The sequence below is a fragment of the Bidens hawaiensis genome, unplaced genomic scaffold, assembly GCF_021521415.1.
Source record: "Bidens hawaiensis isolate Kalapana, Puna unplaced genomic scaffold, B.hawaiensis_p1.1 tig00018977_1, whole genome shotgun sequence".
Taxonomy (NCBI): domain Eukaryota; kingdom Viridiplantae; phylum Streptophyta; class Magnoliopsida; order Asterales; family Asteraceae; genus Bidens; species Bidens hawaiensis.
Window position 1 is genome coordinate 40,636 of NW_027492885.1, and position 68,984 is coordinate 109,619.

At 33.5% G+C, this 68,984-nt stretch overlaps 7 protein-coding genes and 1 pseudogene across 11 annotated transcripts; 5 read left to right on the forward strand and 3 right to left on the reverse strand.

Annotated features, from left to right (window-relative positions):
- The first annotated feature begins 6,898 nt into the window (after positions 1 to 6,898).
- LOC143557481 (calcium-dependent protein kinase 1-like) lies at positions 6,899 to 12,662 on the forward strand. Of its 4 annotated transcripts, none has more exons than XM_077046536.1 (8): positions 6,899 to 7,001; positions 8,142 to 8,983; positions 9,384 to 9,527; positions 9,919 to 10,071; positions 10,193 to 10,308; positions 10,691 to 10,858; positions 11,489 to 11,710; positions 12,362 to 12,662. In XM_077046536.1, exons 2-8 carry the CDS (start codon positions 8,182 to 8,184, stop codon positions 12,479 to 12,481), a joined length of 1,725 nt encoding a protein of 574 aa, XP_076902651.1. In that variant the 5' UTR covers positions 6,899 to 7,001; positions 8,142 to 8,181; the 3' UTR covers positions 12,482 to 12,662. The 4 variants fall into 4 exon arrangements, with proteins under 4 accessions (XP_076902651.1, XP_076902652.1, XP_076902653.1 ...); XM_077046537.1 differs by having other exon boundaries at positions 6,899 to 6,997; positions 8,178 to 8,983; XM_077046538.1 differs by having other exon boundaries at positions 6,905 to 7,001; positions 8,137 to 8,983.
- Positions 12,663 to 13,661: 999 nt separating this feature from the next.
- On the forward strand, positions 13,662 to 16,776 carry LOC143557458 (histidine biosynthesis bifunctional protein hisIE, chloroplastic-like). Its single transcript, XM_077046521.1, has 6 exons — positions 13,662 to 13,792; positions 14,442 to 14,612; positions 14,697 to 14,942; positions 15,592 to 15,687; positions 15,792 to 15,943; positions 16,514 to 16,776. The coding sequence occupies exons 2-6, from the start codon at positions 14,463 to 14,465 to the stop codon at positions 16,722 to 16,724; spliced, it is 855 nt and encodes a 284-aa protein (XP_076902636.1). The 5' UTR covers positions 13,662 to 13,792; positions 14,442 to 14,462; the 3' UTR covers positions 16,725 to 16,776.
- Positions 16,777 to 18,028: 1,252 nt separating this feature from the next.
- On the forward strand, positions 18,029 to 20,484 carry LOC143557468 (bidirectional sugar transporter SWEET1-like; annotated as a pseudogene). Its single transcript, XR_013139582.1, has 4 exons — positions 18,029 to 18,108; positions 18,739 to 19,058; positions 19,959 to 20,078; positions 20,151 to 20,484. The product of XR_013139582.1 is annotated as a bidirectional sugar transporter SWEET1-like (transcript).
- Positions 20,485 to 20,659: 175 nt separating this feature from the next.
- LOC143557483 (vacuolar protein sorting-associated protein 60.2-like) lies at positions 20,660 to 23,596 on the reverse strand. The gene is made up of 7 exons (XM_077046541.1): positions 23,375 to 23,596; positions 22,115 to 22,266; positions 21,931 to 22,024; positions 21,367 to 21,438; positions 21,164 to 21,272; positions 20,887 to 21,041; positions 20,660 to 20,786 (listed from the first exon to the last, which is right to left on the reverse strand). Exons 1-7 carry the CDS (start codon positions 23,441 to 23,443, stop codon positions 20,733 to 20,735), a joined length of 705 nt encoding a protein of 234 aa, XP_076902656.1. The 5' UTR covers positions 23,444 to 23,596; the 3' UTR covers positions 20,660 to 20,732.
- Positions 23,597 to 25,112: 1,516 nt separating this feature from the next.
- Positions 25,113 to 29,994, reverse strand: LOC143557482 (uncharacterized). Its single transcript, XM_077046540.1, has 4 exons — positions 29,853 to 29,994; positions 28,385 to 28,644; positions 26,202 to 26,647; positions 25,113 to 25,641 (listed from the first exon to the last, which is right to left on the reverse strand). The coding sequence occupies exons 1-4, from the start codon at positions 29,969 to 29,971 to the stop codon at positions 25,381 to 25,383; spliced, it is 1,086 nt and encodes a 361-aa protein (XP_076902655.1). The 5' UTR covers positions 29,972 to 29,994; the 3' UTR covers positions 25,113 to 25,380.
- Positions 29,995 to 34,232: 4,238 nt separating this feature from the next.
- On the reverse strand, positions 34,233 to 37,081 carry LOC143557484 (nudix hydrolase 26, chloroplastic-like). Its single transcript, XM_077046542.1, has 6 exons — positions 36,852 to 37,081; positions 36,722 to 36,772; positions 35,532 to 35,624; positions 35,354 to 35,448; positions 35,182 to 35,296; positions 34,233 to 34,627 (listed from the first exon to the last, which is right to left on the reverse strand). The coding sequence occupies exons 1-6, from the start codon at positions 37,059 to 37,061 to the stop codon at positions 34,562 to 34,564; spliced, it is 630 nt and encodes a 209-aa protein (XP_076902657.1). The 5' UTR covers positions 37,062 to 37,081; the 3' UTR covers positions 34,233 to 34,561.
- A 2,223-nt stretch (positions 37,082 to 39,304) lies between these two features.
- LOC143557485 (exocyst complex component EXO70A1-like) lies at positions 39,305 to 45,621 on the forward strand. The gene is made up of 12 exons (XM_077046543.1): positions 39,305 to 39,710; positions 40,519 to 40,614; positions 40,928 to 41,133; positions 42,036 to 42,266; positions 42,535 to 42,673; positions 43,181 to 43,393; positions 43,484 to 43,689; positions 44,419 to 44,618; positions 44,704 to 44,804; positions 44,869 to 44,960; positions 45,244 to 45,390; positions 45,475 to 45,621. The coding sequence occupies exons 1-12, from the start codon at positions 39,543 to 39,545 to the stop codon at positions 45,572 to 45,574; spliced, it is 1,899 nt and encodes a 632-aa protein (XP_076902658.1). The 5' UTR covers positions 39,305 to 39,542; the 3' UTR covers positions 45,575 to 45,621.
- Positions 45,622 to 47,045: 1,424 nt separating this feature from the next.
- LOC143557459 (uncharacterized) lies at positions 47,046 to 50,017 on the forward strand. Its single transcript, XM_077046522.1, has 5 exons — positions 47,046 to 47,304; positions 48,431 to 48,514; positions 48,614 to 48,722; positions 49,552 to 49,661; positions 49,774 to 50,017. The coding sequence occupies exons 1-5, from the start codon at positions 47,222 to 47,224 to the stop codon at positions 49,907 to 49,909; spliced, it is 522 nt and encodes a 173-aa protein (XP_076902637.1). The 5' UTR covers positions 47,046 to 47,221; the 3' UTR covers positions 49,910 to 50,017.
- The last annotated feature ends 18,967 nt before the right edge of the window (positions 50,018 to 68,984 follow it).

Here is a 68,984-nt window from a genome sequence, read left to right on the forward strand (position 1 = left end):
TATGAAATATTTAACCTAATGGTATCAAGGTGTGCTATAGGTGTCAAGTCACTGGAAGATGAGTGAAACACACTAATTTCTTTTTGTGCTGTAAATAATCATACATTCATACTTTTTATGGGTTTGGGGTTGATGACCATTAAGCCCATCGGCATGACCTACCATTGGGCCTGGCCTTCTCAACAAAAGGTAACGCATGTCCAACAAAGAAGTGTGCCGTAAATTAAATAGCTCTTTTTTTTTTTCACGGCCAACTAAGGAACGCCGGGTACTCCGAACGCGACCCTCATTGGCTAAAGATAGCCCGATCCAGCCACGAGTCCGGACGAAGGAGTCCCTAGCGGTCCACCTATTGAGGGATTTCCCCAGATAAAACCCGACCCCCACGCCCACCGAACAGCACGACAACGAGAAGCCGGTAAAACCGGGTGAGATCAGGAGAGTTTTTTACCAAACTAGGGTGTGGGGAAAATTTATTTACCAAAATAGGGTTTTTTAAAAGTATTTACCAAAGTAGGGACTCATTTAATATTAATTAATTAAAATAAAACAGTCTTCTCTTACGTCATCGTTATCCAGTTCATCATCATGCACATCTCACAAGCTATTTTAATTTGTTTGAATATTTATGAAGAAAGTAATAATAATTGTATGTCCTTGGTCTCACTCCGGCTGAATTATTTGAAGCAAGATGCAAAATTTGGGTTGATTTTAAAACTCCATCGGTGCCGCGGTAGTGGGGTTAAACGGAAAGTCAGCAAGTGTGTGCTTAGCGGCGATGATGATTCAGACCACCGAAAAATCGATGATGGCGAGACGGTGAAGGTAGTTTTAATTCGGATCACATTGGAAAAGTCGATGGCGGAGATGAGGTTTAAGATCGATGGGTTTCATAGTTCCGTTTCAGAGGCTGACCTGAACTGCCAGAGATCGGTGAGTGGCCGGCGACCGGCGAGAATAGACAACAACCATGGCTTATAAAAACAATGAGAAGGATGAGGATTGATAAAACGACGAACATGGCCGCCGACCGATGAAATAGACAGAGTCTAACCGGAAATGGTGAGCTTTTGAGGAAGATGATTAGTGTGATTGTGGGACCCACAAAAGTTAATTGATAAAATAATAAAAACAATTAAAAAATAAAAAACCTAATTTGGTAAATACTTTTCATTTCACCTAGTTTGGTAAATAGTTTTTCCATACTCCCCATTTTTGTAAAAAACTCGAGATCAGGACTCGAACTCTGGCAAGCCAGGATCATCACTCATATCTCCCATATAAATTGATGATAGTGAGATTTGAACCCCATATCTCTCACAAGTAAAGTAAATGCTGCTATTAATTCACATCCAATTTATTTAAATTAAATAGAAGTGACAAGCAACAAACAAATAACATTCTGATAAATCCTACAATATAGGAACGAGTTTTTAATATTATTATTCTTACAAGACAAGTTTTTTTTAATCTACGAATGTAATAAAAGAAGGTTTTTTTAGACACATGTCATTAACACAGCAATCCCTCCTTTTCTTTTCACTTTCATGATATTATGACATCTGGCATCCTCTCTCCTTCAAGCAGTTGATGGTTACTTTCTTTGAAGAGAAGCTTTACAGTTATCGGATGTTCTCTTTTATTTATTAATTCTCCAGCATCGTGGTAACCTCTATACCTACGTTGCTTTAGTTTGAAAAACATTAATCATTCCTTTTGTTTATGTAAAAAAAATTGGAAGAGGAATGAATCAAGGTAACTAGATTGTATTAGGATTGGAGTCCATCAAATTCTTCAATCCCAAATCCACAGTCAGCACCTAGCAATTGCAGTCACGAAATTTATCAGCAGATTTTAAGAGTTTCAACATGGTAGCACTCATTGCTGTGGTGTTTTATCCCTTTGCGAGAGAGTATTAAATCTTGTGGTTCTAAACCATTTATACAAGTCTAAATGAAGTTTTGTTTTAGTCTCAAGCTTGTAAATGTTTCTCATATTTTTATTTTATTTTAGAATGGCTCTTTCTTTATCATTTAATGTTGAAGCTTAGTAATAGCATGGAATTATCCTTTTCTAAACCATTTTGTTAACATATTCTCATGGCCTAAATTCATGGCAGCATTGGAGTGTCTCAAAGGGATATCAAGCCTCAAAATTTATTGGTCAGAGCTTTGTGTGTGGTAAAGCTTCCACACCATCTAATATTTTAGCTTTTGACTAATATATGCTATAGTTAGGCATAAACAGACCATTTTGTGTTGTTTTTTATATATAGGGCTTGATATTTGTTACACTTTTAGAGTATACTGTGAATAATGGTTATGTAGTTAGTGTTTGATATTTTTTACACTTTTAGAGCATATGGAGAATAAGAGAAGAAAACAAAGTGCTAGAAATGTGTGCTCAATTCTACGGGAATTACAGAAAAACAATGGTTGGTCTTCGGGTACGATGTTAATCCTAAACTTGGTTTGAATCAAAAAGTTTCATATCTTATACTAAACCTGCTAATATTTCTATTTGTAGACTCTTGGCTATGATTTTGATCATGATGACTACCACACGTATCAAATCTTCTAATTCCCTTTTTGTACATAGCAAAATCTCAAATTCTAATATTATGAAGTTGGTGCTTTAGACTTTAGAGAGCATACACAACATCAAAGAAGCGCTGCCCGTGTGGGAATTGGTCAACAAGTCGCTGATGTCTAAAAGCTTGGGTACTTAAGGTTTTTTAATTTATCACGATAGTTAAATAATCAAATTTTATACACATTTTATATTGTACTATGATGTTATGCAGGTCATTGATCTATAAAGGAAAGTAGGGGTGCTCAAAATGCTCACGGCTCACTCGAAACTTGCTTGGAAAAGCTTGGCTCAAAATCGGGTCGTGAGTTCGTAACTCAGTTAAAATATATTTTTGTCTATATATTAGTTTCTTTTATATAGACCTTTTCGTGCATGATCAATTTCAAGCCTTGAGTGCAATATTTTCAAAGCCTATTGCAAGCTATAGCAAGTTTAAAGGAGCTAACTATCCACATGTTTTTAATACATATACCATATATGCTATATTGATCTCACCGGACTTGCATACTCAATTCCATATGCAAGTTTAATATCTTTGTAGAGGAAATTAACAAGGGTGAATCGGACTATGATAATTATTTGGTGCATGTTATCAAATGGTTTTCATTTATATATCCTATCTTTTAGTAACATATCATGATGTAAAACTCAGTTTTTGTACCCAACCCCGTGTAATACACGAGTTTATAACCTAGTGTATAATATAAGGTTTGTGATGGTTGATAAGAAATAAGAGTTTTGCAAGTATTCAAAGTTTTAAACCATTTTTGGTTAACCACATGACTAAAATCGCCAAATTCATTATAAAAAAAATAACGTTTCAAATACTTAAAATTAAGACCCCAAAACACTTTTAATCGTGTCATTACTCAATTTCAATCCTTACCAATCACAATCAACTATAACTTTTTTTATAAAGTTTCTCCAACAAACATCACCATCCTTTTTTTTGCTAGATTCTCAAACTAATCACGCCTATCAATTTTAAAATTCATAAAATTATTTCTAAGCTTTGAAAGTGTCGACTTATGCAACATAAAAAAACACTAGTTGGGTCACAAACCCATGTGTTTCATCGACACAACACAAATGATGTCTGGGGTGTGCCTACTCCCGTGTAAATCTTATTTTAGTGGTATATATGTATTAAAATCTTGATCGGCTAATGTGAAACTTTGAGTCCTTTGACACTTATTCATGTGGAATTTCGACGATGACAAAACGACCATTTGAAAACTCGAGAACGACCCCTATGCAATTTCGAAACCAGCCATAATAAAAAATAAATTTATATATTTACAATTATTATTATATAAATGTCAACTAAATTTCAGTTTAATAAAAATAAATTTAATGCAAATTTAAGCTCAAATGTCCAATCAGCTTATTCCCAGTTTTTAAGCCTAAGCCCAAAACTCTCAACCAAATCTAATTTTAACATGTTCAAAAAAAGTTATGATAACGCAAATAATATGTCGGTGAGTTCAACAAATTAAGAGATTTAATCTTAAAAGAAAATGTTTCGACTTTATATATACATTGTCTTGATCACCAACTTCATTTGCATTGGTTTATCGTTTATTGAGGTTAGCTCTCATACTATCCGTCACAAACACACACATTGAAAACACTTATCAACACTGAAATGCGTGAAGTTTGATGAAGTACTTGAAATTCACCCCTTAATCCACTACAATTCGGAGAGTACTTTGAGTTACAGGTTTCGATCATATACTTAAAAGTATGTCTGATCAACATATCAAGTATGCAAATTGTTTTAGTGATTTACACACTAGCAAACATATTAAGTATGGACATTAAGCAATCAACAAAATGCGAAGTTAAAACTATACTTTAGAAGATTTTGTAATTGAACAGCCGGTACAATCCCAAGTTTTATAAAAAGTAGTCTTGGATTAAGTAGATTTTTATGGAGGCATATACAAGACTTCCATAATTCCAGTAACTATAAATTTTTGTCTCATAGAATATTATTAGATGAAATTTAGGTTGGATATAAACGTTCTCACGATCTTTAGTTAGATTATGGAAACCCCGACCAATGGGTTACGTATTTTACCAAATTTAAGAGGTGTATTTGATGCGAGAGCATTTTGACATGAATATTTTATTTGTTACTTTATCTTTTATTGTTTTATATTTATTTTATTTCTAAGTTTATCTCATTCCGTTTTAGTATGAGTAGGGTTATCATTGTTTAATTTGTTAGTTTTTGGGTTTTGAATAAACATTAATTGCAAACCTAGAAGGTTTAAAACCTTTTGGTTCCAAGCTTTTTGGCTAATAATCATGAGTTTCTTAATTGTCATTTGAAATACACTTCTAACTATATCTTCTGGTATCAGAACTAATAGTATCATCTAGTATCATATTTATTCAATAACTAGGTTTTCATTTTAAAAGTATGCCATGATGATACGACATTTTTACTTATGGTATACAATATATTAATTACACCCGTACAAGGTAATTGGTTTGTGACATTTGAGTTTTTTAACAACTTTATCGCACATCTAATAAATTATGTTATATGCACATTGTATGATTTAAACCCTCGACTTTTTAGAAAAAGAGGAGACACCTTACCATTAGAATGTTTCTTTTTAAACTACAATTGAGTCATAAAGAAAATCTCTTACTCAAACATAACAATTTTAAAAATAAATATGAATGTATAAATATTGTGAGGAACCCATCCCACATGTGTTACCAATAGGGGTGAGCAACTTAACCACCATAACCGTTAAACCGAACCATAACCGACACAACCGAACCGATTTTAACCGATGACCGACATAACCGGTGGGTCGGTCTAATGAGTTTTTAAAAACCACCAAATACGGGTCGATTTTGATTAAATGTAATTCCAAAACCGCTATAACCGAACCGACCCATTAATCTAACCAACAATATGTTTAATATGTTCGGGATTAACTTCAACCAAACATGTTGTTGGATTATAACATTTTGAGGTTTTTTGGTTTAACGTTTGTTATCAAATTAACTTGAATTTCATTGTTGGATTATATAATGTCATTCTTTTTTCAATATTTGATATTAATATTATGGATTATATAACTTGTTATATCATGTCATGCCGTTTTTTGTAACAATTGATACCAAACTTTTAGGCCCAATTACATTGTTTTTGGTTATGGTTAACTGACCCATAACTGACTCAGTCTAACCTACAAAACCAATTAACCGAAACCACCATAACGGGTCGGTTATGGTTATGGTTTTCCATTAACCGACATATCGGTTATGGTTATGGGTTTGGCTCAAAACCGCCCCATGCACACCCCTAGTTACCAATAATGATAATAATAATATAAGGGGGTTGTTTGATATTCTTGTACTGAATCATCAACAGATCTGACTAATGAAGAGGTAGTTTCCGCATCATTTTGCAGGTCTCTAAAACTTAACCATTAAAATGCTCATTGAACCATTAAAAGACGTATTTTTAGTGAACCAAACACACTATACCTCAGACAAAACTCCCTCTAACTCTTTTAAGTTTTGATACCAACTTAAAACACCCTAACTTTTTATATATAAATAATTATTTTCATAAAATATATCAGAGTCTAATCCCAGTTTATATCCAAAATTTGTCACTCTTAGTGACATTTTATTTTATTAAAATATTTATTGTGCAAGAAAACATATCTGTTGACAACAAACTTTCTCATACAAATTATTAAAAACGGAAGTATCATTTCCTTGCCAGTCTAGTTACTCCCATGAAGTTTCAACCATCTAGGTGTGTTTTTCCAGATTAAAAACACATTTCTATAAAAGGCAAAATGGAAATAAATAATCCTATATTTTTTTGTATTGGCCGATAATAATCTAACCCTTAAAAATCTCTGTAAACAGTCCAACATTTCGACTATTTTTCTCTCAATGGACCTCCATTAAAAAACACATCACGTCGTTATGTGTTTTCCCGAATTTCAAACCAATGTTTTAGGGCTTTTAGTTTAAAGAAAAATACGAGTCGAATGATGTAAAACTTATCTCGAAAAGGTAACTAAAACGAAATAAGTTTTAAATTAGTCTACTTGTATGCTTCTTCCGATCAAATATCTTAAAACATTAACTTAAATGTTTTTAACAAATGTCTATCGAGAGAAATGTGATATTATTTATTTCCAATTCTATTGAGCGGAGTTGACAAAAATAGAAACAACAAAAAGGGAAATATATTAAATAAAGTAGATGTAATTTTTATAAAACTATAGAACTAGAACGTGTATAATCAATCCAATCCAATCCAATCCAATCCAATCCATGACCATCATCCATAGGGTTGAAAATCAAATCAATCCTTAAACTAATTTCATCAACCTTTAGCCCACTTCTTCCGGCTATCTATCTGGTTAGTATTCATTTGTCTTCTTCTTATTCTTATTATCACATACCATTTTACATGCTCTGACCATTTCCCATGTTTTTAGCATTACTTTCTTTGACTTTTGATTTCCCTAATTTATGTGGATAAAATGCTTCTAGTTTCTTTACTTCTTGATCTGATTATCTGCTAATTCATGTGTTCTTGCCAATTACTTGAATCTTGATCTTGATTCTTGCTAATTTGAGTTGAGATTTTGATCTGATTTTGGCTAGATTGTTGTCAATTGAAGTGGGGTTGACTTTATGCATGTTGGTTGTTGATAAAGTTAAGATCTTTGTTTCATTTGAGCAAGAAAATTAGTGAAAGATTGGATCTTTTTGTTTAAACAAGAAAAGGGTTTCTTGAAAACTAATTTTTTGATCTAATTTTGACTATTTTGTTGTCAATTGAAGTGGGTTTGACTTTATTTTTGTTTGTTGTTGGTAAAGTTTAGATCTTTGTTTCATTTGAGCATAAAAATTAGTGAAAGATTGGATCTTTTTGTTTAAACAAGAAACAGGGTTTCTTGAAAACTAATTTTTTGATCTAATTTTGACTATTTTGTTGTCAATTGAAGTGGGTTTGACTTTATTTTTGTTGGTTGTTGGTAAAGTTTAGATCTTTGTTTCATTTGAGCATAAAAATTAGTGAAAGATTGGATCTTTTTGTTTAAACAAGAAAAGGGTTTCTTGATAATTTTTTGATCTTGGTTTGCCAATCTTGGAGTCAATTGATGTGAATTTGACTTTATTTCTGTTGGTTGTTGGTAAAGTTTAGATCTTTGTTTCATTGAGCTAAAAAATTAGTGAAAGATCGGATCTTTTTGTTAAAACACGAAAACGGTTATTTTTTTGTTTTGTTTTTGAAAAGTAATCTTTTGATCTTGTTTTGCCAATCTTGGAGTCAGTTGAAGTGGGATTGACTTTATTTGTGTTGGTTGTTGGTAAAGTTTAGATCTTTATTTCATTTGAGCTAAAGAATTAGTGAAAGATTGGATCTTTTTAGTTAAAACAAGAAAATGGTTTCTTGAAAAGTAATATCTTGATCTTGTTTTGCCAATCTTGGAATCAATTGAAGTCGGGTTGACCGTTTGACTTTCTTTTTATGGGTTTTGTTTTATAAAGTTCAGATCTTTGTTTCATTGACAAGTGATTGAAATTTGAAGCTCAATGGGGAATACTTGTGTTGGACCAAATATTTCCAAAAATGGATTTATTCAATCGGTTTCCGCTGCAATGTGGCGGACACCAACCGAGCCACCTACTCCTAACGGAGAACAATCTTCAACTCATAGCAAACCGCCTGAATCACCGTTACCCGTTCAGAACAAACCACCTGAGCATATATCAATTCCTAAACCCGAAAAGAAACAAGAACAAGAACAAGAACAAGAACAAGAAAAGCAACCCGTGAAGCCCAAAAAAGGCCCGCATATGAAACGAGTATCAAGTGCCGGGCTTCGAGAGTCGGTTTTACGACGAAATACCGGTAATTTGAAAGAATTTTTCACTTTGGGTAAGAAACTAGGCCAAGGGCAATTTGGTACAACTCATCTTTGTATAGAAAAGTCAACGGGTCAACATTACGCGTGCAAATCGATTGCGAAACGAAAGTTGTTGACCGAAGAGGATGTGGAAGACGTGAGACGGGAAATTCAAATAATGCATCATTTGGCGGGCCACCCGAACGTTATAGCAATAAAGGGTGCGTATGAAGATGCGGTTGCGGTTCATGTTGTTATGGAATTATGCACGGGTGGTGAGCTTTTTGATAGGATTATTCAAGTTGGACATTATACTGAAAAAAAGGCGTCCGAGCTTACGAGAACGATTGTTGGTGTGGTGGAAACGTGTCATTCGTTAGGAGTTATTCATAGGGATTTAAAGCCCGAGAATTTCTTGCTTGTTGATAAGAAAGAAGATGCGCTTTTGAAAACTATTGATTTTGGATTATCGGTTTTCTTTAAGCCAGGTATATAGTATATATGTTGAAAAATAATTATTTTGCTTAGGGGTGGCAATTATGACCCATTGGGTTGAATGAGTTGTATCAAAATGTATTTGATGGGTCAGAATGGGTCAAACTAAAAAAAGAAAATGATTGAAACGGGTCAAAACGGGTTGACATTTCTCGGGGTTTTTTTTTTTAAATGGAACGAGAAAAACGGAGGAAACTTTTTAGTATTTTTACTTTTTTAGTTTTTGCTTTATATTTCGAGTTATAATTTTTTAATTATTTTTTTTGAATTTTTTTAATCCAAAAGTTTTTGCGTTTATGCCAATAATTATTTATCCAAATATGCCAATAGTTATTAGGTAATCTATTAATTTTTTGCATAGTTATTTCAGCTTTTAATTGACGGTTTGTGTAGGTGAAACGTTTACTGACGTGGTGGGAAGCCCGTATTACGTTGCACCAGAAGTCTTGAAAAAACGTTACGGTCCCGAAGCAGATGTTTGGAGTGCAGGGGTTATTGTTTACATCCTATTAAGTGGAGTACCTCCGTTTTGGGCCGGTTAGTTAATTAGTTTTGTGAAATTACATATATACCCTCTCGTTTTGTCTCATAAATAATCGCAACATTCCCGTTAAAATTTGAACTTTGGATTCTAGTTAGACTCTAGAGTTAAACTTACGAGTTTGTCTATTGATTAAATGTCTAAAATACCCTTCAAGAACGGCCGTAAAGGAGAACATTGTTGATAAATTTTAATCATGACAATGTACAAATAGGTAATTTTAACTTTGAAAATTTTGCAAAAAGCGAAACTTTTTTACGTATTCTGTCTCATCATTATTGTCCGTATTACTATATTAGTTTTCACCAAAAAGAGATCCACTTTTGAAAACGGATAGGCGTATTTACCAAGTGTTTTATAATAAAATATTTTGTTACGCGTATATAGAAACGGAGCAAGGAATATTTGAGCAAGTCTTGCAAGGTGATCTCGATTTCGAATCTGATCCATGGCCAAGTATTTCCGAGGGAGCAAAAGATCTTGTGAGGAGAATGCTCGTGCGGGACCCGAAAAAAAGATTAACCGCTTATGAAGTTTTATGTGAGTTTCATTTTTGTATATTTTTAAAATTTTTTATCTTAACTATCTTATTAGTTATTACTTACATATGTAATAAATTTTTACTATTAAAAAATATTAACACACTTGCAACTTTTTAAAGGTCATCCATGGGTTCAAGTTGATGGTGTGGCCCCTGACAAGCCTCTTGATTCTGCGGTTCTGAGTCGAATGAAGCAATTTTCAGCTATGAACAAGTTAAAGAAAATGGCTCTTAGGGTAAGTTTGACTTTTGAGGTCAAACCTAGTCCCGTAAACGAACCTAACGGACACAAACCGAGCATGTTTGTGTTATTCGTTTAACTTTAACCGAAAATAATCGAAATCGAACATTTAAAAAAACAGTTTTTCTTGTTCGTGTTCGTATATTAAACAAATGAAATATAAATAACATAATATGCATTATTTAGTTGTTTTTATTATAAGGTAAGGATCCTTATAGAACCATTTGAAATTTGAGAACTTTGAGAACCATTTTGGACCACAAAAAAACCTCTAAAAAATATTTAAAAACATTATAAAACAAAAATTTTTAAAAAGTAAAAAACCAAAATTCTTATATTTCATTCCGGTTTCATTAAAAAAAACAAACTTTTTGCAGGTTATTGCGGAGAGTTTATCTGAAGAAGAAATTGCAGGGCTAAAGCAAATGTTTCAAATGATCGATACCGACAACAGTGGTCAAATTACTTTCGAGGAACTTAAAAGTGGATTAAAAAGAGTCGGCGCTAATCTTAAAGAATCAGAAATTTATGATCTCATGCAAGCAGTAAGCCCTTGAACAAACACTTGTTTTCAGTTTTCAGGTTTCATTAATCTTACAGGTTTCATTGACTAGTTTATAGTCAACCTTGGTATTTTCAAGACTCCATTTTTATCAAAAGTGTGAACCTTTTCCACTTAAAACTGTTACGTCTGTGGTGCTTTTTATATTCATTATGATGTTTATGAATCTTGTGTAGAAATGCTAAGTGAATAGTGTTAGTGTGAAGTTGAAACGTAGTCTCGTTAGACTCTGAACGTCAAACATGTAATCTATCATGCATTCTAATCCAGTGCATAACAAGATAAAAATAGTTACAAAAATAAAATAAAATAAAAATAAAGGACTTCGTTGATAGAAAGCATAGCAGTGCAACAGATACTAGGAGTTGACTAGTTTTTAGTCAAACCTTGTATTTTCAAGACTCGGTTTTTTAACAAAAGTTTGAACCTTTTTCCACTTAAAAACTGTGATTTCTGTGACACTTCTTATATTTGTTATCATGGTTATGCATCTTGTGTAAAAATCTTAAGTAAATCATACTGATTTGAAGTTGAAAAGTAGTCTGGTTTGACTTTAAAGTCAAACAAGTAATTTATCATGTCTTCTGATTCAATTTTTAATATCTGAATTCAGGCAGATGTTGATAATAGTGGAACAATTGATTACGGTGAATTTGTGGCTGCAACATTGCATCTGAATAAAATAGAGAAACAAGATCATTTATTTGCTGCATTTTCATACTTTGATAAAGACGGAAGCGGTTATATAACCGCTGATGAACTACAACAAGCGTGTGATGAATTTGGCATAGAGGCTCGGTTTGAAGAATTAATTCAAGACGTTGACCAAGATAATGTAAGTTCTTGATATTCTACATTAATTCCATTTTTTCATTTATGTATTAATTATTAAGATTGACAAATAAAATGTTTATGGGTCAACATACCTGTTTGACCCAACTAGCGTAAACGATCTGAGCCGTGCCGAGCTTGCCTAAGCTTGAGCTCAGATCGTTTAACTTAATAAAGCTTGAGCTTGACTCGTGAGAAAATTTTCAAGCTCGAGCTTGGCTTTGACTGGTCGTTTATTATTTATTAGTTGATTTATATACCTAATTATTCTTGTATATAATTGTAATTATAATTTATTTGAAATTATGAACAAACAAGTGTACCCAATATAATCCCACTCATGGTAGAGGCATTGAAATGTAAATAACATAATATAAATTATTTAGTTTTTATTATGTATATAATATTTTTTTATTATATTAAATAAATTTTATTTTATTTTTATAAATAATAAGTCTTGTGAGCCTAGTCAAGCTCAATATACGTAGCTTGTGCTCGTTTATTAAACAAGCAAAATTAGGTTCGAGTTCGGGCTCGGGCTTGTTTAAGCTCGGCTTGACTCAAGCTTTTAGCCAACCGATCTCGAGTACTCGTCTTCTTGACTATACCATATTTATGTTCTTTTTTAAATTTTTATTAATATTTTTTCTTACAGGACGGACGCATAGATTACAACGAGTTTGTGGCCATGATGCAAGGAACCACCGGTTCAGCAGCAAAGAAAAGCCTAGACAATAGTTTCAGTATCAAGTTCAGAGAAGCATTTAAACTATGAATATATCTTTTTTTTTCTTTTTAAAATTTTCATGCTGTAGAACTATACTTTTTTTTTTTATTGAATTTGTGTTTCAAGTTTTGAGTTTGAACTTATTATGCAAATTGTATTACACACTAATATGTATTATGCTATATACCTTGTAATGTTGAAGAGAGTAATATGGTTTTTAGGGTCTTTGGGACCCTTTGTTTAAGGAGAAATACTTTATTCTTTATTCTTACGTAAATACGAAATAAATAATAAATTTTAATTTTGTAAGAACGGTCGACCAGAGCACGAAGCTTAAGTTTGCCATCACAATGGTATACCTACATTGTACAATACATAGTGATTATCGGTAAACCTTTTTACCTTCACCTCGGGCCACCAATATACTTTGTCACTGCACTCGCACTCGCACTCGCACTCATGAGCTTTCATTAAGTTAAATGACAAGCCCATTAGTAGTGTTTTACTTCTCTATTGATTTCCTAACATTCAGTGACGTAGTCAGGATTTTTCTCTACGTGTTTGAAATTTTTTGAGGTGCGAACGCCCGACTGTCTATCATTGAAGCTCGGATTTTTCTGTATAGTCTGGTTAAGTGGTTCCAGTCGAGTCATACAATAAAATTAGAAAAAAAATAAAATTATTTTTAATTGAAATGTGAGTTAATTTTGCTGTCAAGGTTTCTACTGGCTCGATGTCATAATATCTACGGGTGAAATTGTGAAGTCAAAATTGACGACTATATAACACTAAAAAACCTTTTTCTTCGGGTTCGGCTAAACCCGTTCCTCAAAAGTTGCCTACGCCCCTGCTAACATTAATGTTAACAATATACCAATGTTGTTGACTGGACCGACCGAGATTCGGTCCACTGACCGGTCCGGTTCTATGCAGCTCGCTCGGTTTCTAGAAAACCGGCTGGTCCGACCGGAAAACTAGACCGGCTGAACCTGTTTTTCTATTAAAAAATATTTTTTTTTGAAAAATCTTTTTTCCAGAATTTTTAAGCCAAATCCGTTCAAAAGAAAACATTTAGATTTGAAATTAACAACAATAATAATAATTTTCTTACGTTAAAAAGTAAAATTCAAAACTTAATAATCATATAATAAAAAGTTGATTATTTTTGTAATACAAATTTTTTTTATCCTATTTAAAATGTGTATAAAAACAAACAGGAATCCTGTATAAAAAATAATAATAATAACAAATCGCAAGAAGTTATTGTCGCCGGAAACGGCAAACAACATTGTAAATTAGCTCCAGCACGGCGGAGACGGCGGCTGTAAACCGTCGATTCATTATCCTTTATCTTTCAAGGTATTAATCATCGCTTTATTTATTATAAAACATTTATTAATTACGTCAATTTCTTTTGCTTTTATTTATTATTATTATTATTAAATTGGGGATTTAGGGTTTCATTTTAATTAGGATGTATTTAATTGATCAAATTCAAACATTTTGCATCATTAAGTTATTGTTATTATTATTATTATCATTTGTCATTTCAATTTTTTGCATTTGATAGGAACTCAAAAGTCAAAATGTTGACTTTTTTCAGGATGATATCATTTCTTTGTTATCAAGATTTTAATTTGGGGCGTAAACGAGCCGACCCCGAGCTTGATTAGTTTTAATTTAAGACGGCTCGAGCTCGAACTCAGCTCGTTTAGAGTTGTATTTATAAAGCTCGGGATTTGGCTTGTGAGTAGTTTGTTAAGCTCGAGCTCGATATGTGTACCAGTATTCTAATCGATATTTCACATGGAGACCATAACCGATATATTATTGATATTGACTGCTTAGCTCATGCTCGGGCTCGATCTATTTTAAGCTCGGCTCGATTCGAATATTTAACAAGCCGATCTCGAGTATCTCACGAGCAGCTCGGCTAGTTTACACCCCTAGTCTAGTTTCAACCTGATTTGCTTTATGTTACTTATGATATCTTCAAACCAATTTACAGGCGTAGTTTTTTTTATTCCATATGGCGTTTGCAAGTTTTAATGGACTTCAATCTCTGAAATTTTCTTCACGGGAATGCATGTTCAATCCCGTCAATGGATCCAACAAGCGACGTTATTCCGTCAAAGCTTGTGTTAAGAAACCGGATCATGATACTCATCTTGATTCTAAGGTAACTTATTCTAAACCTCATACTTCATGTTTTCATTAGTTTCTTTAAAAAATCTAATAAAAATATAATTAAAATTTTTTTCAGATAAATTTGGTATTGGAGAGTGTGAAATGGGATGAGAAGGGTTTGGCTGTGGCGATAGCTCAGAATGTGGACTCGGGTGCGATATTAATGCAAGGATTTGCTAATAGAGATGCACTTGCAACCACAATTACTTCAAAGAAAGCTACTTTTTATAGTAGATCGAGATCAACATTGTGGACCAAAGGCGAAACGTCTCTTAATTTCATTAATGTTCATGATATTTTCCTCGATTGCGATCGCGATTCTGTAAGTTTCACTTCTTTCGTGCTTAAATTGCTCTCTTCAACCCATGAAAAGTGCAACATTTGTTCTTTTTTTAATAACTGACTGGTATTAGTTAGGCGTGTAAACACACCGAACATTTAGTGAGCCGTTCGTGAAGCCTTCGGTTACTTAATAAACGAACGAACATGATAACATGTCTCGTTCGTCCGTTTATGTTCGTGAACATTCATTTACGTTTGTTATTTTATGTTATTTTAAGTTTGTTTCTTTATTATTTATTTAAATTGTTAGGCCCGTTACAGTTTACTCTACTTTTGTTAAATTAAAGTATCACCTGTTACAGTTTAGTCTAGTTTTGCTAATTTTTAGGCGAAACAGATTGATATTCACGTTTACTTATAATTTGTATTTGATCAGTTATGTGTGTTTATATTCGTTCATCTATGTTCAGTTACATATGCTTGTTTACGTTTGTGAACTGTTCTTTTATACTATTAACAAACGAAGATGAACACATTCGTTTTCTTAATGAACAAACACAAACAAGAAAATCCCTTTTGTACGTTAAAGTTAAACGTACGAACATAGAAATGCCCTGTTCTAGGCCTTGTATTAGTTTTTATGCATTTGAATCCATCTTGTCACACTGAAATGTATAACATTTATCCAGATTATATATCTTGGAAAACCCGATGGTCCTACGTGTCACACTGGATCCGAGACTTGCTACTACACGTCCATCTTTGATTCTCTAAACAAGGCCGAGGTGCACATTACTTATCCTTGATCCAATTTATTAATATTTTTCACTTTCTTTAAATCATATATGTGTAGAATATGGATCCATTAAAATTTTCCTTTCATTTTAAGGTTGAAGAAAATAACCTTGCATTGACCACATTGTACTCGCTCGAATCCACACTTGCCAAAAGAAAACAAGAATTGTTAAATAATGAACAAGGCAAACCGTCATGGACAAAGCGTTTACTGCTTGATGACAAGTTACTGTGCTCAAAGATCCGGTATGCTGATGTCATGCGTTTTTTTTAATGATAATTAGGGGTGCAAACGAGCCGAGCCCGAGCTTGGCTCGTTTAACTTACACAGAGCTCGAGCTCGAGCTCATGTCGTTTCGAGCTCTATTTTCAAAGCTCGAGCTCGGATCGGGCTCGGGCTCGGCTCGTTTACTATTTATCAATTATTTTTATATATAATTATTATTATTTTATATATTTTTCTATTATAATTTTATGTATAAAAGAATATATATTATTTAGTTATTTTTGTTTATTTTTTCATAACATTATATTTATTAATTAATAATTATTAAATATATATTTTAAAAAAATTATATAAAAGGCATGCTCGTTTAGGCTCGCGAGCCGGCTCGAGCTCGATAAGTAAAGCCCGGGCTCGGGCTCGTTTATTAAACGAGCTTATTTTTAGGCTTGAGCTCGGGCTCGATAAAGCTCGGCTCGAAAGAGCTTTTTTAACGAGCCGATCTCGAGTAGCTCGCTAGTAGTTCGGCTCATTTGCACCCGTAATGATAATTTTGACACGTTCACTTATTAATAAATTATGGCATTTTTCAGTGAAGAAGCGGATGAGTTTTGTAGAACACTTGAAGAGGGTGAAGACGAGTCAAGAACGTTATCAGAAATGGCGGATGTATTGTATCATGAAATGGTTTTGTTAATCCGCAGAGGATTAAAATTTGAAGATGTTCTTGAGGTTCTTAGGCACAGATTTACTCAGTCAGGTGTTGAAGAAAAGAACAGTCGCAAATCGAAAAGTGTCAAGTGAATGTTGTTTTCGTCGTGTGTTTGGAAGTTAAGCGAACGAACTTGTGTTCTGTTGAAACAGTCTTTTGTTTTTGTTTTGTATCAATGAATTTTCAGTTATGTGACAGTTACTTTGGGGAAAAAAACATGAATTTTGATAATTTTTCTATCATTTTACTCTGTTACATTTAGTGATAAGATAAAATATTTCGAAAGTTCTCAAAATATCCTTTTTTAAAAGAGAGATTTGCTTTTTGTCGCCTGTCTTTTAGGCGGGACGATGAGTTTTTGTCCAATTAGAAGACAACATATATTAGTATGTCACCAAAGAAGCCCAACTAGTATCGATGTTTGGTGACATGTATCGTCTTCTTGGACGAAAGACTCACCGCATCCCGGCAACAAGATCGTAAGGGGCAATTTTGGAATTCGTTGTTTGCGGGGAAAAATCTCGAATCTCTCTTAAAAAAGAGATATTTTTGGAATTTTTCTTATAATATAATATGGTAATGTAGAAGTACTCAGATATGATTATTACATGAATTAATTAGTTGTTCACGAGTATGGTTATTTGCTAACCGGTTACTAAATACAAGTGTTGTAGTAATTGTTAGTTGGCCGATGAGGTGGGGTCCGTGGTAGGGTTGGAAATTCGTGTCTTAACGGGTTTAACAGGTTAGAAACGACGCGCTTAACACATGTATATATCAAACATGAGTACGACTCGTTTAACTACTTCATATATCATGACTATAGGACGATTTTAAGTTTCATGTACCAATAAGGGAAAATGATGTAGTCTAGCCTACTAATTACATTTATTTAAGAAAAAAAAATCACATACCGCAGTTTTTTAATTAAAAGGTCTTATCGTGTCTTAAACAACTAGCGATTAATCCACGTTTACTCGAGATTTTTACAACCATGCTATATACCGTATTAGACCTGTTAACTAATAAATTGATTAATAAAAATAACAATAGTTCTCTTATAACTTATAATATCACGAGATAAAAAGAAGATTAAGTGAGATTAATACATAAAGTTATTTAATTAAAAAAAGTTATGCACACAAATTTAAATAAAAAAATTATATGGCGGGAACACTTGTCTTAAATTATTATTATTATTATTATTATTATTATTATTATTATTATTATTATTATTATTATTATATTAAATCAACAGCAGTTAAAAAAAGCAGTTACTATTACATGTTTTTGATCATTTCATTCAAACACCACATTCACTTTGTGTCTCTAAACATTAACATTAACATTAACATTAACATTAACATTAACATCTTCTTCTCCGATCATCACAACAATGACAGCAGTTTTAATCCTGCACATGGTTTTCGGCATTCTCGGAAACGCCACCGGACTCTTCCTCTTCCTTGCTCCCACGTAATCACTTATTTTTTCGGTGGTACTCATCGGTACCGGTACCATTGGGAATACCAAAAACATGGAAAACAAGTACCGGTACTGGTTCAGTACCTGTATTTGGTAAAAAATATATATATAACATACAAATGTACCGTATAGATTTTTTTTTTCAGTTGGTTACTGACGGTACCAGTACTATTGAAAATACCAAAAAATTAACCAAAACCGAATGGTAACGGTACCATAAACATGAAAAATGAGTACCGATACCGAATGTGTTCAGTCACAGTCAGTTTTTCGGTTCGGTAATGTTGGTACCAGTACTGGTACCATTGATATTACCCAAAAGTAGCAGTAATAATTGAAAAACTAACTACGGGTGCGTATTGTGTTTGGTTAGTACCTGTATAGGACCGATATTTAGTAAAAAGATGCTTTTCATTATTAAAACGAGTACATGTACCGGTATTTGGTATAAAAAAAATACTTGATAGAGTTTTTAGGTTTTGTACTGATTGGTACAACCATTGAAATTACCGAAAAAGTACAGTAGATTGTGAATACATCAAACTCATTGGTTATATATATTTTAATTATTTTTATTGAATGACAAGCTATATTACTCCTAAATTCATTAATCACATGCAGGATCACATTCCACCCGATGACATTTCTCAACTGTTGCTTATCCGCATGGTACGGGTTACCATTTGTGTCGGAAACTCGTATTGGTTATTAACGGCGCCGGAGCCGTTATAGAGAGTGTGTATGTGATAATATTTGTTATGTATGCACCAAAGAAGGAAAGAATGAAGGTTTTTTGGTTAGTTGTGTTTGTTGTTTCTACATTTGCCACGGTCGCGGTCGTGTCGGTTTTCATGGTCACCGGGAAGACCCGACGGTGGTTCTGCGGTTGCGTCGCGGAGGTGTTTTCGGTTATTATGTATGCTTCGCCTCTCTCAGTTGTGGTAAGCATTTTATTTTATAACTTATGTGTAATAATAATGTTACAATGTTACATCATGTTTCTATAGTCACCATGCATTATAATGTATTTAACGTGTCCACTTTATATTTACTAGGACACATAAACGGGTCGGGTCGGGCTGGTTCAGGTATGGGTCAATTCAAAAATGGTTAATTTGGTTTAGGTGGTGGTTAAAAAAATGATTTTTTTATAGTGAAATTATTGTACATTTTAGCTTTGCTTTTAGGTTTTCGGCATTGTTTATACACGTTCAGGCATCGGTTACGTGCATTCTTGTGCCGGTTACACGTGTAGAGCTGGTTCCAAACTGGACTTACATTTTAAGTAAATAAAGTAGATACGTGAAAAATTTAGATTTTGGATGTTGATCAGCAATTTTTTATTCGGCGATTAAGTTAATGAATTCACGTTATACGTTACTAAGAATGTCACATGCCAATATAGCTCATGTATCTAATTTACGCGTGTGTATTACTGTAATTGTATATGAATTTATTAAACAGTCTTTTATGAAAATAAAGTAGATACGTGAAAAAATAACAGGTACTAAATAGCAAGTCATATACCAACAAATTTCATGTATCTACTTTATGCATGAATATCATATTAATTGTATCAAGATTTATAAAATAAACAATCTTTTTAGAAAATAAAGTAGATACGTGAAAAATGACAGACATTTAACAGTAATTTTATATTCATGCACATATTTATACATGTAATAATATGTGTAATAAAGTAATCAAATGAACAATTTCAAGTAATTTATGTTTACAAAAATAAAAAAAAATTAATATATAAAGATTAATTATTCTACTTTTTTATTTTTAATATTTTATGTTTATGAAGTTTTGACTTTTGTTGACTTTGCAATGTGTAGAGGACAGTGATTAGAACCAAGAGTGTGGAATTCATGCCATTTTTTCTCTCTTTATGTATTTTCTTGTGTGGTACTTCTTGGTTTATATTTGGACTCCTTGGAAATGACCCTTTTCTCTATGTAAGCCCTTCATCTTTCACCTCATTTCAACTTCATACTCTTGTATTTCATTGATTCGATATCGAATTGAAGGTATGCAACGGGGTCGGATGCTTCTTGGGTGCGGTACAGTTAGTTGTATTGTATACGCGATGTATAAAGACAATACAGGGGAAAAGGAAGAGAAACAAGCGGTCGAGGAGGGTGGTTTGGCTGTGGAGACAGGGTTGGTTGATGAGGACCAACAGCCGGAAGAAGGTAAATTAGAGGCGGCGGTCCCATCGTTGGAAAACGATCAAGTGTAGGGTTATGTAATCTACGGATTAAATTGTACGGTGTTAGATGTTTTTGTATTGTAAAAACCATGCGAGTCTTGTTTTTGTTACTTTAGTCGAATGGCGACTTTTAGTGCCCTAATGACACTGCGGATCAGTGTGTTTGCGGTTTATTCAAGTAACTAATATTTTTATTACTACAAAAATATATATAAACTAAATAAAATAATATAACTTTTGCAAGAAGAATGAAAGTAAAAATTGTTCATAAATGGCTAATTGAATATATGAAGATAGTAATAATTGCATGGTTCATAATTTGCATACTACTGTTTACAATGTTCTTAAGAAATCAACCAACCACATTGCGCCAACTGCCAGTCACAATACAATCCTCAACCTAACCACGTAGGGATGCACGAGGAACCGGGGGTAAGCCAAATTCATCTTCAACCTGTAAAAGATCACAATCAGCCCGGGCTAGATAAGTCAAAACATGTCGGGTCAACACAAATTGACCCGTTCACAATATATGGTTCAGAAATGCAACTTACATGATTGTTAACTTTTCGGGCTGGTATTGCATGCCCAGTGGGAGCAGAAGGCAAGTTGAGTTCTTCATAATCGGGTTCGTTATCAGGTTGAAGATATGAAGGCACTCCTTCGCCTTCGGTTTCCAGGCCCATATCTGCCTCAAGAGCATCAAGTTCTGCATTTCGTGTCACAAATTTTATTATTAATTAATAACCACTGGTAGATTGTGAGTTGTCAGCTGATGTGGCAAACACATCAATCGCCATGTCAGCATTATTATTATTATTTTACACTTACCACCCATGAGATCTTCATCGATGTCATCAGGCATGTTGTAGCTTCTACCGAGACACTCTTGTATTTCATTGCTAACTTCCATCAAATCCATCATGTCATCTTGCAAATTCTTCACATCAACAAATCAAACGGTTCAACTTTAGAAACTTAACGCATTCCGAATGATAGACGATATAATAAGAGAAATAAAAACATGTACTAACATCAATTTCTTGAATCTTTACGGTTTTCATCATTCCTTTCAACTCTTTGTTTGCTGTTTTCAGAGCCGACATCTATAAACACACAAAATCGATTAGAGACATGAGTTTGAAGTTTGGTTATAACTGAAAAGAGGATATATGTCTCAAACAAAACAAGAAATGCAAACTTATGGTTCGCACACGTATTCAAGAAAAACTGGACCCTAGAATTAGATGTGGGGTCCACTACCTCATGGAGGTAGGCAGCAACTTGCACCCAGAGGACAAAAAAAGCTCCACCCTGCATGCTTTGAACTACTTCCTACATGACGCTACCAACAAAACCGAAAACCGATAAGGTGAAAATTGGACCCCTAAAACAACCAATTTGATTATGCTAATCCTATTTATAATATAACATTTAAAAGTGATTACTATGACTTTAAACCGTATGATAATAATAATAATAATAATAATAATAATAATAATAATGCACATCCAAACACACTATAATTCTAAGAAGCAAGATTAGAAGATAAATTAGGGACAATTACAAACAATCGACTTAATAATCATGAAACATACTGTTTGTTGAGCATCTTTTATGCACTCAGAAGCAAATGCAACTTGATCTAGATTGAAAGTTTGGTTGTACAGCATATCTCGTTGTCCTTCATACCTGACAAGAGTGATTTAAGGTTGCAGTCATCACTAAATTATTCAAATTCATTATTACCAATAATGATATGTATATTATTTAGTAGCTTACATTCTTTTCTGCTTGAGAATTCTCATTGCTCGAGCTTTCACAGCTTCTTGAGCTGGACCAGGGCGAGTTCTTTTGATCTGCTCTTTATATTTAGCAAGTTCCCCGTCAAGTCGTTTGATCTTTTCGTCTACCGACTCTCCTCTTTTATTGATCTAAATAAGCAAGAAAAAGAAATTAAACTTCTATCTACACGACTACACATAGTTAAGAGGGAAAAAATAGCACTTAACACCAAAAAGATAAACACGGATATCAAAATAACAACATTAAATAATACCAATCCAACTGCACATGATATTTCAATTATCCAACTAAGAACCATAACCTTGGAAGGTAATTTTAATCAATTAAAGATCTCTTTCCAAACTATAATTTATGTTAATTCACCTTCAACTGAGTGTCCTTTAAGCTTTCATTACACAAACAACTGATTCAATCCAAAAATTATGTTCAAAACATGAATAGCAAATTTCTTCCAAATTACATTAGATTGTGATGCTACAAACCCTACTGCTATTTCTAGAACACAGCGTTTCATCAAGCCTAGAATCTCTTACGCGTAACACTATCGGTGTAAATAAGCCAAGCCGCTCATGAGCTACTCGAGATCAGCTCGTTAAACACTCTAATCGAGCCGAGCTTCACATATCAAGCTTAAGCTGATCTCGAGTAGGGATGTAAACAAGCTAAGCCGCTTGTGAGCCACTCAAGAATAACTCGTTAAAAACTCAAATCGAGCCGAGCTTTAACAAGCTCAGGCCCGAGCTTCACATATCGAACTTAAGCTGATCTCGAGTAGGGATGTGAACAAGCCAAGCCACTTGTGAGCTACTCAAGATCAGCTCGTTAAAAACTCGAATAAAGCTGAGCTTAGGCCTGAGCTTCACATATCGAGCTTAAACTCGAATCACAAACCTAAACGACCTTTTTACTAATATAATTTGTATTTAATATATTTATAGAAAAACCTTTATTATATATAAAACTATGATCAAAATATATAAGTAATGTATAAGGTAAATAATTATAAGAATTTATAAAACAAGTGAATAACAAACGAGCCGACCTCGAGCTCAATCTCTCTTAAATTAAAACGAGCCGACCTCGAAACCTAAACACGCTCAGGCTCAGCTCGTTTACACGATAATACAACAGAAATGCATTGCATACAATTAACCGCAATAAAAACCATATAAAAACACATTAACACTCAAATCAGCACTAGGTAACCGAAACTAATCAAATAAACCGAACCGATACCCAATCGGAAGCTTCATTGAGTGTAGCAGCAGGTGCTTTGTCCTTCTTAATACCGAATACTTTCTTCATTTCCTTTAATTTCAAACCTCTACGGTTTTTAGGGGTTTTTGGGTTATTCGGATCCGGAGAATGCAGAGTACCTGAAAACGGTAATATTAATCCGGATCCGGTTTGTTTGGATCTTCAATTTGGAGATTTGATTTGAATTTGAAACCCTAGGTTTTGTTGAAGCAGGTTTTATATGGAAATGAATTTGAAATGTCTTTGTGAACGTTATAGTGATAAATATAAGTTTGGCTTAATTGCAATTTGCACCCTCCGGGTTTTCTTATTTTTGGTTTTCTTACTTAAAGCACTGATAGTAGGAGTCGTGGAAAAAAAGGGACCGGTGGGAACACCATCCCTCTAGGAGAACGGTAATTTTTCACCGAAATCCGTGGGGTATTCCTCATTTCCTTGGTTTCTCATTTCTGTGTAGAAATGAAGAAAAACAAGGACAAAGTTGGGGAAGTCGGGAAAAATTGGCAGTAATGGATCCAGAAGAATCAGGAACACCACCCTCATTGTGTGTGTGTGTAGGGGGGGGGGGGGATAGAATTCATTTTTTAAGCTCTTGAATTTTTCTTTCAAGCTTTTGTTTTTTCCATCTACAATTTAAATTGGTCATAAATGTTCAAACACATCATATGGCTCTTAAAGGTTATCACGTGGATGTAGACCTTTTATGGCAATTTTTGTCGGGATATTTATAATCCTCAAAAAATTGTTTATTGTTCTTTTGTACCAAAAGACCATTTTAAAGCATTTGGACACGGGGAGTGGGATAACTTCGTATGCTTTTAGGGGGGAAGAGTCGTTCTACTCCATCCCAGTTCCCTGATTCAATTTCTCAGCAAAGGGTACAAAAAGTACAAAAAAAATCCTTGGGACAAACCATGGGGACAGTATTTCCGGTCGGCCCCATTTTATCACACTCTTTTCTCGGTTCTTCAAGCAGTCCACTACGTCCCGTCTTATAGTTCGCTTCAAATTCACGTGTTTTCACGGTCTAGTTCGATTGGTTTCGACGGATTTTATAGGTCGAACCATTAACTGTAATCCTTGGCAGCTTGATCAGGTCAGGTTTTATTAACATGGAATCATACCATTAGGTCTTCAAATGGTCTGTAAAATGGTAGGCTTAGAAAAGAGGACCGGACATTTTACCAAGTATTAAATGGTTCGTGTGCAAAAAAAAAAGTAAAAAAAAAAACTGAAAATATATCTTAATTTAAAAAGATGTCATTGGTGTTTGGTTTTAGAAACAATAAAATTTCTTATTTTCCATAGTTTATGGGGTTTTAAGATTATTATTAAATGCCATTAAAATATTAATTCAATAGCATGAGGTATATCAGAATGTATAACTCTAACTCATCAAAAGATATGCAGTTTAATGTATTACATTAAGAATCACATGTCTACTCTAAAAGTAGGGGCATTAAACATGGTAGCAACTAGCAAGTTAAACGGTCAACATGCAAACCGGCCAGGTTGACATGAACATGATCATTTAGCTAAACTTAAATATGTGAATTTCCTATTAGGTTCGTGTCATATCAGAAACTCACTGAACTTATAAATTTGTGTTGAGAAGGTGAAATACTAATATGAACAAAGAGCATCCATAATATGCTATTACAAATGTGACAAGCAAAACAAACAAAAGTTTTTTGACATTACTAAAGTTTGAAACACAACAATGGGTTATGAAAACCCGACCTCAATAATACTCATCTATACAAGATGAGTTCAATACAATAGGTTGTCTGTCATACTGCATGCACAACAGGTTGCAAGCCCGTGTGTACAAATAGTGACTAGGGGGTTAAGCAGAGCACAACTCTGCTCAACACCCTGATCCAGACAATAAAAATACAATACAAATAACTATGGTTAACCGGTACATACAAAAATAAAACACAACCAAACCATACAAAAGCTTTATCTTAAACGAAGAAGCAAAATTACCCTTTTAGCCCTAAGCCTTTTCTTGTTTTTCCAACAAACAAGTCTTTAGATTTAATCATACCAGGAATCCGCCCGATCATTGTTATACATTTTATCTGTGACAACGCGTCTCGCCTCCCCAATGACACGATTGCAATTCCTAGCGTGTCGGGAGAGTATTTACCCAATTTACCCCCGTCGCCTCCTTCTATCAGGAGTTTTATATTGTTGGCAGCCACCGAAGCGTGGCTTTGTGCTAAATATCCTTGTTTGAGTTCCTATAGATTTAAAACATTTTGTCATTTCATAAAATAGTTATAATTTGATAACTAAGATTGCAAATATTATGTTATTTATAACATCATAATATACCCAACTGAAACTTAAAAATATCACATATACCCAATTTAAATGATTTTTTGTCTATGACAATCTTACCCCTATTTAATATATAATCTGTTTAAGAAAAAATTCATATATACCCTATTATATATACCCTTCTTTAATATATATTTTTAAATTTATAAAAATTCTACCCTTTTCTATATATATTCTTTTTAACCCTTTTTGTTAATGGATATGAATGAAATTTTAAAGTTTTAGAAAAATAAGGGTAAAATAGTAATTTTTTAAATCATTTTTATCAAAATGAGTAAACTTGACATTTTAACTACTTTTTAAGGGTATGTAATTATATATGATATTTCATAAGTTTGTAGGGGTATATTGGGAAATTTCTGGCCCGTTTGATCCGTTACTCCAGAGATAGAAATGTAACCCGAACCAATATATTCATAATAAAATGTGCTAAAAATACCAATGTCACGGGCCAACTTACAGGAATATCAGTAATATCTCCGATTGCGAAAATATTATCAAAACCCTTTACTCGTAAATTTGCATCAACCATTAACCGCCCACGATCATCCAAAGAATCCTTGAGAATAGTGTCGTTAAGCCATGATGAACCGATTGGATCACTTATGCATTTAAAGTGACAATCAGCAATGATAGTTTCACCACTGGATGTTAAATAAGCACCATCTGACCCGGAGTTTAAGTCAACGGATTGACCTAAAATGACCTCAACATTTCTGGCAGTTAACCAATCAAGAGCCTTTTTACCAGCCGCTTCACTAATGAACTCAAGTAGTCTTGTACCGCGGTGAACCAGCTTTACTTTTTTAGTTGGAAAATCTACTGCAATTTCGGCTGCGAGTTCTACGCCAGTGGGCCCGCCTCCGACTATTAATATTGAGTTTGCAGATTGGATCTTTTCATATTCTGCAAAGTAAAAGATTGAATCTTTGTTAGTAACGTCATCATATGGGTCATATGACTTTATCAGCAGTGTGCACTGTCACATTAGTCACTTTTGTCACTCTGTGTCAGTCTAACACATCATACGACCCATATCCCGTATAAACATTATGCTCTGTATGATGTGTCAGTATAAAACGTCATACGACCCTGAATGCCCAATTTTCTTCTGTCATAGGGCCTGTATGACACGCCACATTGTCAGTGATGTGTGATGTCGCATCAGTCACTTATGTGTCAGTCTAAGACATCATACGGCCCATCTGATTTGAAGTTTGAACATTCACCACCTCATACGACCCATGTACACATTATGGCCCGTATGATGTGTCTATATAACACGTCAGACGACCCCCTATGACCAATTTTCGTCTGTCGTACAGCATGTATGACATGTCAATGGCGTGTGGTCACTTTTTGTCCAACACTAACAACTTTTTTTTTCTAAATACTCAGTGCGTCAAATACAATAATCAAGCGTATATTATCTGATGCAGTTAGAAGCGCATGTCAAATGACAATCAAGAAACTCATATGATTATTTGCCAAAAGCTTGGAACCAAAAGGTTCTAAACCTTCAAGGTTTATACAATTAGGGTTGAGTTATAATAAGAAGATTAGTCTTCCTAAGAAGGATAGGAAATAATCTTGTCCATTCATTTGAGAATTGAATGGTTGAGATTAGATTAGAGAGATCATCAAGTGTAAAACAAGGGTAAGGGCATAATAGGGATAACACATTTGTTGACTTTCTCTCTCCACATGCAAGGCACATGTCAAATTCCCCCATCATTTTAAAACGTCCATAACTTTTTTATACGACATTTTTTTTTCAAAACAATTTCACCATAAAAACGAGTGTTTTTTTAATCTTTTATATGAGTACTATATTGCTTTATAAAAAAAAATTCGTGGGTTTTTACAAAGTGTGTTTTATCATAATTGTGTTTTACAAAATTGTGTTATACAAGTGTGTTTTATTTTTTCATAGTGTTTTTTTTGCATTGTGTTATTTAATTGTGTTTTCATTGTGTTTTTGTCATTGTGTTTTTATTTTCATAGTGTTTTTTCCATTGTGTTTTTTACATTGTGTCTTTTTTCATTGTGTTTTTCATAGTGTTTTATTTTCCGGCGAAATTTCCGAAAACTTTTCCGGCAAGGTGGTAGCGGTGGGCGGTGGAGGTTGTAGGAGATAAGTGAAAATTTAAGTGGGTTTTAATTAAGTGGGTTTTTGAAATTAAATTAAGTGTGTTTTCAATATTAAGGTATTAGACAAAAATACCCTCATTCCTAGCCTTCTTAGGAAAATCAAACTTCTTATTTGATCTTTTCTCTATACAATTATTCAAAAAAACCAAAACTGTCCTATAACAACGAACCCTAAATGCTAATATATAGAAATGAGAAAGTTATTAAAATAGGAAACAAGAATCCGATAAAATGGAAAGATATAATTTTAATCAAATAAAAGATCATCATAATCTTCTATTCCGCACGGGTCGGGTTGGGTCGGGTCGAATTATTAAGTTGGATACTCCTACATCATTATCTCAATAAAATATAGTTCAACCTTGTTTGGCCCGTTTCTTCTTAAGCTAACTATTTATTTTACCCTTTTGACCCAAATAAGATCAACCCGTTTATAACCAAGTTTTTACCTACAAAAACACCAAGTTTTCAAGGGTAATTTGGTAATTTTACCTGCCTCAAACTGCTTGATCCTCTCACTTTTAGTAACACACCCTTTACTCATATGACCTGTGGCAATCACAAGATAATCATATGCAATCTGGAAGCCTTCTTTGGTTGTAACTTGACCTTCTCTATCAATGCCAACTGCATCAGATGTAATAATACTTGCTCCAAGAAGATATTCATGGTGGTTAATCAACGATCGCTTCGCAAACAATGGTTCAACCAAACACCGCAAGCTCGCCCATGTGATCTCCAAATACTCTTTCCTAAACAAACAAGTTACACATACTTATGGATGAGATTAGTACTGTACTGATACCGTACTGAAAGATACATATACAGAAAACAGTGAAACCTTATACCGAATAATGTTTGAAATTCTTCGGTTCGGATTGGTACCGGTACCATTGAAAATACCAAAAATACTGATACCGAAAACATGAAAAATGAGTACCGGTATTTGGTAAAAAAATGATAATCATAGTGAATAACATACAGTACTGTACCAGCACCGAACCAAAAAATAACGATACCGAAAACGAGTGAAACCTATACTGAATAAGTGAATAACATACCGATTTTTTGGGTTCTGATCGGTACTGGTACCATTGAAAACACCAAAAAATACATGAAAACCAAGTACCGGTACTGAACAGTATGGGTACTTTACCGGTATTGAGTAAAAATGATCATCCCTAGTGAATAATATACCAGGAATCAGATGTAGAGGTACCGGACCAAAAAATACCAATACCAAAAATGAGTGAAACTTTATACCGAATAGCGGATTTTTTCTGTTCGGATTGATTACCTTACCATTGAAAATACCAAAAAAAAAACGGAAAAATGAGTTACCTGTAAGGTATGGATATTCAGTAAAAAATGATCATCTCTAGGTAACAAACATATTGGGTCGATTTGATCTCGAATTAACTAATGGTATATGGACAAATACTATTAGTTAACTCGAGATCAAATTGACTCAATCTGTATGTCATTCATTGAATAACATACTTTGATCTCGAATTACCTTATAGTATGTGTAATTTAACTTATACTATTCACTTAATAAAATACTATATATGTTCTCGAATTAACTGATAATATGTGTCAGTTAATTCTAGATCAAAACTATCAGTAATTCAATATCAAATTAACTGATGGTATGTTAATTCGAGATTACCATCAGTTAATTTGATATCGAATTAGTGATAGTTTTGATCTAGAATTAACTGACACATATTATCAGTTAATATGTAAGTTAATTCTAAATTAACTGATGGTATGTGTCCAGTTAATTTTATATTATTATTCACTGAATAACATACCTTGTAAGTTAATTCGAGATCAAAAGTATTAGTTAATTCGAAATCAAATATATTATATTTTTGATTTCGAATTAACTGATGTATGTGTCCAGTTAATCTGATCACTCAAATTTGCAACTGAATAAGCAGTTAGAGAGGTAACTTACGAATCAATTAAGGTATAATCAAAGTGTTTATGTTTATGAAGAGCTTTACAAATATGACCACCGGCAATTCCGCCGCCAACAACCACCACTCTCTTCTTCTTCTCCGACGTCGATCCCATATTATTATTATTTATTAATGTACGTACACTTTACTTCACCTGACAGATGGTAAAGTGTTGCTGATTGGTAAGTTATAATATATAAACCCTAAGGATCTGATTCTAATTGGATGATGAGATTTCAACGGCCAGATGTTGTTGTGCTAGATTAATGGAAGGTGCAGATTCGCTGTAGCTTTCGCCTTCTTTTGACTTCCAGTCAGATCTACACACCATGTCTCCACACATGCATAATAATTTATTTTTGATTTTAAAAAACGAAAAATTCCCAAAATAACCCGTTTGAAAATATAGTTCTCAAAATGACTCTCTTTTTTAAAAATTCTTAAAATAACCCGTCTCAACTTTATCTTCATGTGTAAATTCGGAAGTCAATGATAAGATTCAACAACCCGATTAAAATCTGACATGTGGCACTCCAATCTCATCGTCAGGTCTCAATCTCATCGTCAGTTTCTAATCGGGTCGTTGAATCTCATCGTTGACTTCCGAATTTATACTTGAAGATGAAGTTGAGACGGGTTATTTTAAGAATTTTTAAAAAAGAGAGTCATTTTGAGAACTATATTTTCAAACGGGTTTTTTTGAGAATTTTTCGTTTTTTTCGACTTAAATGAACTTTTTAACAAGTGTAAAGCAAAATTGAGGTTGATATAATAAAAAGCAAATATTCTTTCTCATCTAAAAATTATCACTCAATATAATTTTGGCATCTAAAGTTCCTAAGCATGTTAAAAAAATATGAAAAATTACCAACCAAGCTTATTCTTGCTACATTAAAGTCTTTGCACTTGTAAGAATTTACAAGGTAACGTCTCATTATAATAAGTATTTGTTTTCTCCTATGTATTATAAAAAAGTGTGTGAACTTTAAATCTTTAATACGGGATAAAGTTAGGCTGAGAGGCTTTTTTTTCGAGTTTTATTTATATGTGTGAGACTATGTGTTATGAGAGGTGTGAAATGTGATTTGTGAGTTCGTCACATAGACAACACCTAGACTAGTGATGTTCAACGAAACCGGTTCCTAGAACCGAACCGGTGGACCCGAACCGGACCCGAACCGGTTTTTGTAGGAACCGGACCCTATCTGATTCAACCCGATAATCCGTGATCGGTTCTTGCATTTCTGAGTGTGGGCGGGTAGGAACCGGAACCGGTTATGGAACCGAACCATCCGGAACCGGTTCCTAACCGGTTCTAGCCGTTGGATCGAATATAGCCGTTGGAAATCGTTTTTTTTGGCCGTTTTTTGACCGTTGGGGTCAAAAATAGCCGTTTTTTGGCTCCCCCAAGCACCCCACTACTAGTATAAATAGGTATTTGGTGTCATGGGTTCATCACAACACTCAAAACGCAAACCCGAACGCAAAAAAATACAAAAAAACGCTATTACAACGTTTTGAGTTCTCTAATCTCTTGTTTTCTCTTCTTCTATATTCATATTTGTTGTTATGGCTACCTCACAATCATCGGTTGGTCAAGGTTCCAACGCCGAACCAAGTTTCGTTCGTATTGTACCTCATAATCGTAATCAAGAGATTTGGTGCAATTGGGATTTGGTTGAATTGAGTGACCATTCATTGAAGGCTCGGTGCAAGTTTTGTGGGATTTATTTAAACCCACTTTCGAATTCAAATTTGAAGAAACACATCGAAAAACCGTATTGCAAGGCGTTGAAAAAGAACGTCGATTCGCAACAAACGCAAATGGATAGTGAAGGCGGAATATTTACATACCAAATTGATCGAGTTCAAGATCGTATGGCGAAGTTTGTGATTCAAGAAGCTTTGCCGTTTAGCCACTTCGACAACCCTCGCTTAACCGCCATGATTCGAGATACGCTTCAACCACAATACACTCACGTAAGTCGTCATACTCTTAAACGTTATTGTTTAAAATTGTGGAAGAAGGCCAAAGAGGTACTAGTTGCATATTTTGAAAATATAAATACGGGAATAAACTTAACTAGTGATGTTTGGTCGGCTCCACACGGTCTACCCGAATCTTATCTTTGTGTCACCGCTCATTGGGTAGACCCGTCATCGTGGGAAATGATGAAACGCACCATTGCTTTCGAACTCTTTGAGTATCCACATACGAGAGATAATTTGTTTGAAATTTTAGATTATGTTATAAAAACTTATAAACTAGAAAATAAAATATTTTCAATGGCATTTGATAACGCGTCGAATAATACATCGGCGGTTGATAAATTAAAATTAAAATATACGCCGATTTGCAATGGTGTATTTTTTCACTCAAGGTGTGTTGCACATATCATTAATTTAATCGTGCAAGACGGACTTGCTTCGGATGAGGTTACATCGGTTATAAACGATTTTAGACTAATGATACATGAAGTTTTTAAGAAAAGTAAAAAAAGACAAATGGAATATAGAAAATTTTGTAAAGATACGGGAAGAAAAGCTTTGGGAGCTAATTGGGATGTACCTCATCGATGGAATTCCACTTACATAATGTTTCAAAGTGCTTTGAAACAAAGAGAAACTTTACAAATGTTTCATTCTAGTCTTGCCAAAAATGATTTGGCAATCCCCTTTTCAAATGAGAAATGGGAAATTATCAATGACTTATCGACTTTTCTTGAAGTTTTTAAAACATCAACTACGAAACTATCGGGAACGTATTATCCGACAAGTCCCTTGGTTCTTTCGGAGTTATTTTTAAACGTTAACAATCTTAAAGAATTTGAAAATAAAAGTCCAATGTTTTCAAACATCATATTACCAATGAAGTTTAAATTAAAAAAATACTTTCCTTGAATTGCCACCGGTTTTTACTTGCGCCGCCGCTTTAAACCCAATGTTAAATGTTACGGGGGTTGAATGTGTGATAGACGAAATTTTTTCAGCCTTAGATATGCATGAAGTTGACCCAAACTTTTCAACAGAGGCAAAAAATGATTTTAACTTGAATTTTAAATTCATGTATGACTTTTATTTAAATAAATATGGGTCAAACATACACATGTCTATGCCGGGGGGGTCTTCATCAAGTTCAAGTGCTACTAGAGTACGAGATCCCATGATTAGCCTTATGAACACCGTTCGCAACGTAACGGCTAAAAAACAAAGAGGTAACACTCCTTCAAGCGAACTAGGAAGGTATAGTGCAAATGATTACTCTACCGGTTTATCCGAAGAGGAATATGGCACTTTTGATGTTTTGGCTTGGTGGAAGGTAAAGGAAACCGAGTTTCCGATTCTTGCCACCATGGCCCGTGATTTACTAACCGTCCAAGCTTCTACGGTAGCTTCGGAATCCGCTTTTTCTCTTAGTGGCAGGGTAATATCGGTGAGAAGAACAAGACTAAATTCGGAGTCGGTGGAGATGTGCATTTGCTTAAAGGATCACTTGGACTCAATCGCTCGTATTCAACACGTAACCACTCTCGAAGATGAAACACCACTTGATGTTCGAGTGCACGACGAACAAGAAGGCATTTCTACAAGTAATTCCGAGGAAGAAGTCGCCGCTCAATAATTACGACGAACAAGAAGGCTTTTATAGAAATAATATGTCACAACTTTATATTTATAAGTTTAATGTTTTGTTAGTTTGTTTTTGAAGATTTTAAAACATGTCACAACTTTATATTTATTTTTATGTTAATTGTTTTTTTTATTTTTCATGTTATACAAATACGAATCGTAGTTTAGAATCCAAATCGCAAACAAAAAACGAAAAAAAAAAAAATTTTACACTGTTACCGGTTGGAACTGGTTACGGTACAGGAACCGGTTTAGGAACCAGTAAGAACCGGTTAGATAGGTTAGGGGTCCGAGGGTGGGAGAACCGGTTCGGTTCCCTAACCGGTTCGAGCCTGGAACCGGTTTAATTGAGGGTTTTGAATATAGGAACCGGTTAGGAACCGGTTCCGGTTCCTAGTCCCAAACCGTTTTGAACATGTCTAACCTAGACAGTGGAGGTTTTACATTTGTATATAGGTTTCCATACAGGGCCGGCCCATTGGGGTGGCAGGGTGGTTGACGGCCACAGGCCCGACACCCCGTTAGGCCCGAATTTTTTTTAAAAAAAATTATATTTATTTTTATTAGAAACAATATGTATATTTAATGTTTAAACTTAATTACGTGACCACTAGCTTGGTCTAGTGGCAAATGGGTATTACTCTCAACCAAAAGGTCATGGGTTCACGTCAATCCTACCAGGTTCAGATATTACACGTCGCCCCAAACATTATGTTAGGGGGTGTTACCTAAAGTCGCTACGGTCCCACCTTACAAACATGTTAAGCTAAATGGCTCGGTTTCATGTCACTAAAGTCCATTGAACCAAACAAACAACTTCAAGGAAAATATGCGACCAAACACGGCTTATAATCTAGTCAAAACCGAATCTATAATTTCATTTCAGTCTGTTGAACCAAACACGCCCGTTATGCTTGCCTCATAAAAGACGTGATAGTATATGTTACTGGAACACATATGAAACTAATCCAAAATACTCCCAGTATCACAAAGTGCACAAAAAAATTTTATTTCCACTAGTTTTGATAAAAAGGAGGAAGCTTGGTGCGTTATCGGGTCAAAATGCAACAAGTTTCTACTGAAGATGAGGAGCGAAAGCATCGATAACTTGTTTGTAAACAGGTTTCTTGAAATCCACAGCCTGCAAGTGAAAAAAAAAATATGTTTTTGGTTGTTGTATCGAACACATTTAACAAACGGGTAGTGTTCAGGTTGACTTGTTTATAAACGGGTCGTGTTTAGGTTGACATGTTTAACCAGTTCAAAAAACAGGTCAACTCATCAACCCATTTATTACAACGCTCTAACCCGTTTAGCACATTTCCAACCCATATGCCTCGTTTAAATAAATGGGTTAAACGGCTCATGTTTGGGTTACACGGTTTTAAGCGTGTATGGGTTATGATTGATATATTTGACAAAATTGAACCCGACACAATTCACACTCCTTTCCGTGAGTAAAAAAGTTGAACTGATGTGACATTTTCTAAAGCGGGATCAAATTTTAAATTAGTTAACATGGAAGTGCGCTAAAATGAGACAAACGGATCAAAAAAGAAAATTTCCCAATATGCCCTCAAAGGTTTATCGTTACAATGGTTGACCTATTTTGACCCGTCCAATTTGCCACCTCTATAAATTTTTATTTTTTTTTAAAGAAACTTTTTTTTGGGGGGGGGGGGGGGGTGCACTTACACGGTCAATCACTTCTTCTGGTGACATCCAACACCACTCTCCAAACTCGGGTTTCTCAGTGCCATCGCCCAACAGATTAATTTCTTCATCTTTACTGGTGAACTTAAACAAGAACCTGAACGTTGCGTGTTAAGATTCTATATAACAAAACCAAAAAAAAAAATTAACTCACCACTTTTGCGCTTGACCTTTCCAGTCGGAACCCCATTGGCGGTTAAGTTTTCCCCGGACATGTGGAGGGAAGTCATAGGTCAACCAGTGTGGGGCCTGCAATATCATAAATAAGTTAACGATAATCTAAATGTTGTGATGAAACTAAATTATAACTATAATGTATTTAATATACAAACCTCCATAAGAATTTCGGCTGATGTAACACCTGTTTCTTCTTTTAATTCCCTAATAGCTGCAGCTCTCGGATCTTCGCCTTCATCAACGCCCCCCTGTTTCACGTATTATTTAAGGTACTACCTTTAATCAACACATTCGGATTGTGATTCTCATATTCTAATCATTTAAGGTATGGAGAACTAGGTGAGAATACGGATGGCCAAAGAACCCGAACGTGACAGGAAAATTCAATACCTGAACAAGCGCCGTATTTTTATTCGTGTCAACAACATTAACCCTTAACTGTACACACTTAAAATCGTGTACCCGAACACTATGCAGTTAATGCGGTAAAAAATCGAATATCAGTCAAGGACCGATATTTGAGATATCGCCTCACTCTAGCCAGACTACGTTGTCTTAACCGGGCCCACGCTGGCTTCATAGTTTGGCTTGGGCGTTCCCCCAGGAAACCATACCATCGACCGCCACTTGATAGTCGGTGTGCCACCACAAGAGTAGAACTCTGTGGCGTAACACACGGTTGGACGAAAACTCTGGTGGGTTCAAGATTCGAACTGACAACCTCGCAAGGCCTAGCTCAAATCCTTCATTGTCATAATCCACCAAAAGTGACAATACCGAGGATCGAACTTGGGTCTCCACTGGAGACCCCAAGCCTCCTACCACTAGGCCACAAAATTCTATTAATATATTATATCATTTAAAAATATAAAGTCAAAATTAGTAAAAAATTACAAAATTGTTAGACGTGTAGTTGAATATTTGAAATTTCAAGTCGGTATTTTTAGGAAAATGGACATCCCAACGAGTCATTTTTAACCACATAAGACCATACCGACACGAACCCAACCAGGCCTGTTCAAAAAGCTTGAGGCCCTAAACTCGGGCTCGTGGCTCCCTCAATAAAAGCTCGAATAAAACTTGATTTGAAACAACCTGAGCTGAGTTATCTAATTTTCGTAACTAAGCCAAACTTCTCCCAAGCTCGACTCGGGTCATGGCTCGGCTCGTTGGCTCAATCTTAAGCTCATTTAACTTCAAAATCGAGCTCGAACCTAGCTGAGCTGCCTCGTTTAACTTCGAACTCGAACTTGAACCCACCCTGGCTTGACTCGTGAACAACCCTAAACCCTAAAAAATAAAATTCCATCTTATTAAACCCCAAAAAAGAATTCATTAAAATAACCTGAGGCATCTGCCAAGCCTCCGGGATATCGAGTCTTGAAGCCGAAAAAATCTAAACCAAATTAAACACAAGTTATTCAAAAACTATCATCTGGGCATTAATAATATTGAAAAAAGATTGATAAAGTTACCTTCTTGTTGGAATTCATGAGGCATATGCCAACGTTTCTTCTGTACCCTGCCGGAGGTGCTTCCATGGCGGATGATGATGCAATCACACGGTGGTGAGTGGGTGGCAATTGTGTAAATTTGATGGGTTTATTGGGGATTTTGATAAAGACTAATTGGTTTAATGGTGGGTTATTGAGGATGAAGGAATATCGGTATATTGTTGTTGCCATTTTAAAGTGTGTGTGAGAAGATTGGTATTTGATTGGTGGATTACATTGTATATTCTTTCATTTTACTAAAATGTCCTCGGGTGCTTGAGTTCAGAGTTCAGCTAGTCCTGAGCTCGACTTAAATAGACAGAGACAGACATAATATACAATATGTATATACTTATTATATAGTGTCGGTTACTGTTAGTGTAAGTATACGGATGAAATGTTCTTTCTCTCTTGTTTCTTAACACGTTATCAACATTAGGAGTGCAACTGTGCAAATGAGTCGAACTGCTTGTGAGCTATTTGAGATCGGCTCGTGAAAAACCTCGATCGAGCCGAGCTTAATCAATTTCGAGCCCGAGCTTGAGCCGGAAAGTAAGCTCGTTTAATAAACAAACCCGAGCCTGAGCTTCACTTAACGAGTTCGAGTTGGCTCGTGAGCCTAAACGAATCTGTCATTTATATTTTTAATATATGTATATAACAATTATTGATTAACATATATAATGTTATAAAAAAATAACTAAAGAACATGTATTATTTCATAACTATAATTGAAAAAAATAATTATAAATATATAAATATTAATTAATAAATAGTAAACGAGCCAAACTCGAGCTTTGAAAATATAGCTTGAAACGAGCCTAGCTCAAGCTCCGTGTAAATTAAACAAGCCGAGCTCAAATCCTACATTTATCTAGTTTGTAAAGTTTTTGATATTATAAAAGGTTGAAAAATCACTTTTATAAAGTATTGATTTAATATATTTAATATTAATAAGTTGCAAAATAAGAGACATGGTCACGTGGGGAAGCATGCGTGTTTGACTCTTCAAACACAAGCTTCACGTTTAATAAGAAAAGATGATGAGAAGTCAGTCTTTTAAAAGTTGATGTGACTTAACCCATAAACATACATCTTTTTAGACAATTCTTATCTGCTCTATGCATTATAACCGACTCACATGTATTCAATGCACAAATTACCAAACATTCGTTTCGTTTAGCTCTTCCAGGTACATACATAACTTGATTGTGACTTGTGAGACAAGTTAAAGAGTTCAGTCCATTATAAATGTTCTTTTAGGTGGAACACACTCTATAAATGCATATAACCAATAACAACAATTGCTCCTTTATTCAATAATAATCATTTATAGTTGTGGGATTTAAACTTGAAGTTGACTATTGAATACTTTATAGTGACAAATTCATGATGGTTGGATGGCTTATCTTGTCCTACCAACCCTTCTAAAACAATCAATTAAACTCGGAGTAAATAAAACAGATTCATGCCACTTTTAATTCATCGTCTCTCCTATCCGAGTAGTAAGACATGTAGCTCTCCCCTTAGCCTTAAGGCATGCACGAAATCACTTAACAACTTCTAAAGAAAAGGGGACGACAGGATAAGAAGATAACAAGAACGCCCAAAAGAAGTAGCTCACTTCCAAGCCTAGGAAGATTGAAAATAAATCAATGACCGTGTCCCGACCAAGCAACGAAGAAGTGCTAGCAAATGAGATTGGACCTATATAGACTAGGAAACACGGGAAGAGACAGTCGTAAGGTCCCTAAAACAAAATGAGAACTAGCCATAGAAAGTATCATTATAAGTTATGTGAGGTGCAATATGAGAAAACCAACATAAATTACCAATTCACCAATAAAATGTTCTAAAAAAATGATAACAATAAAATCCCATTTGCACAAATCAAATAGATATTTATATCTTCAAATCTTAAAAAAATAAAAAATAAAAATATTGAAGGAACATTTGAAGCTAGAAATTCAACAATTATGGTTTAGTGGTGGGATGTTTGAGTTTTGTAATGAGACCCAAGTTTGATTCTCACTTGTATCACTTTGATAAATCTGACAATGAATAATTTGAGTTAGGCTTTGTATAAGGTTGTCAGTTCGAATCCCGAGCCTGTGTATTACGTTAGGGATTTCTGCTCTTGTGGTGAGACTGGTGGCACAATGACTGTCAAGTGTCAGTTGACAGTATGATTTCCTGGGGGAACGTCCAAGCCAAAAGGCTGAAGTCAGCGTGAGCCTGGTTAAGACAACATAGTATGGTCTTAAAGGATTTGAGTTAGATCTTTTGCAATGATAATGCTAGAGAGTTCTGCGTGTTACGTTAGAAAGTTCTGCTCTTATAACGGCACAACGACCGTCAAGTGACAGCTGACATTGAACGTTTTCCAGGAAAATGCCCAAACCAAATTCTGAAACCAGTCTGAGTCAAGTGGGCCCAAGAGGCTAAAAAAAGCAAGAATTTACTTTTTGTAAGAAAGATACAAATCCAACAAACACCCAGTATTATTTATTATTCAGACAGCCATAATACCACCACCTCTACATGCTAATTGCTAACAATACACTCAAACACTCATTCACCTTTTAATCCCAAAATCCCACAAATCTTTCTCTCTTTTTCACTCCCCCTCTCACCTTTTCCCCCAAATTCTTCAATCTCATCTAAATTCATCAAATGGGTGTTCAAATTCAACCTCCAATTGCAGATAACTTAACCAAGAAAGCAGCTTTAATGAGAGAATCTCTCAACAAGAGTCAGTCAATCACTGATAACATGGTTTCCATGCTGGGTTCTTTTGATCACCGCCTTTCTGCCCTTGAAACTGCCATGCGTCCAACTCAGGTGAGTTTTTAATAAATTTGGGATCTTTTTTTAAATTTTAGTGAATACCCAGTTGGTATATTTTAGTATTTGAGGTGGGTTTTGAGAATTAGGGGAAAAGGTGGGATCTTGATTTAGTTTGTGTTGGTTAAAAATTAGGGGAAAATGTAGGGGTTAAAGAGAGTATTTTTTGTGAAAAAAGATGTGTTTTTTTTTTTGTTTTTTATGCATATTTGTATAAATGGTGTTTTGAAAAAGATCCATTTGCCCTTGATGAGAAAATTTTTATAGAATAATTTGTTATTTGTATTAGATTTAGGGATCATAGAGGAATTTGAGTTGGGTTTTGAGAATTAGGGGATAATGTAGGTGTTAAAAGAGAATAATTTTTGTGAAAAAAGATGGTGTTTTTTTTTACTTTATTTATTTATTTATTTATGCATATTTGTAAAAATGATGTTTTGAAAAAGATCCGTTTGCCCTTGATGAGAAATATTTTATAGAAAAAGTTGTTATTTGTATTAGGATTTAGGGATTAATGAAGGAATTTGAGTTGGGTTTTTTGAGAATTAGGGGGAAAAGGTGGAAGCTTGATGTAGTTTGTGTTGGTTAAAAATTAGGGGAAAATGTAGGTGTTAAAGAAAGTAATTTTTGTGAAAAAAGATGGTGTTTTTTTTTACTTTATTTATTTATTTATTTATGCATTTTTGTAAAAATGATGTTTTGAAAAAGATCCATTTGCCCTTGATTAGAAATTTTTTATTTTTTGACCACAGCCTTTAATTTTTGTGAAAAATAGTTGTGATTATGCATTATGTGTTTGTTGTAGGTAAGGACACATGGTATACGTAGAGCTCATGAGAACATTGATAAGACTTTGAAGGCTGCTAATGTTATATTGGACAAATTCGATCTTTCTCGTGAGGTTAGTTTTCGTTAACTAATCATTTCTTATTTTCTTTTAAAGGTGGTAATTTTAGTCCATTTGTATGAAAACGGGCCAATTTTAGTTATTATTTTCATAACATGTTATTTAGTTATTTTTATCATAACTTTATTATAATAATAGTTATTATACAAATATATATTCAATATATTAAACAAAAAATATATAAAAATAATAGGTTCGTTTAAGCCATCCGAGCTTTTAGCGAGCCGATCTTGAGCAGCTCACAGGCGGCTTGGCTTATTTACACACCTAATTTTACGCGTCGAGTATTTACGTCTCTAACTTGCAGGCTGAGGCCAAAATACTTAAAGGCCCCCATGAGAATCTTGAAGGATATCTTGAAGCTATTGAGCAATTAAGAAACAATATTCGGTTTTTTACCAACAACAATAGCTTTAAAAGCAGTGATGGGGTGGTCAACCATGCAAATAACTTGCTTTCAAAGGCTATCTCCAAGTTGGAAAATGAGTTTAAACAACTCTTAACATCATACAGGTTCGTTTGACCATTTGAAATCGCTCGGGCTGGGTTGACCTGAAACATATTTTGTCCAAAAATTATATCATTTTTTTTCTATAAATATTAGTATGTCAACGATGATTATGCCTAGATATAGCTTGATAGTAATCTTATGTTGGAAATAAAGTGATTTAGGAGGTTTTGTTCAATAAAAATACACTTTGGACAAATTTCGACCCGATGATGCGAATAATTAAATGAGCGAGGTTTTCTTGCTCGTGTTCATTTCTTAAGAAAATGAGTGTGTTCATGTTCGCTTGTTGATGGCATAAACAAACGGTTCACTAACTTAAACGGACGAACATAACTAAACATAGATTAACCAACATAGCCAAACGAACACCAGTTAAAAATAAATGTGACCATCAATCTCTTGGGTTTAAAGATAATAAAACTAGAGTAAATTGCAATGGATGATATTATAACTTCATAAAACTTGACTAGATTGTAATGTCATAAAGTGTATATGAATATATATATATATAAACTAACGAACTTAAATACATGTAAACTAACGGGAATAAATGCGCGTTAACGAACAAACATAAATGAACGAACGAGACATGTGTTCATGTTCGTTCGTTTAACTAAATGCACAAATCAATTTGTTCATGTTCGTTTATTAATAAACGAGCTTCCCACCGAACTGTTCACAGAACGCTCGGTTTGTTAACAGGCCTAATTTTATGCATTTGAAACATTAGAAATGCAAATAACCAAAATCAACCCATTAATAAGTGAACTAGTCGAAATTAGTCTACTTTTATCTTTTAGTGTATGTAAGCATACAAGAACCCCCCCCCCCCACCCCCACCCCCGGGGCGTCGAACCAACCTGAACTCATAGTTAACTAATCATGATAACATGAATTCTTTCAGCAAACCCGTGGAGCCCGATCGGCTATATGAGTGTCTACCGAACTCTCTAAGGCCATCGTCTGGATCACCTGAGCCAAGTAACAAGAATAACCGTGCGGGTCCCACAACTGCAGAAAATGCTGTTTATAATCCTCCGGTTCTCATACCACCTAGGGTTCTTCCCTTGCTTCATGATTTAGCTCAACATATGGTGCATGCTGGCCACACTCAGCAGTGTTTGGTTATATACAGGTAAAAATAACCATCTTTCTTGATACCCTTTTTGAATGGTTGATGATATAGATGTTAAAATGGGCGGGTCAAGTAGTTTGGGTAGCGGGCCAAATGGGTTTGAGTCAAAGCAAGGATCTTTTTGGTACAAATCTAAAAATATTAACTTTTTCTAGTGAATAGTTGGTACTGTAAATAATATTGTTCAAACCTTTTGTTTCTTGGAAGTATTGTTTGCATAAATGAAATAAATATTTGTTTTTGTTGCTAATCCCCTCTCGTTGTTTAGGGATACCCGATCACAAGTCTTGCAAGAAAGCCTTCACCAATTGGGAGTTGAAAAGCTTAGTAAAGATGATGTCCAAAAGATACAATGGGAGGTTTTGGAACTCAAAATCGGGACTTGGATTCATTTTATGCGAATTGCGGTAAGTCGGTTAAATAAGATGTTACATATTCTCATTTTTTCCTCATAAAAGTTGCAACCTTTTCGTTTCTAGTAAAAATATGATCACTTGCTGGTTATGGTCTTTGTAAACAAGACTAGTTATATAGATAAACTCTACTATTGTTCATCCAAGGGTATTTTCGGTATTTGATAAATACTCTTTTTTGTCCGATTATAGTTGTAACATTCTATTTTCTAGAAAAGATTCCAAGTTCAATTTTTTACTTTCACATTATCATATTGAGTATGAAACTAATAATAATAGTAAATTCTTTTCTCCCTCTTCACTAAAGGGTATTTTTGGTATTTGATAAATACTCTTTTTTCTTTTTCCCCATGAAAGTTGCAGCATTTTCACTTCTGATAAAAATTATAATTTAAAATAACTTATGTACCATTATGATCATTGCATATAAGACTATTGAAGGGTATTTTAGGTATTTGATAATTAGTCAACATTTTAGAGTTTATTAATCATGTGAAACAGGTAAAACTATTATTTGCTGCTGAAAGAAAAGTTTGTGATCAAATGTTTGAAGGCATTGACTCCCTTAAAGACCAATGTTTTGCTGATGTCACTAAAGCCAGCGTGGCAACGTTACTTAGTTTTGGAGACGCGGTTGCCAAAAGCAAACGGTCACCCGAGAAACTATCTGTGCTTCTCGACATGTATGAGATTATGCGTGAGCTTCACTCCGAGGTATACTTTTTTTTAATCATAACGATACAAAGTGAAATTTTTTTATGTATAAGTGGATTATTTATTTATTTATTAATTAATTATTTGCAGATTGAAACACTTTTTAGTGGTAAAGCTTGCAAAGAAATTAGAGAAGCGGCCGTAGGTTTGACTAGAAGACTTGCACAGACAGCAAAAGACACATTTGGAGATTTTGAGGAAGCGGTTGAAAAAGACGCAACAAGAACGGCTGTTGCGGATGGAACCGTTCATCCTCTTACAAGCTATGTCATTAATTATGTCAAGTTCTTATTCGAGTAAGTTAATAAAAAAAGGTCATATTACATGACATAAACATAAACATATATATACAAGATGAAATAATGAGAGATTAAAATGTACGAGAAATATGTGAAACAAAATGATTTAACTACTTTTTTAATGATGATTCATATATACACTAAAAAATTGTCATGTTTGACTTAGCGTAGTTTAAGTCAAATGTTTGACCCAATAAGGACCCAAGCAATAGCTTACGCTAACTAGGGGTGTGCATGGGTCAGTTTTGGGCTCGGACTGAATCAAAAAACGAAAATTCGGATTATGGGGTTTTGAAAACTGTTCGGTTTCGGCTTTCACAATCTGTTCGTTTTCGATCTTTTTGATTTTACTATTTGGTGTTGAAAAGTTTGGGCCGAAAAAATAATGAACTTGGGCTTGAAACTTTGGGCCTAAATTTTTTTGTTAGTAATGATTATATATTTTACACGTTTGGAACACCTTTTTTAATTTCTTATAAATTACTTAGAATTAATTTTTTTGGTTCGGTTTTTTGTCGGCGCAAAACCGAAAATGAACCAAAAAATCATTTTAAAAAGAAACATAAAACCAAACCGTCAGTTGGGTTCGGTTATGCCAGTTATTTCAGTTGCGATTCGGTTATTTCGGTTTAGTGCACACTCCTCTACTAGATTGCGAATACAAACATTCAGTTGACCAATTTTACACCTTTGACCTGAAATTTGCAAACAAATGTGTTTTCGCAGCTATCAATCAACACTGAAGCAACTATTCCACGAGTTTGATAAGTCAAACGACTCGAACGCTGAGCTGGCATCTGTAACAATGCGAATAATGCAGGCCCTTCAAATCAATTTGGAAGGAAAGTCAAAGCAGTACAAAGATCCTGCATTGACCAACTTGTTCTTAATGAATAATACTCACTATATGGTCCGATCCGTTCGCAGGTTAATTAATATCCAAAACAAAAATTTATTAATACTTCTTTCTAATATCTTATTAATAATTAGAAATATTATTATTTATTATTTGATCCGAAGCAAAGGATTTGTTAGGGGATGATTGGGTACAAAGACACAGAAGAACTGTACAACAATATGCTAATCAGTATAAACAGATCGCGTGGGCCAAGGTACGGGTCGAAATTACCATAATGCCCTTGTTAATTTTTTTAATAAATTTTTTTCTTTTAACAGATTTTACAAAGTCTCTCGGTTCAAGGTTTGACTTCATCAGGCGGTGATGGCGGAAACAGTAGCGGGGCCTCACGAGCTCTAATTAAAGACCGGTCGGTTATTATGTTACAATCTGCTTGATATTTCGATTAGGGGAGTAAACGAGTCGAGGCGAGCCCGAGCTTGACTAGGCTTGAGCTCGATTTGTTTATTATTTATTAAATAATTATATACTTTTTTTAATATTTTAAGAAAAACCTTAATGAGCCAAAGCTCGGCTGTGCAGTGTGTAACTAATAATAGATATACAAAAAGATAATACTTGAAAATACACTAGGCTCGTTAAGTTTTAAAACATTTTTTTATTTTGGATTTTAACGATATTTTTTTATTTAGGTTAAAGATTTTTAATCTTCAATTTGAGGAGCTTCATCAAAGACAAACTCAATGGACAGTTCCTGATTCCGAGCTTCGAGAATCGTTACGACTAGCGGTTGCTGAAGTCTTGCTGCCTGCATACAGATCCGTCATTAAACGTTTCGGGTATTTAATAATTAAAAATTAAAAATATACTTAAAATTAAATTAAAAATAGTAATGCTAATAATATTATTATTTTTTGGTCTAGTGTTCTTGTGGAAAATGGAAAGAATCCTCATAAATACATAAGGTATACAGCAGAGGATCTTGATAGAATGCTTGGTGAATTTTTTGAGGGTAAGACTTAAAAATAATGCACCGGAAAGTTAACGAAAGGGTATATATGTAATTTACCATATGCCGCTTTTAAACGTGTTTTTACCGGCCCTTTATAAAACAAGTTTGCTTAGTTTTGTATAGATTATATAAAGAAGATGAGATTTGTGTTTTTGTGTGTTGTATTTGTTATTCTGTTGCTTTAACAGAATTTCAATAATATTATATATATTACATTGATAAAAATCACATTATTGTAGTTTTTAAGTTTTTGTATTGAATGTTTAATGAGATATTAAAATAATTTCCAAAGGGATGAGTGGTACTTTGAACACCTCCTAACAAAAGTTTACATGTGACATCCACTAGTTTTTTGTTTTTAACATGCATATTTCCAACACAGGTTGTGTTTTACTTGATCTATTAGTTAACATGGTATTAGTATAATCCCGTTTTTTTTCTTCCAATAACGTTTTATTACAGTTATTAAGAAAAAGGGAAAATTACTAAAATAGACTAGGTTGACAACTTAAAAAAATAAAATAGACAAAAGATTTAGACTGCATCTTTATGATCATCCAACGTTAATCCAATAATAAGTTGCCATGTCGAACAAGCTGGCTAAGCCTTAGTTGGCATTTTTTAACCACTAAAACTCGTAAAAAGTCAGCAGAACCGAGCAGATTTGTCTAATTTTTAGCTAGCTTCGAGATCCATATTTTGTCTTCTTCAAGCCGGCTAAGGTGACTTCTCATTTTTTTAGTCTACAAGTTGACAGTTAAGAAACTGAAGTTGCATGCTAAGTATTTTAGCATATTTTTGACACTTGTCATATTCTGATTGGTCTAAAGGGAGGCCTCACTAACTTGTTAATTTCATGTGAAATATGTCTGTAAAATAATCAAGTTTGATTAAATTTTTACACATACACCAAAAGTTAGCCTCCAACCCAAATAGACATTCAAATTGAGCAAATCAGGTTTCGTCACGTACCCCAAGACGGCTAAAAACATGAAACGCGGCTAAGCCTTAGGTGCCGCTTTTTCAGCACTGGAAATCATGAAAAGGGACTTCGGACCAATCAAACTATCACGTGTCTAAAGCCAGCTAAAGGCATAAGTCTTAGCAGCCTCAATGCATCCTGCATCGAGGCAGCTAAGAGTTGTAGGCTAAATTTAGTTAGCTTTAAACACATGATAGTTTCTAACTTGTTAGAAGTCACTTTTCATAACTTTCAGAGTTCAAAGAGTGCCTTCCATATTTTTATCTGTCTTAAGTTACGTGATGAATCTTGATTAGCTCAATTTAAATGTCTATTGGGAAGTTGGAGGCTAAATTTCAATGCCTATTTATATAATTTAATCATTTCATTTGAATATTCATATAGTTTGGAGGTAGTCGTGGATGACGTTACATCACACAATCGGGTTTCTAGTTGACCTGAATACTAGCAAACGGGTCAAACTTGTACTAATATGACCTCTATATATATCACATTTTTTATTTAAACCAATCAATAAGCCATAACACAGCCACGTGGCTAGCTTCAAATCCTCTCATGACTCCTTTACGTTCAACTTCTACTATCCTAAACAATTCACACACTTTCTTTTTCTTTGTTATTATTAATCTCGTACTCATCATCATCAACTTCAACGAACAAGTTACTAAGATCCATCATGGGAACATGTGAAAATGGATCATGTGACATTAATCAATCCAAGAAGGTGTCGGGTGATATACTCCCACATATCCTTAACCTGTGAGTCTATGTTTACTTTTTGAATATTTGTTTTTAGAGTTTTCTTGATTTGTTGTTTACATGTGTAATTCTATGGCTCGGTCGGGTTCAAGACTATCTAGCTATATGTTGTGATTTGGTTAGATAAAGCACCATGTCATTCTCATGTAGGCAGTTCTGTAAAATTCATAGGCGTTAGTCGGTCGGTGAGGTAGAGACTAACGATTAATCAGGATTAGTCGGGATAGGAATTTATATATAAATTCTCAAATATACATATATATTCCAAATTTTATGTAAGCTAATTTTGACCGATTTTGGACAAATAGGGATTAATGGGTGGCAACTAGCGATTAATCGGTGTCTAGCCCGGATTTTTACAACACAACATGTAGGCAGCAGGCTTTAATTAACCCATTCTTTAACAAGTGGGTTATGGTTACACTAGATATTTAAAAAATAAATGATTGGCTGCAATGGGTTGGACCCCACCTTTTTGAGCCCTCTTAGGCGTTAAGGGGATGGTGATAGGAGGGCGGTTGTTTTAGTGCCAGCATGGTGTTGTGGTTTGGTGGTTGGTTAAGGACTTAAAGGCGAAGGTAGATGACGCCTCCACAGCGGACGGTTTAACAAAGATTTTGGCTGAACCGCTAATTAGTTGTTCAGTCTTGACAGTTTGAATTGATATCTTATTAGTTTTATTTTAAATACGTTAGTTTGAAATTAAATTGAAACAATAATTCCAACTAAAAGAAACAAGATTAAACAAGTTCCAAGTTTTAAGCCTCTATTACATCTTCAAACAGTGAAATGAACCGTTTAGATCTTACACTAGTAAAATAGGCCGACTTGCTTCATTATAAACAGTTCAGTCGGTTTCAACATATTTCTAACATCATTATAGCTTTGTAATTATTAAAAATGTTCGTGATTGTACTATTTCTTTAACGATCTATTAGTATCATTTAAAAAAAGGTAGGCCAAATATTTTACTTTTACAATCTCAAATTAAAAATATGTCGGCGTATTCATGTCTTTGAATAGTTACCGAGTTGATGCGCGTTTAATGCATAACTAATTTTCGATAAGATTGTAATTACAAGGTACATTCATAACTTTAACATCATTATAACGTTACTTATAACAGGTATCGATCACGTGCTACACCTAAAGATTTTGAAATCTATGCTCCTAATGCAACATTTGAAGATCCACTTATGTGTGCTCGTGGGTAAGTATAGTAAATTGTATATCTTTTCTAACGATATTTAGTTTTTTTTTTCTAAAAAAAATATTAATTTCTCACCCTATGGTTAATTTTCAATTTCAGGGTAAAACAAATCAAGTCAGCCTTTTATTCTCTTTCAAAGGTCTTTAGTGAGTCAAAAATAGTAGAGTACACCTTGCAAGAAAATGTACTTCCTCATGGAACAACAGAGGTATTAAACATTTATAACATATTTTTCATTTTATTTTGTATTATCTCATTTCGGTTTAATCAATGCTTTAAAAATCGGTTTTTATACCGTAAAGGGTCGGGCTTATAAATGGTACAACCGGTAATACCGATCGGTTTGAACTAATACAATTTCAACTCAAAAAATAATCCAAAAGTATATAATTCCATAATAAAAAATCAATTTTCAACGAAGTTTCTTTTTAATAAAAGTCTATAATAGCTTTTTGACATTTCAGTGTTGCATGCATCAAGTTCACAATCGCTTAAAAGTTGAAATTCAATATCATTGTTGCCCTTATTGGCTATTTTACTTTCCTACAATATAAAATAAAAAGTTTTAGTCACCAATAATTATAATACACTAACATTGAGCGATGGAAATTGGAAACCGCTAGGTTATAATGAGGAGTTTAACAACTAAAACTCAAAATTAAGCATGAGTAAATCAGTTCATCTGTATGCACCGGTAATACCGGTTTTTCTGGCGGTTCGAAAAGTACCCCGACACCCTAGTTAGTATTGGCTCTATCGTACTTGTGATGTCTTTGGTAATAGCCGGTACAATTGGTAAAACCGACTGGTTTGAACCGGTTTTTAAAACCATGGGTTTAATAGTTTAACGTTTTACAAGCTCAAATATGTTGTCTTACTTCCTATGCTCCGTCTTTGGTACTCATACATTAAGACATGTATCGTCTAATACAACGTGTAACATTATGTAATAATACAATATAAGTCTACAACGCATGTGAAAAAATACGATCTAAATATATAAGTGCTTTCTAGCTAACTATCTTGTATTGAAATAGATACTCATTGACAACAAACAATACTACAAGTTCTTGGGTAAGGATATTGACATGATATCACTCATCAAGCTCTATGTAGAAAATGGGAAGGTCATTCGCCATGAAGATTGGTATACAATTAATACATATTTCATAACCTACATTTCTTGTGTTTTTGTTAATGTTATGCACTAAGTTACTATATATAACTTTTTATTCATCTTAAATTATAACTGTGGACAGTTGGGACAAGAAGCCACTATGGAATAAAGAGACTTCTAAGGTGCCATTGGTTGGGAAACTTATTGAAATGACCAAAAGAGGTTCCATGTTTGCAACACATGCTATGATGAGGTTTGGGAAGGACCCAACTACATAATAATAGTTATATATACATAAAGGATAAAATTGTCATTTTGTAATATATATGTTTGTATGTGTGCGTGGATTTACAAAATTGATCTTATGTAACATGAATGAGTTATGACATGAGTTACTAGCATCCATTTGTTTTTTTTTATTTATATAAAAAAAGTTAGGTGCTACCAAACCCATATGTCTGAAACGGCCTTATTGGTTAGGCCCAAAGCTAGTTGGCCCAATTTTATAATTAGTCGATTGATACACTTTTTGTAAGCAAACATAGTACAAAAAGGTTTTGATGCTTGCTTTGTTCATATAATGAAGCATATAGCTCTCTATTTTTGTTCTTTCTTCATTTTCAAGATTAATGAACTATTTTGTTCATTATTTATGCAAATTATTGATATTATATATTTACTTTCTGTCACAAAATATTTTCTGTATCCCATTATTATAGGTTATGTTAGACATTTACCCAGTATAGTGAAAGCAAAAAAGGTAGACTATTATTCCTGCTTTATACATCAAATAAAAGCAAATAGCAAAAGGTATGTGAAATATTAGTATTCCTACACATGTATGGAGTTGAGATATGTCGTCTCATTTTGTATATATGTTCTATTTTTGTCTCACTTGCTTTGTAGAGATGTATTCTACAACAAAAGTTGCACATTTTATATTAATTATATATTACCTTCAATAACGCAAATGCAACAAAAATACGACATCAAAGTGAGGGAGTGGATCCGAGCTTATAGGTTTAATCTTTTACGACAAAACTATGAGGATATATGGAATTGATTCGTATTTGTTTCATATTTATTTCTTTATCTTATTTAGAGTTTGTATATATATATAGGGTTGCAATTCTTCTCCTATATAACAAGGCTTTATTTTTGTCAATAAAATCAAATCATTTGATAGTTGATACCATCAATACTTTTATGATTTCAGAGCCAAACGCTAATTTATTTATTTTCCTCATTCGTTCTTGACGTTGTCATTGCCCATGTCCCTAGGGGTGAGCATAAAACCGAATTAACCGAACCGAAACCGAATAATCGAAAAAACCGAATCGAAGCATTAACCGACGGTTAATTTTTTAGTTTTTCGAGAAACCGATTTTTGGGTTTAGGTTAGGTTATCCATTTTAAGAAAACCGAAAAAAACCGAACCGAACCGATTAATCGAACCTATGTTTTCTACGTGTGTTTTTTTAAGATGTTATGACTAGAAACAAAACACCAAAAGAATCTACTATTGATGGTGATGAAGATTATGAAGATGATTAAGACTGGGTCTAAACTTTGAAGATGAATAAGACAGTGAATGAAGATTCGGGCAAAACCTTTAATTTTTTTTATTAAGAACGTTGTTGAATTTTAAACTCTACTACTCAAACAACTTTGTATTTATTTGGTTCCACATAACTCACGCCTATTTTTGTATTTTGAATTCAATATGTATGAGGTACTCTATTTTTTTTAATTCATTTGTTTTGTAATGTCTACTCACAATAAAAAAAACCGAAAATAACCGAAGCCGAAACCAAAAATAACCGAAAAACGAATAATCGAATAACCGAAAACCGATTGGTTGGTATTCTAAAATAACCGATAGCTTAGGTTTAGGTTTCACCCAATAACCGAACCGAACTGAACCGTGCTCACCCCTACATATCCCGACTCATTTCATCGATGATTATTAATTAAAGAACACCGTTACCGACTCCAACGCCTCCGCATTCAAAGTTTTTATGTTAACATATGCCAATTAATTTGGTTTACAACATTATATTATACTGTAACTATCAGGCTACCTGTAGTGGATGACAAAATGGACAGATTTGGGGTGATTTTTTTGGTGAACACCCCCCCCCCCTCCCCCCCCGATTTTTTTGGTCGTCCATTTTTTCTTTTGTTTTATTATTATTTTAATGGTATGTGATATATATATATATAAAGCTATAACACTATTACACCTTTAAAACAAAACATTTCATTTGCTGACTACACGTCACATGACACAAAATGACCCATTTTATAGCTCATCCAGTATCTATAACCTCATAATTATATTTTCCCAAGATCCTTTCTCATCTATTTCTTTAGTTCACACAAATCAATTCAATTCAACTGTAGAGTTGAAGTTTTCATGTGGGCATGGGTATAGCACATGATAAAGCTACAATCTCTCACTCTATCTATCTCTCACACACACAACACTTTTGTTTTTTTTTTTATCTCAATGACCAAATAATCATTGAAAGCAGCATCACAAACATATCTAAGATCCGATCAAACATTCTCCATTTTACTTTTGTTTTTCATCCTCTTTTTGACTGGTCTTGTATGCTACCCTAGCATTCTACATACAACCCCACATTTCCTCTTTAAACCCTTGGATCCCTCAAAATCATCAAAATTCAAATCATGAATCAAAGATAGATTCATGGTGTTTGTATCTATATGTTTTTGTGAGCTAGCACCAAAAGTAAAGATTCCATTAAAGACTACAATTATCTTGGTTATAGATCCAAGGCTATAGCTTCCCCTTACTTTCATGCAAAAGAATCACACACATAAAGAAAGAAGCTTTATATGTTTTGTTTTTATTTTTATAAATGAAAAAAAAAACCATTGTAATAATCATTTTTATATATATATATATATATTTATACATGTTAAAAAATTTTTTACCTCTCTAGTCATGAAATATGTGAAACTATAGCTATTTTTGTCACGTATCAACTTTATTTTCTTAAAACTAATGTCGGTCAAGTATTTATGATAAAACACAGATATATATCAGTAGGCAAGTATTTTATTTATTTATTTTTATTGTATGTCATGAGTCATGATTGTATACAGAGGTTAAATGGTGTGTGAGTTTATGTCTTATATAAATTCTTACAAAAAGACTATTATTTTGATTATATATATTTAAAAAGCTAAAATGTTTTACATTATCGAAAATGAATGGAAGTCATACATTGTTTTTGAGTTGGATTGAAATGCTAATGTATTTTCTTTTAAATTTTATAACTAATTCATATGTTAAATTTGATTATCAAAATCATAACTAAACCGATACTTATTTCAACAAAAAGAAAAAAAACAAACAATTTAGCATGTGCTAAAGACTTCTAAGCATGCAAATATATTACAAAACCTACTTCAAGTTTTAGTCATCCAACACTAGTAAATCTTCAACAACCATCGATCAATAGCCTCGTATAACCTCGTTGACTTGTGTTCATGGCCGCCTCTTCGGAGTGTCATAGATATCAGATCAGCACAACAAACAATTGAACACATCACAGACATGTCATTGCCTCAAACTTCCGTGGCCAAAAAGGTCATCCCTCTAACATCAAATTCTTATAATTGTTTTGAATTTTCAAAGTGATCATATTAGAGCCAGAATGTGTGTAAACATGCAGCTTTTGGCTAGTTTAATCATAAATAATTTGGTTGAATTGCTAAAGACTTCTTGATGTGGGACCATGGGTGATGAACATTGCATCACCATGTATAAAAATTTATAGATTTTGTACCATAGAAGCTTGTATTTTGTACCTTTAGTCCTTTACATTCCAATTAAAGAAGAAAGTCGAAGTGGCTTTCAAAAGAAAATACATAAGGGAATACTTCAAAGCATATAAAAGGAGCTCTGTTTTTGCTTTTCTTCTTTTCTCTTTTCAGAAATGATCACTAAAATTTCATTTTAAAATAATATATCTTTCTGTAACAAAATTTATACATCATTATTTTATTTTTTGTATCAATTTTTTTTTGTTAAGTTATGAAAAATATTTAATTAAATCATTATATATCCTTTGGTGTACTGGCCTTTTCAATTGCCGTTATTAAACTATTTGATTTTTATATTACTTTTCTTGTTATTAGACATGTAAACAAACTGAACGAACACGAATAGGAGCATATTCGTATATTTAACTTTAAATGAACACGAAAACTTAATCGGATAAATATTTGTGTTCATCTTCGTTCGTTTAAAAAATGAACATGTTCATCTTCGTTCGTTTAAAATCTAACCGAACAGTTCACGAACATAATTGAACAAAGATAAACGAACATATATATGAACATATTTAAATGAACATGACAAACATAAATAAACCCAAACGAAAAAATGTAAAACATATTAAGGTTATTAATTTGTAAAAAATAGTAATATTTAATTATTTTCTATTGATATGTAAACGAACATAAACTGACATAAAAGAACACAGATGAACGAACATAAACAAACGAATACGAACATAAGCGAACGAACACAACAAGTGTTTATGTTCATTCGTTTAGTTAAATTGAACACAAAGTTTTTGTTCATGTTAATTAGTTCGTTTATTAAATCAACGAACATATACGAACTTTCTGAGGAACATTTTACCATGCGTCCGATTCATTTACAAGACTACTTTTTATTAATATTATCCGTATGCACAATTGCACATTAGGGCACAGTCATTAATGTTATCTCCTCAAACGTTGCTTTTTAGGAAGATTACATGTATAATCAGGTAACTCCTCCATCAAAAGCTTACTTCAATTATTTAAATGCATCTCTCATATATCAAAAGTTGTACCATATGATATCTCTGAATGAACTATTTTAGCCGATTAAAAGTTGCAAAAATGATGTGATGGCTATGATGAATCAATGTTAGTAACCAAGAGGTGAATGCTTTTTTTTTTCTTTCTTTTTTTCATTTAAAAGTTTTCTTTATTATATAACAACATAACTCATGTAAATATTGTAAATAATTAAGTAGAGAATAATAAAATGTGATCGGCGCAAAAGTCTGATCAAAGATAGAGATAAAATGTGTGATAAGTACCTTAATAAGTGTGACATTTGTCAATTTCGGGTCTCGTTTGTATTCGTTTTTGTATTCGTTTATCATGTAAACCGACCCATTTTGTAAACCAAAGCTTATGATATAATCAAAATAATGGATTTTATGTTACAATATTGTTTTACATTTGTTGGGTCTTGAAAACATTCTTTTTGGTCCTTAAAACTCTTTAAAATGACTTAAACCAAACTTTGGGGACTATTATTGCCATTTACCAAAAAACTTGTTTGACCATTTCAACCATCACATGCATCTTTACCCTATTTGTATGAACCATACTCTTAAAATAGTTGTTTAAACATGTTTATTGCTAGATTTGAGTTTCAAAAATCATTTTTACAAGTTCTTTGATATTAAGCATATGGAATCCATTTATGAACTCGTTGGGAGATGGAAACCGAACTAAACCAAAACTTTTGCTTAAAAGACTTGTAGTTAACTTTTTAGTTGTAAAATTTAAGTTTTCTTCATTTATAAACCAATATACAAGTTCTATGATATTTGGGCATGTAGAAACCATCTATGAACTATTTGTGAGATGGAGACCGAACCAAACCGAACTATACCGACTTTTACTCGCTTAAGACACACAAGTGTGTTTTTAGCTATCAAGACTTGTATGTTTCTTTAAAAATAGTTTACAAACTGATTTTAATTATTTTCTTAAGTATTTGGAATTGTTGGATCCAACTTGATCTCATCACATAGTTTGGACCGACAAAACCGAACACTCGCTTAACGTGCGTTGTTAGTTCTAAACAATAGATCTACATACTTGGTTAAGTGTTATTATATTTTAATGAGTTATCTCATAACAATTAATATATTGGAAAGTTGACTTTGGGTTTGACCATTTGTCAAGACCCGAATCGACAACCCGAACACTCGTTAAAAACCCGTTTTAGTATCTTTGTCCCAAAGGAACTTGCATTTTAGCATTTTTCCCACCTTATTACTTAACATTGGTTAAGTAAATATTAAGGTTAGATACTTTAACCCGGTTTCGAGCAAACTTACATTTTTAAAGGATTATTATTATAAATTCTTAAATAGTTACATTTTAAACCTTGAACTTTAATTGTTTACTTGTTGCAACAATTATTTTATTTAAAGATCTTCAAGACAACCATTCTAAATCCAAGATTTTATTGTCATTTAGGCCTTGCTCGTTAAACTTCATCCATCCGGTTATTCATCTTTTACCGATCAAGTTTTATACTTGAACGTGAGTAACTTCATACCCCGTTTTATATCTTTTGTTTTGGGGTGACATTTCATAATTATTCAAATCAAATGCTTTATACTTGAGTCTTAAACCACAAACGTTGTTGTATACTTTACTTGAATAATTGCTCAATTTGGTGTTCTATGCTTATATGCCTATGTGTTTATCGCTTTCGGTTGATGGAATCTATAAATCCTAGACTACTTGGCATCCCCTTGTAGCAAGGTGTCGTTAACGTAATGCAATTAACGATATTCTATTAAATCCTAGACTACTTGGCAATCCCTTGTAGCTATGTGGCGCTAACGTAATTCTATTAGCAATTGTCAATTTATCCAAGTTTATAGCTATTATTTATGGTTTTGTACACTAGTTTTGTGGCTTTTCATACTATATATCTATTGTTCAAACTTATGAATTGCTCACCAACATTTGTGTTGACAACTTTATTTTATGAAATGTTACAGGTTTGCATCTAGGTTGATTATGGAGTTCTGTGATGAAAATGACACAAATACCGTTAGGATATTAGCAAAAATGAACAATATTTGATTTGCTATATTTTGCTATATTTTGTTGTATTTGACTTATGAATATTTGGTTATGTGACATTTTCGATGTTGTGAAATGAAATGAGTTTGTTAAATATTGTCGCTTTAAATAGTGTCATGCGCTTATGGGCAATCGTTACACCTCGGCATGTTCCGCTGCCTTTGGTCGGGGTGTGACAATAAGTAAAAGTAAGTAAAGTGTCAAATTCACATGGAGTCAGTCGATGGTGGTGACCTTCAATTGATTATTGAAAATAGACGTAAAACTTAAAGCTGATTTTTGATTTGATTGATTGAACAAAACAAAGAGAAAAACTGAATGATTTCTAAACAACTACGAGTAATAAAAAGATAAACACGCTCGAATTTTGGGTTTTAGAGGCAGTGTATACCAATTAGTTAATTAATTAATTTGATGATTAAAATCTATTTAGACATGGTTGGCTCAGTAACTAAATAGAATTGCAAAACATCATGCTTATTAATGAAAAATTATCAAATCTTACAATACTAATAAAAGAAAATGTTGAAGCTTAATTGTCAAACATACATTTCTCCTAATTCCTAATCTCTCTCATTCATTCTAGCTATTCATGGGTCATGGGCTAAAACCATTTTGTCAAGTGAGTTATAACATAGTGCGGATTTTATTCATCATTGAATTAAGTTTTATTTTCATCCATGAGGTTAGACCAATTACGCAACCTTAGTACTTTTTTTAATATTTCTTGACGTTTCCATTAAAACCATGCTATTTTAGTACTTTTTGTTAACCACCTGCTTGTTTTTTTTCCAATAAATCTACGTTAAATTAATTTATAAGTATTTTGAGCATCACAATTGAAATAAAGGATATAATTTAATTTTATTGTTTGACAAATCCCGTGCCCAAAACCCAATTCAAACCCTACTCAATTTTTAGCCCAAAATTCAAAATCTCATTCTAACTTCTAAAAATTATTTTTTTGACTGCCTCTACTGTCTCACTTCGTCCTTTCGATCGATGATGACTACATTAGCATACTAAGGCCAAGAAAAAAACAAACATGAAAAATCGCCGCCACTATTATGAGTATGATTGCTTCAATGCGGTTCTAGATTTGCAAATCCAAGATTTTGGGGACCGTTTTAACGAGGTAACATCTGACTTACTTGTTTCTTTGAGTTGTTTGACTCCTTCTGATAATTTTCGGGCATTTTCTATTCCAAAAATATTACAATTCGTCGAGTTGTACCCATATGATTTTGATGAAAGTGATAAAAGAAGACTCCCGGTTGAACTCACGACATACATCAATAATTTGAAAGGATATAAACGATTTAAAAACTTGAATAGTTTAGTAAGTCTTGTTCAATTGATGGTTCAAACAAAGAAACACCATTCCTTTGCATTGGTGTATCGTTGTTAAAGTTATCTATCGTATTACCCATCGCAACCGCAACCGTTGAAAGATCCTTTTCGGTGATGAAGTATGTGAAGTCCGATTTGCGTAATCGAATGAGTGATGAAAATTTAAGCGATAATTGTATTTGTTACATTGAGAAAGACTTGTTTGTCAATGATAAAGTAGATTATGTAATGGTTAGATTTCAAAAAATGAAAACTCGTAGAGAACAACTTTAATATATTTGTTAGGAAAATTGGTTTTTATTGGTCCCAACTATTTCATTTTTGTCGGCGCTGGTCCCAACTTTCATTTTGGCTGACAACGGTCCCGACTTTCACATACGTTTCTTCCACCAGTCCGCGACTAACGGAGTACTAACTCCGTTATGTCAATGCTGACGTGTCCATCCAACTTGTCAAAAAAATTACGTGGCAGTCAAATTGGATATTATGTCTGTTCATGTAGATTATACTTAAGCCCTAATTCTCAAAATCCCCAAATTGATCACACCTTAATAAGCATTCTCCTAGATTATACGAACTTCATCCGCCGGGTACTCCTAAACCCATTCTCCTTCAGCTCAGCCTCTGTCATCGCATCCACCTCAATTGAACCCAAATCAGTGGTAATTGTGATCGGTTTGGTTCAGTTGTTAATTATGTGATCCGTGGTTAAGCACGAAGCTCCAGGGTTGTTGTCGGAAGTTGCGAAGACTAGAAGGAGTGGTTTTGATGGGCGTTTGGTGATGAGGAAGATGCGAAGAAGGGTTTGGGATGTGGGTTTGGTGTATTGGTAGTGTGTGAGGTCAAGTGAGTGGGGGTTTGTTGATATGGTGAAGTTCAGAGAGTGAGCCATTGATGGTGGTTTGTGGAAGAACAGTAGAGAGTTGAAGAAGACAGCGAGGAGGTTGAGTACTGCTTGTTGTTGGAGAGGTTGAGTTTGACAAGTAGGCAGTCATGTCATTTGTTTTTGACAAGTTGGATGGACACGCCAATATTGACATAACGAAGTTAGTACTCCGTTAGTCGCGGACTGGTGGAAGAGACGTATGTGAAAGTTGGGACCGTTGTCAGCCAAAATGAAAGTTGGGACTAGCGCCGACAAAAATGAAATTGTTGGGAGCAATAAAAACCAATTTTCTTATTTGTTATCTAATATTTTGTTTAGTAATCTTTTTTTTATATATATGACCCGACTCGACCCGACCCGATCTGACCCGACAGTTGTATCAGTACCGACCATAAAAATTCCCGACACCTATGAGAAAATTTTCTGGATCCGTCACTGATTAAAAGGTTACCAAACCGCCTCAAAACTATTGCTACCCTACCGTCTACGTGTCAATGACTTCACGCGATAACTAGTGTTAGTTATCTCACAATATATAACTTTACTCTAAAGAAACAAATTGCTATTATGTATTCTTAAATTATAAAATATAAATTTTATCCAATTTCTTAAAATATTTTGGGGGTACAAAAATGATACTGTTGCTATTTCTAATAGCTTAATTCTATATAAACAATATTATCTTGCTGCTGATTTACAAAAACAACCCATTTTATTTACTCAAGTTGCAATTTCTTTAATACAAATAAATAAAGCAGAAATATTCTTTAAAAATTTATATATATTCTTACTTGAATAAAGAGCTTAAAATCTCGTGTAGATATTCTTGTAGCTATATAAGTATATAAATGATGTCATATAGATTATATTCATGATATGGTACTAAGATTAATCTATTTACCCTGTAATCGTTATGTTTAACGTGATTTATTTAAATTAACTTTTAGTTTAAATTGTTATTAATAGCATTACTCTTTGGATGGCATGATTAATTTATTGACAAACATAAAAACACAGAGGGTGTTTGGCTGAGCTTATTTTTTTGTTTTTTGCTTTTTGCTTTTTGGAGGAGCAAAATGTCCAAAATGTCCCTCCAAAAGCACCTAAAAGCATCAAATTGAAACTTTTTTGTTTTTTGGAGAGACATTTTGGACATTTTACCCCTCTAAAAAACAAAAAACAAAAGAAAATAAGCTCAGCCTAACACCCCATAATATCACTTTAGTTGTATGAAAATGTGGCACAATCAAATGATGTAGCGGTTTATGTAAATGTCACATCATCAAATATCATAAAATAAATGAACACTTACTAAGTTAGATATGTATCTTTTTGCATAAAATGATAAAGAACTGAAACTCGATTACCACATAAGGTAACATAACTTTTTGTAGTTCTTGTTCTTCGGTTGATCCAAGTCGACTGTCTTGACAGTCGTGAGTTAATGATATCGTAAGTTCTTTATTACTCAACATTTCTTATAAGAAACTTGTATTTTTAATTATGTAACATGGGGAGTATAACAAATTTGTTTGACAAATTGAAAGTCAACAATATTTACTTCTTTTATTTAAGTTGATATTTGATGAAAGTTGAATTAAGTCATTGCATTTGGCTTATTTTCTTATTTCTATAAAATTTAAACAATAATAAACTTACTTTTGTAACAGAAAATGTAATTAACCAAATTGAGGATAAAGTTCATAAGTAGATATGGGCCTGGTATCAAGATGCTATGGAAGTATTTTATGGGCTTTTAGAAAGACAAGTTCAAGGCTTCAAGGCCTTTGGAAACAACACCAGACTAGTTTATTATATGTTCGAAGAATACTAGATCAATTAATGGGTCATGCCGTCTTGGCATAATTTGTGCACAAAGTTTGGTTTGGGTTTTTTGATTTCACTTCTATAGTTCTCTGCTACCAAATCTTAATTTAACTAGGTTTTTACCGGGCCTGTTTTCAAATGGGCCATGACAATATGGCATACAACCTAATGTCTTAACACAGTTTTTTAGAGGTGAAAATAAACCCACCAGTTTCTTAATCGAAACCGGCTATCAAGGTACCGGTATTTAACGTTTAAAAATATGTTGGTTATATAGATGCAGAGGGATATTACGAAACGACTATATGATTGTACTTTTTTTTCTTTACAATCACTAGAGCGATCTCAATATTTCAGAAATTCCTGATTTTTGAAGGCTTTTGCTTTAGTAGTTTAGCCTAAGTGTCTAAAGACTTTGTAGGATCTTAATAACATCTACAAAATGCTATATTCTCCAATAAAATTCACACATAAACATAAAAAAACATGAATCATTTGAAGCAATCCGGTCAAAGACGTGTGAGTGTTATTTGTTTTCAAATTTTGATAAGTCATAGACACTGAATAAACCATGATTAGTGATATCTTGTGATATTAAATACCTATAATATAACTTGATAGTTGCTTTAGCTAACACGTTATTATCTATCTTTTTTTGTGCTTAAACAAGCATGTTAAGTAATACTCATTGTAAAAACTCATGCCCTAAATGGCAAACCAAAACATCATGTTTTCATTTATATTCTAGGTACACGAGTCATGGATATGTAAGATATGTAAGTCACGTACAACAGGTTTTTTAGCTTGACTTATTCAATAAAAATTTGATATGTGAAGAACCATCAAACCAAAGTAACTATGGGATTGACCTATTGTAATTTGAATCGATGATTTGGGTTATTAAAAGGAGATACGGGTCCTCCAGAAATATAATTATTTAGCATTGAATTATTTAATTATCAGCAAATTTTAATATGATTTAATATATATGAAAACTCTAGTAATTTAGTAATAAGAATGTTCTAAGTGTTTAAAAAGATGTTGATTTAATAGTGTAAGTAGATAACCAAATTTATTTATCATAACATTTTATTTTTGAAATTTCAAATGTTTTAAGCTTATAAAATTAAATTTGTTTATTGGATTCCAATAATCCCTATTGAATAATATTGGTCGATACTAATTCTTATTCATTTTATCATCACTGACGGTCCCAAATTTAATAAAGTTGGCCCCCAATAATCCCATGTTAAAAATGACTTAACGGCGTTTTACTTTTTTCGAATTTCAAACTAGTGTTTTAAGGCTTTCGATCGGAAGAAATATACGAGCCGATTAATATAAAACTTAGTTTGAAACGGTGAAATAATGCTTCAATTAGAGTGTTCAAACTTACAATTAACAAAAATCAAGCCGTTTGGATCATTGTTTCGAGCTAAGTTTTACATCAATCGATCTGTATCCTCCTTCTGTTCAAGCAACAACATTATCTCTCAAGCAATGGATCACTCTGTCCTCGAACAAATCGCCAAACTCAACTGCTCCTCCGATTCCGACCTACCTTCCGATCTCGAACACCGTTTCCGTAAACTCAAATCCCTTCCCACTCCTCGATCAGGTAACCTGACGGAAGGAAATCGAGATTCGAAATCGAATTCTAGATCCGGTTCGGTTAGTTCATGGAGCATGTCATCGAGAAGCGTGTCACCGGTGCGGCGGAGTATTGGCTGCTTGTGGTGTTCACCGAAGAAGAGGATGATGAGGAAGAAGAGAAAGTTGCTAAACAGGCGTCGGATAGAATGATGGATGTTTCTGCTGTAATGCTCTTGTTTTCAGACGTTGATGATACCAACTGATGATGGTTTGGTTTTACTACTGAATTAAAATAATTAATAATTATAGTTTTATTTATTTTCACGTATAAATTACTACGTTGTTTTGTAATTCTTATCTTTAGAAAAGGTGGATCCTGCAACAACAATATCTTTTGGTAGTGGTGAAACCAATGTTTTTAGACCCATGAGACCTTACCGGGTCATAGGTTGGACCGACCCGGAAGTTTGGACCGGACATCAACCTGGACATCTTACCGGGTCTCAGGTCAGACTAACCCGGAAGGTCTGACCGGATATCAATCCGGGAACGTCATTAATAATATATATATATATATAATGTCAATGATAATAATAACCAACTTATGTTAAAAAAATAAAAGTTAAAAAACAAGAGAACAAAAGTACACTCTAACACAAGTTTAGGGTTAAGTTTAATAAAAATATAACTTTGAAGGTATAAAATGTAAATTAGTAAAAAAAAAGAGTTTTATGATGTATCCACTCATCATCTTTTATCAAACCTAACGCTGTGTTTCCGAATTCATTTATGAAAAAAAAGACAAAGAAAAGAAAGTTTATATTCTTATTTTTTCTTTTGGTATCTCCTCTTTCTCTCCAACTTATTTTTCTTTCAAATCTTTCTAATTTGGAAATATACAAATCCTTTTATTTTACTCATCATTTTCTTTATATTTAATGAAACTCGGGAACACTTTTTTTAACTTTTTATTTCTTAAATGAAACTCGGGAATACAACATATTTTTTCCATTCCTCATTTTCCTTCAATTCCTCAGTTAAATGAAACTCGGGAACACAAATATATACAGAGCATCGATCATTGTCGCCGCCTCTACTCAATCCATTGCATCATTGAAGTTTTATAACTGAATCACTTCACCATCTTCATCTCCTTCTGATAGCTACAACCTTTTTCATTCACAACCCCTATTTTAGACTCGCCGGATGGCCGGAATTTTGGTCGGAATATGTTATGTCTTCCCAAACTTGTTAAATATCAGTTTTTCTTACATTTTACCGGTTCACCAGGTCCGGGCTGACCGCAAACAACAAGAATTGGCCGGGTTTTTAGAAAACGAGCTAAACACATGAACCGGACCGTTATTTGTAGCGGGTCTCGTGAACTACTCGAGCTCAGATATGTAAAATGCTCAAACCGAGCCCTAGCCTTAAATAAAGCTCGTTTAGGCTCGTTGAGCCTTATCAAACCATGTGTATTTTTAAGTTTTCTCTCTTTTGGACTTATATGCATTAATTTCACACTACACAGCCTAGCTCGAGGCAAGCTTGGGCTCCTTTAAGGTACTACACGAGATCGAGCATCGTTTTAAGTTTTTTTCAAAATAGATAAAAGTTATTAAAAACATATATAAATTAATTCATGAATAATAAACGAGCCAAACTTGTGTTATCGTAAGTTAAAACGAGCGAAGCTATAACCCAGTCGAGCTTGGACTCGGCTCGTTTATTCATACATATCAGAATATATACTTCATCTGATTCATTAGTTGGGATACATGAATACCCATTAGCTACAAATTTAAAAAAATACAAATATATTGATTACCTTAGAAACTATGTTACATGTAAATGTAAGTCATAAGTGAAACTAATAATTTTGAAACAAAACCATATGCATACTACATTGTCCACCACTATCTTAAAAGAAGGATTCCTCCTTTTGTGTTGGGTCAAATGATCATGGCTGGGAGTTTATTTACTAGAAAGTATTAGGTATATAATGTTTTTTACTTGAAACAAGAAGCTAAAAACACTCACATGTTGCAAAAACGAAATCAATGAATTCCGGTGAAAGAAGATACAACGTACCCCCTCGAACCCTTGGTTCCAACCTTTCATCCGTTTCCACCAAAAGGTGGATCGGATCAGGTGGATGTACATATGATTAAATAACGATTGCAATGTTTATTTTCTTTATGGAATATACTAACGTTTCTAAATTTTCTTAGAATATAAAAGAGTAAAAGTTTACTGTACATGACTTCTTAAATTTACCCAAAAAAAGTACTTTCATTACTTTCACTTTATGGTAATTTGTCCACAATGTTTGGTTTGGGTTTTGATTTCACTTCTATAGTTCTACTACCAAATCTTTGTTGACTTGGTTTTTACTGGGCCTGTTTACAAATGGGCCACAACAATATGACATACAACCCAATGTCTTACCACAGTTTTTTAGAGGTGAAAAAAACCCCACCAGTTTCTTAATCGAAACCGAAACCGGCTATTGAGGTACAAGTATTTGACGTTTAAAATATATTGGTTATATAGTCGTCGGGGAATGTTATAAAACGACTATGTGATTGTTCTTTTTTCTTTTCCTTTACAACCACTGGAGGAATCTCAACATTGCAGAAATTCCTGACTTTTGGGGGGCTTTGCTTTAGCCGAAGTGTCTAAAGACTTTGTAGGATCTTAATAACATCTACAAAATGCTATCCTCTCCCACAAACTTCACACATAAACATAAAAAAAACATGAATCACTTGAAGCAATCCGGTCAAAGTCGTGTGAGTGTTATTTGTTTTCAAATTTTGGTAAGTCATAGATACAGAATAAACAATGATTAGTGATATCTTGTGATTTTAAATACCTATAATATAACTTGATAGTTGCTTTAGCTGACAACCCTCCAATACGTTATCACTATCTTTGTCTGTGTTTAAACAAGGGTGTTTTCATTTATATTCTAGGTACACGAATCATGGATATGTAGGTCACATACAACATGTGTTTTAGCTTGACTTATTCAATTAAAATTTGATATGTGAAGAATCACCAAACCAAAGTAGCTATGGGATTAACCTATTTGGCCGGAGTTTTACTGGAAATGATAAGATCCGTATCGGGTAAAGCACGTATAATCTACAAAATCAACCACCTTTTGTCTCGCCACAAGAATTAGGTTCCGTATGTGACCAACCCCCTACACAAATCAGTAAAACGATCAGGGAGTGAAGTAAAACTAAAAGTAGTGAGTTGAGTGTTAAGATGCCATACCTTAATCGAGAACCTTCTATTCAAAGTTGATATTGGTAAACATCATTCTTTTTGAGTGGGACCATACTGTTTTGTAAGCAACCCTCTCTGACAGTGACATCTTGTAATCTATCGATCCAAAGTTTATCACACGGGTTAAGCCGTAGATCTGATGAAACATGAGTTAACCTTTCAACTGCCTTCTTGTTGTGTGACACATGGACTTGACTTCTGGTGGGATTTAAATTAGCAAGCTAAACCGTATTTGACCCATATATTGCTTGGGTAATTATATCTCTTCAATATAAATAACTATTATATCTTACTAGTATAAAACACTACTAAGATAAATATTATGTATGGGGGTAACTAAATATTAATGAGTTTTAGTTTAATTGACATTATTGGATAAGTGAAAATTCGAATTCTATTGCAGGCGACGAGTTTTCTCCCAAACGTATAAGTCATCTTTTGTCAGTTCGTTTACCCGGATAGCCGAGTTTTATTATATTAGTTAAAAACAATAATGTAAGTTACTTTCGGTACGGGGGAATAATGTTAATAGTTTAATAATAATACCACCGAGTGTAACATAAACATTAGAATTGTCAAACCGTTGTATATTGACATTGGATAATGTGTATTATTAAAATAAAACTAAAAATAAGTAGGATCAATAGAGACGGCTGCATGATTAAAGTGACAGGTGGGTGACAAAAAGATACTAAAAACAATGAGGTGTCATGTAAAGAAAGGCGGCTGCCGACATAGCAGAAGAACATAGGCTGTGAGTTTAGCATCACTCGGCACCTTAAACAGTTGCCAGCCATAATCTGAACAGGAAGCACTTGTTGTATGTTCCAACTCGGATTCCTCCGAACTGTCTGCTGCCTGTACATCTTTGCTTATGGATAATGTTATTATTTTATTATTTTTTTATTATTATTATCATTATTTTTTTGTTAATTATAATAAGTTTTTGAACTATTCTAGTTACGTTTATTAAGGTGTTTTAATCATTAAAGTAGGTAGGTTTAACTAAGCTAGTCCCAACTCGATAGTTGGGACTCGTGACCGGCTCGGGCTATCTTTAGTCAATTGGGGTCGCGTACAGAGTACCCGGTGTTACTTAATTGGCCGTTCCAAAAAAAAAAACCATGTACATGTAATAGTATTTCTGGTAGCTTCTCTATCTTTATTTATTTGTATAGTATTGTTATAATATAAATCACTACATTTTAACTCTCACATATAATTAAATAATACATTTTTACATCTTTTTTAAGGAAAATTGGATTTTAATAATCCCAACTTAGTGCAATTGGTCGATAATAATCTCAACTTTAAAAATAGCTGTCACTAGTCCCAACTTTCACACTATTTGTTTTCATTGGACCTCCGTTAAAAAAAATTTAACGACGTTAAGTTTTTTTCAAATTTCAGATTGATATTTTAGGGCTTTTGATCAGAATGAGAATATGAATCGACTAATGTAAAACTTAACTCGAAATGGCGCTTTAAACAATTTGATTTTTGTTAATTAAAAGTTTAAACATCGGAATTGAAACATCCTTTAGTCGTTTGGGCCACCGTTTGATGGTAAGTTTTACATCAATCGATTCGTATCCTCATTCCGATCAAAAGCCCTAAAATATCAGTTTGAAATTTGGAAAAAACTTAACGTCGTTAAGTTTTTTTTAACAGAGGTCCAATGAAAACAAATAGTGTGAAAGTTGGGATCAGTGACAGCTATTTTCAAAGTTTGGATTATTATCGGCCAACTGCGTTAAGTTGGGATTATTAAAATCCAATTTTCCTTTTTTTAACTCTTATCCACATACAACCACTTTTATTATATATTAAAAAATAGATAAATGGTAAACAATGTTCTTCCGAATTTACTGATCTTTTAAATTTTTCTCGCTCATCCACTCACAGCCACTTATAATCGTCTAAAAAATTTTAGAGATTTCTCTCACGTAATTATACAGGAGCTGTTGAGGAGTGATTCAAATCTTTATTTTAGGGGTGTAAGCGAGTTAAGTATGTTATTTGTAAGACCACGCATAGTTGTAACAAAGCATGTAGGGATGTTTTTGACACGTGACGTATCTGTCAGCAATACCTAGTTTCGCAAAAAGATACGTAGTGATAAAATGCACATAACCCCTCTTTCTATCATTACAAAACTATTACTTTTTAAATTTATAATATAGATTAAAAATAAAAAATGATTGGCCGAACAATCTCCCCTCACACCATCGTTGTGTATACAACAAGAGCCTCCAAAACGAGACCCAAAACACATCGGGAGGTGGTGTGCCCGGCGTTTTGGACTTGTTTTCCTCGTTACAACAACACCGCTACATGTTGTCTAAGTTGCTTGAGAACAGTTTGTTAAAAGTTTGAATTGATCCGAGTTTAAATGAGCTCGAGACCGAACATAAAATAAGTTTGTTTCATAAACGAATATGATTTCGAGTTTTACTGATTGAGCTCAAATAGATTTACAAGACTGAACAAGCTTATTAATAAACATGTATTTTCACTAGATTATACATATAAGAGTTCAGACTTGGTGATTAAAGTGTTAAGGCCTGTTGAAATGAATTTAATCATGTGTCACGTTGACTATTAATTACTTCAATAGTTTAATATACAACTACTTACTAAATTCAAACAATTATGATAAATAAAGCTCCACGTTATTAATAATTGTATGATGTAGTTATAAAATATCATGACAACTCTCCAACTCGAACTTTCGTAGTCAATGTCAAATGGAACTCTCTTCCTTTATACCACGTGGCCTGTTCTTAGTGGAACAATAATAAGTATTATAATTTAATTATTATATTTAATATTAATACTTAGTATTCAAATATAAATACATAAAATAATCGTGTTTACTTTATGAGTTAACTTTTAGTCTTATTACTTTATCTCTACATTGTTGTTTTCGTCCCTACAAGGGAGTTTATCTTTGAGTTGGTATCACGTCAAGATGACGTGGAATTTCTCACTAACTAATCCATATAAATTAATACCTCAACCATTAAAAATATTTTCCTAAAAATAGCAACACTATGCACGAATTAATAAGAATAATCTAAGCTTTTAAAAATATTTTTTAGACATATAACAAATCTCTACTCTAATTAAAATGTTTTTATAGTATATTTTCCTAAATAATAAAGCACACAAAGATAAATTACATTTAATTAAAGAAATAATATGACAAAATTAAAAGTTCAACAATCGTGTTTATTCATCCTTTGTTCCTTACAACCATAACAAACTTTCATCGAGTCTTAAAGCTGACACCCCTTAATTAGAAATTGATTTTGACAATATTTCACATATATGATATATATATCCTTTTACATTTCTCATGAATTTAAATCAATCCAAAAATACGTAACAAAGAAAATATACACTTTTAATAAACAGGATTCTATCCCAGTAAATTATTAAACAAAATATTTCTATTGTAATTAGTTTTGAAAATTAACACT

Coding starts and splice junctions, on each gene's coding strand:
- LOC143557484 (XM_077046542.1), bottom strand. CDS start 37,061: ATGGCAACAACAATATACCGATATTCCTTCATCCTCAATAACCCACCA. Junction 35,625..36,721: donor AGGCTTGGCAGATGCCTCAG/GTTATTTTAATG, acceptor TACGTGAAACAG/GGGGGCGTTGATGAAGGCGA. Junction 35,449..35,531: donor CAGCCGAAATTCTTATGGAG/GTTTGTATATTA, acceptor ATGATATTGCAG/GCCCCACACTGGTTGACCTA.
- LOC143557458 (XM_077046521.1), top strand. CDS start 14,463: ATGGCGTTTGCAAGTTTTAATGGACTTCAATCTCTGAAATTTTCTTCA. Junction 14,613..14,696: donor ATACTCATCTTGATTCTAAG/GTAACTTATTCT, acceptor AATTTTTTTCAG/ATAAATTTGGTATTGGAGAG. Junction 14,943..15,591: donor TCGATTGCGATCGCGATTCT/GTAAGTTTCACT, acceptor ACATTTATCCAG/ATTATATATCTTGGAAAACC.
- LOC143557481 (XM_077046536.1), top strand. CDS start 8,182: ATGGGGAATACTTGTGTTGGACCAAATATTTCCAAAAATGGATTTATT. Junction 10,072..10,192: donor AACCGCTTATGAAGTTTTAT/GTGAGTTTCATT, acceptor AACTTTTTAAAG/GTCATCCATGGGTTCAAGTT. Junction 10,309..10,690: donor TAAAGAAAATGGCTCTTAGG/GTAAGTTTGACT, acceptor AACTTTTTGCAG/GTTATTGCGGAGAGTTTATC.
- LOC143557459 (XM_077046522.1), top strand. CDS start 47,222: ATGGGAACATGTGAAAATGGATCATGTGACATTAATCAATCCAAGAAG. Junction 48,515..48,613: donor CCACTTATGTGTGCTCGTGG/GTAAGTATAGTA, acceptor TTTCAATTTCAG/GGTAAAACAAATCAAGTCAG. Junction 49,662..49,773: donor GTCATTCGCCATGAAGATTG/GTATACAATTAA, acceptor AACTGTGGACAG/TTGGGACAAGAAGCCACTAT.
- LOC143557485 (XM_077046543.1), top strand. CDS start 39,543: ATGGGTGTTCAAATTCAACCTCCAATTGCAGATAACTTAACCAAGAAA. Junction 39,711..40,518: donor CTGCCATGCGTCCAACTCAG/GTGAGTTTTTAA, acceptor TGTTTGTTGTAG/GTAAGGACACATGGTATACG. Junction 45,391..45,474: donor TCCGTCATTAAACGTTTCGG/GTATTTAATAAT, acceptor TTTTTGGTCTAG/TGTTCTTGTGGAAAATGGAA.
- LOC143557483 (XM_077046541.1), bottom strand. CDS start 23,443: ATGAAGAAAGTATTCGGTATTAAGAAGGACAAAGCACCTGCTGCTACA. Junction 21,273..21,366: donor TAAAGATTCAAGAAATTGAT/GTTAGTACATGT, acceptor GTTGATGTGAAG/AATTTGCAAGATGACATGAT. Junction 20,787..20,886: donor CCCGAAAAGTTAACAATCAT/GTAAGTTGCATT, acceptor GATCTTTTACAG/GTTGAAGATGAATTTGGCTT.
- LOC143557482 (XM_077046540.1), bottom strand. CDS start 29,971: ATGGGATCGACGTCGGAGAAGAAGAAGAGAGTGGTGGTTGTTGGCGGC. Junction 28,645..29,852: donor GATTATACCTTAATTGATTC/GTAAGTTACCTC, acceptor TTGTTTGTTTAG/GAAAGAGTATTTGGAGATCA. Junction 26,648..28,384: donor GATCAAGCAGTTTGAGGCAG/GTAAAATTACCA, acceptor TTTACTTTGCAG/AATATGAAAAGATCCAATCT.